The sequence below is a fragment of the Nannobrachium achirus genome, assembly GCF_963921795.1.
Source record: "Nannobrachium achirus genome assembly, chromosome: 15".
In the NCBI taxonomy this organism is placed as follows: Eukaryota; Metazoa; Chordata; class Actinopteri; order Myctophiformes; family Myctophidae; genus Nannobrachium; species Nannobrachium achirus.
In genome coordinates, this window is record NC_137822.1 from 3,888,364 (window position 1) to 3,960,452 (window position 72,089).

Sequence of the window (72,089 nt, forward strand, 5' to 3'; positions counted from 1 at the left end):
CACGGAGTGCACAAAATATGCTAATGCCGAATCTAAAATGCAGACGGAGTGGTGTGCCCTTCGACCGAGACAGTCTGCCTACTCTGCCAGTGTGTGTGTGTGTGCCAGTGTGTGTGTGTGTGTGTGTGTGTGCGTGCGTGCGTGTGTGTGTGTCCTGAAAACCTCTCAGACTGGCACACTGGCAGACTGTAAACATAGTTCACTGGCTTCCTTCAAAACAGCCCTGAAAATTCACCTTTCAAGAGGCCAAAGGGGGAGGTAGTTATCACTTCTCCCTCACAGTTCAGAGAAGTGAACTGTGAACACCCCCCCCCCCCCCCCCCCCCTTACTCCCCCCCTTTTCTACTGTGTACATCTAGCGTTTCATACTGGCGATGATATTTTTTGATGCTACTTTATATGTTGACAAACTGAATTCCTATGACCACAATGGAAACCACACCGCAAGGACATGTTTGGTGTAATCCTTTTAGACTAAGTGTATCGACTGTACTACGTGCTGTTTTACATTTCTGTCTAATAAAATATTCAATCAATCAAAACACACCAGGCCAGAAAAAACTAATTCTAGGAAGAAACACGTGCACACACACGTGTCTTTCCCTTCCAAAAAAAGTGGGCAGCCAGCAGGCACAATGGGTATCAACAGCATGTGTGGAAAGAATTCCAGTAAACTCTTTATACTTCCGTAGGCTGCCAAGGACTCATTACGGCTACAAGTGCCTGGACTCCAGTCTGTAATATGATACCATACCATAGTAGTACACTACAGTTCTTATGATTCCAGCTGGATTCTACCCAGTTTCTAATTCCCAGAATTCCTCACGGTGACATCGGATCCGTGCAGGTCAGAGCAGGTAGGCTTGATTCATCAACACGAGCCCACCTCAATACAATACTGTGCCTCCCCTCCCCCAACGCGCACACACACACACACACACACACACACACACACACACACACACACACACACACACACACACACGCACACACGCACGCACGCACGCACGCACGCACGCACACACCAACCCACCCACACAATCTCTCTCTCCCTCTCCGTCTCACTCACTCTCTCTCTCTCTTTCTGGATCTGTCTGATTCTGATTCAGCAGGATTTCTTGACATGACATTTTACATGTGTTGCCAAAGCACAAATACAAAGAGAGATACTGTCTGTCTGTCTTTTTTTGTTATCCTTTAGTTAGTCTGTCTGACTTTCCCTCTTTCTGTCTCTCTACTGTCTGTCTCTCACAAGGGAATTACAACTTTAAACTCTCCTTATTTAGTCACTTCAGTAAATATGTTTTTTGTCTAAAACCCATGTCGAAAGACCACATTCCCCTCAATAGGGCTATTCTACTGTAAGTCTGCTAGCATTTCCCCATCTGCATCAAATCTATTTGCGTAAAATAATGGATCTATAAGGTCCCAAGAAGTTGCAATATGCCTTGTGAGCTTATAGATCCACTATTTTAGGCTAGGGTTCAAATGGTGCAATGATATTATGTTGTAAGCCTACTTTAAGGCTGCACTAACTTTCATTTTTACTTCAGACCTTCAGGTCAAAATTTGTGTCAGATCTTGTGTCTGGGTGAGACATGACCTTTGTCTCAATAGAAGATCAGGGAGACAAAATACATTGATTTTATAATATAAATTGGGGTCCCAGAGATATAAATGCCATTAGATGGGTGTCCGAATGTCAAACTGGGGGTACTTGAAATTAAAATGGTTGATAATCACTGCTAGAGCTGTAAAAGTCTTATCTTATGGGGGTCCCTGGCATATTTTCTTTTTCAAATGGGGGTCTGTGGGCTAATAAGTGTGAATTTGGGTCTCCTTGACATGAATGGAACCACTGATCTACCATACAGATTGGACAAAATCCCATCTATACTATAATTTTGCGAATGTCTGTCTGTCTGTCTGTCTGTCTGTCTGTCTGTCTGTCTGTCTGTCTGAAACAGCGTTTCTCATCAGTGGCTGGAGCAATTGATCTGAAATCGCATCACAATTAGCATATGAACACACCTAACATAACTGTGAAGCCCGTTTGTCACTTTCACAAATCGTATGCTGTATATTAGCATTTTTATGGTGTATCTACTATCTATTCTGCATCTAGCTTGAGGCTAATCTATTCTGCATCTAGCATGAGGCAACATGTTTAACCAGCTGTGTGTGTGTGTGTGTGTGTGTGTGTGTGTGTGTGTGTGTGTGTGTGTGTGTGTGTGTGTGTGTGTGTGTGTGTGTGTGTGTGTGTGTGTGGGCGGGCGGGCGGGCGGGTGTGTGTGTGTGTGTGTGCGCAGGCGGGTGGGCGGGCGGGCTGGGGGGGGGGGGGGGGAGCCATTAAACGAAACGGGTATTTCTTACATTGATGCTCCTACATATTATCATGCAAGCACCAGTTAAAGTTACTTTCCATCCCTCATCTACTGTATGCACAGTGCACATCCCATAACCCACACACTGCACATCATTTTGGAGCTCATATCTTTGAACGGGTAAGGGCTAGTTTTATTAATGCAATAAAAGTTACACATGCAGTGTAGCTTTAAGTGTCCTCCACAAGAGGGAAAGATTGTTTTTCCCACAGGATGTCAGTTGTATTCTGTACTATGATTGTTATCTGGAAGTGATTATCATCATTTTGTCTCATTCCATGCAGCCAACTTTCCATTTCTATTATCAGACATTAGGCCATGACCATCCAAAGACTTGTAAAAGACTACACCCCAGTGGTGGAAAGTATCTAAGTACATGTTCTTGAGTAATGTTACTTAAATGCCATTCTCTCGAGACAGAGTCATGATAGCTTTCAAAGGAAGAGGGACAACCCGAGTGGGCGTTCCCTTTTCTTTGACGATGGCTAGACAGATTGCTGAAATGCAATTGTGAGTTACTTGAGTATTTCCCATGCTACTTTATACTTCTACTCCACTACATTTTGACGATTTTATTTGATACCTCTAGCCACTTTGCAGATATGTTAACCATAAGATAACCACCAAATACATTAGGCCACAGGAGTATATATATAATTAGATGTTAATGCATCAATAATTACAGTATAGTTAACTGAGTCATATTTATTATTCTGAAACGGGCCATTCTGCACTAAGATTGTTAATACAAAACATATCATTAAGATAAAGGATGATGTGTTATAGCTTAATCTACCCAGCAGCACATATTAAGTCATTAAAGTAATTATCACCTGCACATACCAGTAAATACAATCCAATAACATGATTGTGAAATGGACCATAATGCATAATAAGTACTTATTTTTATATTTGGTACTGTAAGTACATTTTGATGGAACAGGAGCGCTAGCTACAACATCTGGTTTGTCAAAAACCGATGGGGAAAAAAAATGACCGGGTCTAGGCCTATACATCCTACATACATTTTGACAAAAACGTCTCACATTTTGTAAGCCCAGGATCCCATTGGCCAAGCTTCGCAGGACGCGCTGTGATTGGCTAGTGAGACGCTTGATGAAATTAACTCATAATTTACCCATGTACCAGACGAAAAAATACTTCCAAAATGTCAATGATGTCCATAATTACAACACCAGAGGCAGCGCCACAAATCATGTTCAACCCAGATTTGGCTCAAACAAAGGGTCAAATTCGTTCTTCTGCTATAGCCTACCACTAAAAACCACTTACAGGCGGCTGCCACTCAAAACTGGTAACAATAAACCTAGCCTAACCTTACCCTCCCCCTAACCTCGCCTACCAGGCTTTCCCCTGACCCTTCAGAATGATACCTTTTATTTTGCACTCAATGTCATTCAATGTTATGAGTTTAAAAAAAAGGATCTCGATCAGATGTAAACAAGCCTTTGATTTTCTGAGCTTAACCTTTTACTTGGCCTGTACCAGTTAACTGTACTGTCGTGAAACTGTAGGCCTACCTTTTCCTATGCAAACTTCTAATAAATACTTCAATCAATCAATAGCACCGCTCACTTCACACTATGTGTGATTTTTGTTTCACTCAAGCAAGATTTTGAATTTAGCACTTCAACTTGTAACAGCGTGTTTCTGCATTGTGGTATAAGGTATTGCTCAATTGCTGCATAGTTCAGTAAAAAACATCTTTCAACATTCTTTCAACCACTTTTGCATATTTGTAACTCTGGGAGAGTATGCAATGTATTGTAACCACACGTAGTCCAGTAGTTTACGGGTCCAGTTGACTGTACACACACACACACACACACACACACACACACACACACGAGAGAAGCGAAAAATGATCAAAGATTCTCACCAGTTGCTGTTTATTTTTCCTGCCCACCTGTGTCCTGTGAACCCTGGATGCCAGTGCCTCTTCCTCCTCCTCCTGCTGCTCGTCCAGCGGCTCGTGCAGGCACGCCGACCCGAGCGAGGCGCTCTTGTGGTGGGACAGGGACCAGGCTCTGTCCGGGGGGGCTGGTCCTCTGCTGCCCGGCACGGCAACAGCTGCCTCCTGCGGCGGTGGCCCCTGCACCTCCTCGCCGCTCCTCCTCCGGCCACCACCACCACGGCCCGTGGAGGAGGAGGACAGGAGGAGAGCCTCCGCTTTGTTGGCGCAGAGGAGGAGAGGACTAGGAGGAGGAGGAGGTGACAGCAACGACTTCTGCTGCTGCACAATGTCCATTAAATCCACCGAGGAGGAGGAGGAGGAGGACGACGACGACGAGGAGGAGAGGTGCAGGAGGTTGGGCTGAGACGCAGACATCGACTTGTCCCAAATGTTATTGCTGCTGCTGCTGTTGCGCTTTCTTTTCTTCCTTTTGAATATCCACATGATCGATACCGGTGATGATGTCTCTGTCTGAGATGATCGATGTTAAAATAGTATATCTTTTGTAGCCTAATAATCGCCCGGAGATCTTTGGGGGTAGGCTTCAGCAGAGTGCACACAAACAGTGCCTACTGCATGGGCTGCTTTTCGCTTGAAAAAATGTTTCCCAATGTTTGTGGTGGTCTGGTGGATGGTGGTGGGACGAGCTTAGAAGTCTGTGTGGTGGTGGTGGTGGTGGTTAGACTTCGTCGCACGACGGTGTCGCGCAGGGGGGGACATAGCAGATCTGCAAGCTCGCAGCGCGTCGCGTAGCTGCGCGCTATGAGCTTGTAGATCTGCTAGCCTATTTCCCACCCCGCACGACACATCTGTTCTGTGTCACTCGCCGCCACAGCATGTTGAAGCGACTGTCAGGGGACTCAGAGCGCAAAGGCTGCAAACACGACGAAGCCAAAGTTTTTATTTTCGTCTTCTTCTTTTTTATAAACAGTAGGCAGCCTACAAACAAAACGAAAATAAACAAGGAATGGAAAAAGCCACAGCCCATAGCCTAGATTTGATAGGCAAAATCTGAGCACAGTTAGATAGAAAAGGATACAGATAGATACATAAATAATATAATAACAAACACACAACAACAATAATAACACAAGAAAGATGCAATTGGAAATTGCAAGTGTGGTTGCCTTGAGGCGAGTCACACTTGTATCTCTGTATGTGTCGGTACTGACTCATTATATGGAGATCCATATGATGTCATCAATATAAGCCCATATCTTGGAATGCCCATATATGGACATACTGTGTCAGTCCCTGCAGGGGCAACCACACTAGTCCTACATTTATTTGCATAGCACTTAAAAAATAAACAAGTTTACAAACTGCTGTTCAAAAAATAAAAAAATCATCTTTTTTGGTCCAAAATGTAAAACCTCTGTAAGGCCAAAGACTGAATACCAAACCTGACGCCCCAAAACACCCGGAACAAGTCCGACGACCCCCGAACGGTCACCTCAAGCCACATAGGCTATATCTACACAAAGGGCAATTAAATAATTAGTTTTTCTGTCTTTTTCTTATTATGTGCATTTGATGTGTTTTTATGTATGTATTGCACTGCTTGTTCTTGAACTTTTAATGTATGCTAATGACTCCTTCCATTAAGGAAAGGGTTCCAAATAAGCCTAATGGCTTCCTACTTTTCTAGCACAATAACTTGTTTTCATGGTAAACGACACAGTCAGACAGCATTCCGCAGTTTTGTGTTATTTGTGCCAGGTCCCTAGCACAAAACATTCCAGGTGGAATGGTTCCATTTTGGTCCCAATTATCTCTGTCCCTCTGTTCAGGGGTGAGACACATTTCAGACTAATGTTGTTGTGTGTACAACCATGGACCCGGCCTATGACATGAAATGTGGGCAAGCATTCCGCACCGGCAGCGCTAGGGTTCTGTTCGTTCAGGGCGACCGGACCGGATCTGGGGACAGCGGTCTGCTCCTAAGCTGGTGGCGAGCGTGTTTAGGGGCGAGCCTTCCTGTTACCCAAAGACTCTAGTCTATACGGTCAAAATGGGTGACAATATTATCACCAGGAAAGAATAATGGCTGGGTTGTACAAGCTTTCTAGTGGAAAAATGGCAACAAAAATAATCAAGAAAGTCAACCAAAGAACAAGGTTTTTGGGCAGCATCTCCTCTGTGGTCAAATACAAATACCTACATTGGACATAAAATAAATACATTTTAATACTAGTACTATACTAGTCATTAAGCTACTAATATAGACAGAATTAAAGCAGGTCATGTTTGGAATTGTAACAGCTGAAATAAATAATATATCAGTATTCCAGTATTAACCAGTGGGCCGCATTACGCGAAGGTGGGGGCCGCATGTGGCCCCCGGGCCGCCAGTTGCCCATGTATGGTCTAGCCATACAGCAACATGCGATGGTCCTGGTCTTCAAGATATTCAAGGGATCAGTGCACTTGTACTGTACCTAAACAAGTCTTCCAAGCTTGGCACCACAAATTGTATTTATTGTACATCTTTAAATGTCATTTAAACAATTTAAACAAGCCCAAAAGCTTTCTTGTGGTGTTTATCCTTTTAGTTGACCTTGTACCGGTGAAGTGAATATAGAACATGGACCACAATGGAAACAAGCCTTCAGGGTTTTGTTTTTGTTATCCTTTTAGCATCATTGTAAAAAAACACCACTGTACTATTTATTTGCAAACTGTTAATAAAGTAGTAGCCTACTTTATCAAACAATCAATCAATCAAAATAACCTGTCTAACTTCCAAAGGATGTTTATTCTACAACAGGGTTCCCCAATTAGTTTTCCCCAAGGGCCGAATTATGTCTAGGGTACCAAGCCGAGGGCCACAACATTGCAGGGGGCGGCGGTGGCGTTCCCGCTACTCCAGCGACAGTTTTCGTCGTTGTCGGGTGAAAATCTTGTATGTCCAAAACCGTTCGTTTTGAATTTATCATTTTAAAAATGATTTAAACTAGTGAAAACAGCCGATCTACAAGCACACAACGCCTCGCGGTGCGAGGCGTTGTGTGCTTGTAGGTCGGCTGTTTTCACTACTTTTGTGCGACAGCCTTGTATGATTTGCGAAAGAACGTACAAATTTGGAGATACGAGATTTCCACCCGACAGCGACGATATACTAGTGTTGTTGCTGCTCTCATACCACCATTATTACTGGGGTTGGTGGGGGCCAGACAGTAGCCCCCTGCGGGCCGCAAATGGCCCGCGGGCCGCCTATTGGGGAACCCTGTTCTACAAAGTGTGGAATGCTCTTCCTCCTGTTAGCAGCCTTGCCGTGCATTGGGGACCTTGAGTAACAGCTTATCTGTCCATCTGAGATTGCAGGGAGCGTTGTAAGAGCCTGGGGTCAGATCTGGTTGGTCACCAATGTAGGCAGGTTCAAGGCCATTCAGTAATTTGAAAACAAACAATAAAACTTGTACATTTCTTACTGCAGTGCAGTGAGGCCAGAACAGGGGTGATATATGGTCATATTTTCTGGTTCTTTTAAGAACCCATAGAGCATCGCAGTTTAAGCCCCGCCTGCCCTCACTCCGGTGTCAGAAGCGTTTTCCCCCATGCATTTCATCCATAGACATTTCATAAAGTATTTATTTAAACGTCTTTTAAGCCTCTGACAAAGCCACCCGGGCAAGTACTACCCTCGTCATTTTTTCAGTTTTCTAATTAATCGTTGCATGCAAAAAATTGTGTTTATTGTCACGATTCCTCACCAGCCGGGGTGGCTTTGTCAGAGGCTTAAAAGACGTTTTAAATAAATACTTTATGAAATGTCTATGGATGAAATGCATGGGGGGAAACGCTTCCAACACCGGAGTGAGGGCGGGCGGGGCTTAAACTGCGACGCTATAGCTGCAGTATGTCACGATGGCAGTCAATCAACAGTGCCAGGCGACTTTTAGAGCAACTTTCTCACTATGGGCTTCCCTGCCAAGCGACTTTGGGCGACTTTTACTTAGAAAAAAAACAAAAAAAAAAAATGTTTTCAAAAAAAATGTTTTAAAAAAAAAAAAATTTTGGACCCCAAAAAATTTAGTAGGCATGATAGAAATCGCGAAATTGCATGTTTAACCCCCATAGCAACCCCATCTATCAAACATGGCAGCCATCTTTGTTTACATTTTAGGAAAACATAATGGCTATTATCTCAAGAATGCCTGAACGGATTTCCAATCTTTTTTTTTTGTTTGAAAGCTGTGAACAGCCTGCACAAACATGGTGCATGATCTGTGCATGGGTGTGCATGATCTGTGCACTACAAATTACATGGAAGTCTATGGAGAGGGCTGGCACTAATGCCACTCGAGGGCATTTTTAATTGGCAGTAAGTGAGTTAAGAACTTTATTGATCCCACAAGGGGAATTTGGTCGCCAAAGACAGCAGATTTAAAGGGAAAGAAAAAAAAAAGACTGATCCAGCAAAGACATCACATTCCACCAGGTCCATGAACAGCTTTCATCAGGCTACCTGTCAGAATGCTGAACAAGGCATGCAGTAGCTTGATGACAGGCGGTGTCATTAGGCTGGTCTCAGACCTTTGTTCTTCCTTGGACCTACCTGTGGATTATACCAGTGGTTCTCAACCTGTGGGTCGGGACCCCCACTGGGTTCCCCAAATTCTTTTGGGGGGTCCCCAGATGATACTTTTTTTCTCACTCAACAGTTAACAAACCATAAAGTTTAAGGGTATATTCACATTAATAACGTGACAATTTAAGGACTTTTTAATACCTCTAAAATGACAAATTAAACATCGGCCAAATTGTCTAATATCAGACACAGAAATTGTGAAAATAGGTGAGGCGTGGTGAGCATGTATAGATCTGCTATTTTCACAATAGAACCGTCTTATACAAAATGTAATGCCTCAACTCTTAGTGCTCGTCAGGGTGGGGGTGGGGGGTCCCCATTTAAAATATGATTATTTTAGGAGTCACTTCCTGAAAAGGTTGAGAACCACTGGATTATACCAGGGACGAGTGCTTTGGACTTTTTCTTTGCTCTTCGTCATGGACCTAATTGCGGATTATACCAGTGTCGGACAACTTTATGTGGATTATGCGGTCGACACACATGTTGACATTTTGCACCTTAATCCCATGTACAACGCACTGACTTTTGTATTTTTTTGTTTCTCTAGCATATCTATATCATGCACAGTATGCATCTGCTGCTATGCTCACACACCTTTATATCTTACCTATAGAGTACCCTAGGTAAGATATAACATATGATATAATATCAGAGATATAATATGTGTAAATATGTAGATCATTTGTTTATTTTCTTTGATTGATCGCCTTTATATTGTTCAATTGTCCAATATTGTCCAAGACATTATATTGTCCAATCAGAATAATAATAATAATAAAATTAATCCATGGCTCCATGTGGATCTTGGATATCATATATCCATTAGGTCATCTGTACTGTGATGACACCTCTCTCTCTTTCTAAAATGTACAAATAATATTCACAATAATGTGGAGTTAATATTCATGATTAGCCTACTGTCAGCGTGCACAGGTAATGTGGTGCTGATCAGTCCAGTATAGTTTGTGAGATTAGCCCCGGATGCACGCACATTGATGTGCAAATAAAAATGCAGAGTCAGGACCTACTGTTCACCCTATCCTTGAACAAAGGAACAATGATGTGTATTCTGGCCAGTTTAGAACAAGGGGGTATAGCTCAGTGGTAGAGCATTTGACTGCAGATCAAGAGGTCCCTGGTTCAAGTCCGGGTGCCCCCTCTATTATTTAAAAATCACACCCAATGTGGAGTGAGCGGTGGTTGTGCTTGCATAACGTCTTCAGACTAGGATTTGAGTCTAGGATGTACAGGCTATGCTACACACACACGTTTTGCTATGGCAAAATGCTGAGGAAAAAGGCTACAGACACACGCACAGCCACTATGGAGCGGTTTACCACCGCTCAAAAACAGGAAAATTATGAATGACTCTCTTCTAGAGAGCACCTGTTATGACTGTATCATGACAGTGGTCAAACTGATTGTAGTGCTGTGTATCAACTAATCTACTGGGGAACCCCTTCAAGTCACCACCTGGGGTCCTCCCCCTGAGAACAATACTTCAGTAAAATGACGTCATCTAAACCCTGTCCAATCAGCCGTGAAACACCAACCCGGGTGGGGAGGGGGACATAAATATAAACATCAGGGGTCCTCAAAATCCATAATCACCGTGTTTGGACCCCGGAGTGACACCTGCAGGACAGAAGCGGGAGACTAACAAAAGCGATGTTTAACTTCATCAGCATTTACATCTACATTGACGCGGTGGCGTTGGCGGCCCTGGTGACCCTGGCCACCTACCTGTGCTCCAAGAACGCCGACTGGTGGTGGCAGCAGCACGTGCGCGTCACGGGCTGCTCCACCTACATCCAGACATGCATCACCGAGCGGGTGGGCTGGCTGAGCACCACCGCCTCCGCCGCCCCGGCCCCTGCTGTCGCGAAACCGGTCGAGGAGAGGGGGAGGGGGAGGATCGCGGCCAAGGAGCCGTCGAGAGAGAGCGGTTTCACCAGGACCAGCAGGAGCCCCAGCCCCTTCTATGCGGAGCAGCAGAAGATCATGCAGCAGCAGCAGCTGCTGCAGCAGAAGCAGCAGCAGCAGCAGCAGAAGCAGGAGAAGCAGAAGCAGGAGAAGCAGGAGAAGCAAGAGAAGCAGGAGAAGGAGCAGCAGCAGCAGGAGAAGGAGGTGGTGCCCCCTGAGAGGCCCAGGACGCCCAGAGACAGTTTCGAGAGCCTCTTCGCCCCTCCGCAGAAGCCTGCGAGTCCCGCCAAGACCCCTACGCCAAGGGCAACGACGCCGGGCGGCCGCAACGTCCTGTCCATGGTCAAGAGGTGGGAGCCGGAAAAAGCCTGAGGAGAGTCAAATGTTGTCGAGGATATAGTTTTTTTCGTGGCTAAGAGTTATTTGGCCTCGTCCTTCTCAATGAGAGGCTGGAGGAAGCATAAAGCAGCGATTCTCAAGCTTTTGACATTTTAAGGACCCGCTCCCCCAGTTTGATATGCATTAGCCACAGACACCCATTTGACCTAGTTTATTGTCTCTGTGACCCCAATTTTCATTGTAGGATCCTGTGTTAAGTTAGCCTTCTGAGTTGTTGACCATATGGGTCCATTTGGTCCCTAACTATCAATCTCTCCAAGGGCCCCTTGGGGCTTTGTGGACCCCGCTTTGCGAAACAGTGGCATAAAATGTGAGCCGGAGAGGGAGAAATGGAATGAGGAGACACTGATTAGAGTAGAGAAGTTTATGATCAGCAGTAAGAATGGAAACGTGAAGAACGACAGGACTCCTCGACTAAAAGGTCTCCATGGAAGAAGGGAGCAGCTTAACAAGCACTACAAAAACTGGATCCACTGAAGTGATCCCTCGCCACATCAACACATCCCTCTCTTTTTTTTTTTTGCAGTAAAGTGACACCCCCGCCACAATTGACACTTGGAGTATGTCCATGGCGAAACAATCCTTTTTTGGCAGCAAAGCAAGGCGGTCCCTTGCACAGTGACACAGATGTATGGGAAGCATTCCCCTTTTAGGGTCAATTCGGTCGATCGCTGCTTCCTAAAGGAGTATATTGGATGTGGAGGAAGTGATCTTTTTTTCGCAGGCAAAGCAGACCTCGATGTGAGGAAGAGATCCCTTTTTTTGTCAGCAAAGCAGACCCTTTAGCAGACCCTTTAGCCACATCGACAACGGAGTGTGTTGACACCCGATGTGGGGAACCCGGTGCATCCTCCACAGGCCGACACAGGAGTGTGTCCATGTGGGTAACCCCTTTTTTGTGGCAAAGCACTCCCACTTCAATTAACATTGATGCAGTCGCACAAACCTGACGCAAAGCTTGGCCGAAATTTGAAGACAACGTGGGTTTGGGTTGACCAATGAAGGAAGCTGATACCACGCACACATGCACCCACTCACACACACACACACTCGGTTTTCGACAACCACTTGTCCGACCAAATTCCCTCTCAGCACAAACCAGTACCGGGTCATCTGCGACACACCAATTTTGATGTCAACCAGTCGAACGGTGCCCAAGTTATGCCAAGCCAGCCCAGGACAGACACACAGACAGACACGTTCCTTGAATCTATTGATTTCTAAAGAACCTTACAACATAATATTACTGGTCCTTGGGGTGGTTCCATTGAGGGTCCCCATCATAATGATTGATAATAGTTAGTTAACCATATTCAGGGTTGACACTAAGCTCTCAGAGGCACTTGCCAGTCGGGCAAGTACAGGTCATGTTCTACTTGCCCAAAGGTCATGCCCGCTTGCCCGAAAAGTAAATTGTCCATTGTAAAATGATTGGTAAGATTTTAATTACTGCTCAAATTGTATTTCTTTACTTTCTGGGGCTGTGCGATAAAACATGTCATACACTATACCTCCAAATACAAATACCAAATACCTACATAGCTATGATTGAATACGTCTGTGGTTTCACAGACATATTCACATATGTTTTAGTTACATTCCACAGACCAGAAAATGGAGCGCGCTGGCCATGTTCATGTGTTTTGACAGATATCTGGTGTTGTGTTTATAGACGGTTGCGTCCCCTCTCAAATGTGCTGCCCAAAAGTATTATATACCTGCCGGGGGCAGGTGTGCAAGTCTTAGTGTCAATGCCTGACCATATTGACAGTTAACGGTTTGTAACTCTTGAGTGTACATGTACAAATGGACCCGTTTGTACACGGTCAAAGTTATGGGGCCTGTGGGGTGCACTGAAATTAAAGACATTTACGAACCACCAATATAGAAGTAGGTACAGTAGGTAAGCAACCAACACAAAATGTACACTCTAGCCAGTGGATATTTTCAGGTCAAGAAAATATCCACTGGCTACACACTCCAGTCCAATTGGTGGCGGTAACGAACCTCTAGAAAGAAGAGCTTGTTAAAATAGCAGATGTACAAGCTCACAGCGCTTCGCGGCGCCACGCGCTGTGAGCTTGTACATCTGCTATTTTCGCTGGCAAACCGGAACACTCGCGAGAGCAGCGAAAACAATATGATGTCCCAGCATGCTCTGCTCTTCCTCTTTCTTTCAGCGGCCTGGAGAATTAGGTGAGCCGCACCGAGCCGACGTGTAGAATCAACATTTAAATCTGACAAATATCCATCACATCTCACTACATTCATGTTTGTGTCGTATACGTTATCTTAACACACGACGAGACGCTTCGAACTGTATGATTATTAAACGAATTGCACTCAAATAGTGACGATTAATTTGTTTTTGAAATCCGTCTGTCACTGCCGGCCCAGGAGGCTTCCATCTTTGAACGTGTTTCTAAAAACGTTTTTCTAAAATAATGGCTCACGTGCCACTAGCCTTCTGTTTATTGCGGTTTGATTTGACTTGTTTCGATGTGTTTATTGATGAGTTTAAAGCTTTAAAACTGCGTTTTGTTGCTATTGGTGTTAATGAGAGAACCGCACGGTTTAATAACGCAAGGCGTCCATGTTTGTTTCATTGCTGTTTCAGGTCTCAACATGGTCCGCTACTCGCTCGACCCCGAGAACCCGACTAAATGTAAGTAGAACTATTATCATTATTAATGCTTTGAGTTTGAAACCGCCGTGTTAAATCGGCTGTTTTAACGGTTTGATTCTGTCTTACATCAATGTACTGCAGTGGTTCTCAAATTAGGGTCCGTGGACCACCCCATGAGTACTAAATTATGGACATTTATGAACCAAATGGACCCTGTACAGGCCTGTAACACTTGAGATTGTACGTAAGGCCTGGGGTCCATTTGGTGTCTAATAGTGATGGGGGACTAATGACGCCTAACAAGGTTTGTTTGAGAACCACTGATGTACATTGATTTCTATGCAGTAGAGCACAAGTGTATGGTTGCAGTGATGAACATCTTAGGACACCTTTGGATTACCCATGAAAACAACTCTAAATAAACTGAGCTACCATTTTTCCCATCATATTTTGTTATGGTGATGGTGGGGCTGCCTTGTGTTGACATGTATTTTTGTACCCCCCACCCCCAGCATGCAAGTCCAGGGGCTCCAATCTGCGGGTTCACTTCAAGGTAAAGTGGAATACCGGTACTTTATTCTCAATACTTGTTTTAGTGTGCATTATAACTCAAAACTAAGTCAGAACTCATTTGGATGTGTTTAAATATGTAATTATTTTCCTCAGAATTCCCATTTTGGCTCGACTGTTTTTAAACTTGTCTGTATGTGCAAGGTTCTTGGTGAAAATGATGCTTGATACTGCTCTTAATGGGAAGAAAAAAATTCTATCAGTTCTGTAGTCTTGATATTTTATCATTTGACTCAACTCCTGAATAGCATTTTAGCAGTTTTGTCCGACATAATACAGGTTGATCAAATTGCGATGATTACAATTTAGGACACCTTTGTATAAACCATGAAAACAAATCATGTCTGAGCAATTTGTTAGCCTTATTTCACCATGGGCAAAAAACTTCTATTGTAGTCTGAAATTGTAGTTTGCAATACCTGCTGAAACCCGCTGACATAAATTATAATTAACAAAGCAGTTTGTTTATATTTGTATTTCTTCTCTACGAACAGAACACCCGTGAGACAGCCCAGGCCATCAAGGGCATGCACATCCGCAAGGCCAACAAGTACCTGAGGGATGTCTGTGTCAAGCGCCAGTGTGTCCCATTCCGTCGCTACAACGGTGGTGTTGGAAGGTGTGCCCAGGTCAGTGCTTGTGCAGACATGCTGGAGAATTGATCGTTTAAGATGGTGGTTAATGTAAGTGAGACTGGGATTTATTCAGTTTCCAGACCCAATTTGTTTGTCAAAAGTTGCTGTGATGGCTAGAGCTTCAGGCTTTGGATTGTCGTATGACTATTTATAAAATAGTGAAAAATGGCTGATCTACAATTTAAAGCGTTGCAGCGTTGTGACCTTGAAGAATTGCTGTTTTCACAATATTTTTTCTTTTTTGGCTTATAATATGCTCCAAACAGAGATGCCAGTTTCAAAGTGGTTACATTGGGTGGGATAAGCAGCATTGTACAATATTTTTTGATGGTCACAAAGCCCGAAAATATGGCATGTCTTTGAAGTGAAAAAGCTACTGACTCTTCAAAGTACATCATTTGACTGTTAAGGCCCTTTTCCACCGGCAGCGATAACGATGACGATAGCCATAAAATATCACAGCGATAATAATGCCTTCACATTTATGTCCGATAAAGTTATCGGACATCAATGTGAAGAGGTGCCAATTTATCGGACATCAATGTGAAGAGGTGCCAATTAACAGCCGCTCGCGCAGAGCGAACCTCGAGCTGTTTGTCAGAGACCCAGTTCCATATCACTGTGATCTTAACCACATCGTTGTAGATCCTAACGATGTAGTTGTCGGCTATCGTTGGCTTTATCGGTGTTTGGTGGATGCTGCCGATCCACTTCAATTGAAAACCCACTTTTTTAAATCGTCATCGTTAACGCTGTCGGTGGAAAAGAGCCTTTATACTGAAGATATTTACGTACAGATGTGCTGCTTTTAGTTAAACTTGTGTTCCAAGTTTCAACCCCTCCTGTAGCTGCTTTCACACAAGAGCAAATTAAACTGACAATACAATCACTGTTAAAATTGGTTAGTATCGTTGCGCTGAAAATGACTGCAGATCCAAGAGGGATGCCAGGTTTCATGTGGTTTACCGATGGCTTGTGCATTTATTAACATTTCATGCAAAATGCTCATGTTGGGAGAGTTACCTGTGGTGCTGTCTGTTGCTCATATTTTGTCAAAATAGTTTTGAATATTCTAAAAGTTTGATATAGCCTCACCATAGCAGACTAGTGACCTATATAATACAGGTTAATAAATTGCGATGATGACCACTTAGGACACCTTTGGATAAAACATGAAAACAAATCATCATTTAGTCTGAGCAATTTATTAGCCTTATTTGACTATAGTTGAAACAAGTTTAAAGATGCACACTTAAACTTGTATTAGTATTGAGGCTTCACATGGCATCAGGTTGGATGGTACCTATTGCACAGTAGAGCTTTGATCATGGTTTTGTACCATTTCAGGCCAAGCAGTTTGACTGGACACAGGGACGTTGGCCCAAGAAGAGTGCCGAGTTCCTCCTTCACATGCTCAAGAACGCCGAGAGTAATGCCGAACTGAAGGTATGCAAAAAGCTGGAGTTGACTAGTATGCTACATAATATAGGCTACATGAACTGAATTGCGATGATTACAATTTAGGACACCTTTGTATAAACCATGAAAACAAACTACGTCTGAGCAATTTATAAGCCTTATTTTGACTTCATTATCTAGTCTTGAGGATAAACAGCTGTGTGCTTGTACTATTTTACCAATGGTTTCATGCTCCTACAGGGTCTGGATGTTGACTCCTTGGTGATCGAGCACATCCAGGTGAACAAGGCCCCCAAGATGCGCAGACGCACATACCGTGCTCACGGCCGCATCAACCCCTACATGAGCTCTCCCTGCCACATCGAGATGATCCTGACCGAGAAGGAGCAGATCGTCCCTAAGCCAGAGGAGGAGGTCACCCAGAAGAAAAAGGTAATGCTTATTTTATCAAATATATTTGAATATTCTAACCTGAGGTTAAGGCTGTATAGCTATAAAAGAGAATGGATTCTGCACACTGACCCGGTTAAAGCGCTGCTGTATTTTTATTTATTGTGGAGCCTCTTCAGTATCACACAGCAGACTATTCTCTTATATTGTCTTGCACCTGGACCACGGATGTGCATGCACTACCTTCCTGATGTGTCTGATGTGCCGCACATGACTTGACATCCGAATCCGTATGCCATTTTAGCAGCATTGGCTAGTGTCCTCATCCTACATAATAGAGGTTGATTAAATTGCAATGATGACAATTTAGGACACCTTTGTATTAAACCATGAAAACAAATCATGTCTGAGCAATTTATGAGCCTTTAACTATTGTCAGAACCTTGAGTTAAATAGATAGACGGGTTAGTAGTGGCCACCTAGTAGAGCTAATCGCAGCTAAGAAAATAGTTAAGATTTAAAGCCCTAATGGATGCTCTAAATGCGTAATGATTGTAAATCTAACCTGTGTCATGTTCCTTCTGTTTTGCAGGTGTCACAGAAGAAGCTCAAGAAGCAGAAACTCATGTCACGGGAGTAAATTTAATAAATCGAACCTTTTGCTTGTACATACTTTGTGTTGTACTTAATATTGTTGACAAAGAAATAAATGCCAGGTCTGGTTCAGCGCTAGATGTTAAACAACACCCTAGTATTGGCAGGGTTCTTTGTGTGATCTTGGGTGTCTGTTCATGTGGGTACAGGTTTGCTCTAGTAGACTGTTTAAGTTGATATGCTTGTAATCACAGCAAAGGGATTCTCATTCTCACCAGCATAATGGTTGTAATTTTTTAAAACAACATGACTGTTTTTCTTCACACTGTAAAACTTGATTAGAACAGGGCTAGCAAAAAAGGGGCATTTAGATACCCATGGTGTATTTGGGACATGTGTCCAACAAAACTTAGTGGAGTCAGCTGTGACTTGGAAGGTCATTACTTGCTATGGTTTTTCCAAATTGGATGAAATGGTGGTACAAAGTATTTTATTAATGTTCTAATGTGTGCACCCATTCTCAAATTGTATCAATTGAGTTATTGCAATACTGTGGCTCTGTTAGAGACTCGAGACAGATTTGAAGGTTTATGCACGCCAGGGGGAAGTGTTCCTGTACAACCAAATAACCATAGTAATAAGATTTATTGGCCTTTGAGTACAGTTGTGTTGGGTCCTGATTATATCTAGCCATCAACTATTTTGTCACAGCTTCACAAAACAAACATCAAGGTGTAATTTGTGTAGTGGTTCTTAACTTAATATCTACATAGGCAATTTCTTCATGAATGATCTTATTGTATTGGGGCTAGGCCATGTTTGGTAATTATAATGTGACATGGGTCTGCTTTGGTGATACAATGTTCTCAAGATGGACTAGGCTACTAGAAATGCTCCAGAAATCTAAACCCCACCACCAGTGATGAAGTTGGACTGCAGCATTTCTTCATTGATCATTTGGACGGCCTGCCAAGGGGACAACGATAAAACGGCCACAGCTTCCTCTGAAATGCAGCTCAACAAAATTACACCCTAGTTTCTAAGGTGACAGTTTACTCCGGCATGTTTATAGTCTAGCAGTAATTATCTTTGCTTACAGGTTTATCTTATCAAAGTCATTGGTATCAGAGATAAGATTATTGTACTTTATGTACTTGATAAGGCATGATTATGATATAATACATTATTTTGTCAAAAATATCTGACTGCAATATAGATTTTGTCCACTTGAGGGCGACACCATAGAATTATAATGGTCAGCCTAACGGGTGCTATTAGTGTGTAGTTCATCTTTTTTTTTAAAGAGATCCCTGGCTAATACGACAAATATGCCTTAATACATTATAATTGTCCTCTATAACTACAATGTAAAATTAAAAACATGGTCTTGTGTGACTACAGACAGCTACTACACATGGAGTCATGTGACTACAGTAGCATAAGATGACCATTTGAATTTATTCCTCCGACTCATTTCTCTCGTAACGTGAGCGCTTTGCCCCCAAAATATATATTTTTGTGTAAATGATTATGTTGTTGGATATGCTTTTCTTTTCTATACCGTTGTCGCATGCGGTATAAATGACACGAAACCTTAAATAGATCTCCAAGCTCACACTGCGTCTCATTGAGCGTGTGGATTCAGGTTCTAATGGCTTGTATTGTTGAAGAAAGTGCCATATTTGTATTTAACTGAGTGAACACTGGATTTACGATTGCCACTTGTATTTATTCCTTTTGTCCGCACGAAGGCGACAAAGACAACGACAACATCAACGGAGTCAGATCATAGAGCTCTACAAACTAACTATTACCGGTAGTTAAATTGATTTGGATGAATGTTGTGTTTTTGACACATGCTGCTAGTTAGCTAGTTTTAGTTCGTTCGGTTTGGGAACAACAATGGTTTCAATAGAGCAATCTGCGAGTTTAAATGAAGTTGATATTATGAGATTATGTTTCATGCAGTCTATGCTTAGTAGTAAAATCTAACAGCCTAGGTCCATAAAACATACTATGTATATTATTGTTGGCTGGCGATGGCTAACCAACCGCCAAAGGGAATAACGGTAACACCTGGAGGCTGGAGGTCATCCAATTTCTTGATTTTTATTATGGTAATATATGAAATCAATCGCAGTTATATTAGACACTAGACTTTAATAGTAACATTTCCAGAAGAGTAGGCTAACTTCAATGCTAATAACAACTCCCATGTAGGCATATCCACAATTGTACCACTTTTAACATAGAAAGCTATTATAAAACGCATGATAGAAATGTTTGTAGCTTAGCATGAACTAAGCAATTACCAGAATACCAGTCTATACTACATTTATGATCAACTGCTCGGTGCTCATCTTTCATACATTATCCTTTTTTCTATTTATTTATTTTGAGCCGAAAAATTGTGCAAATTCTATCTGTCGAGTAGGAAACGATATGCTACTATTCTTGCATCTTGTGTTTTAGCAATCATTGATGAATGGGTGATTATAATATCGGAGGAATCGAGGATGAATTCTCTGACAGCAATCTGCCCCCAGGAAACCCCAGTTGGCTTCCTTCCACACACAGTTCTCTCAACTAGTGCCCTAGTTCATGGAGTTCTTCTTTGGTTGCCCTTTAAACGCCTCCCTATGTTTAAACGTTGCACGTTTTATGCGCAATCCACTGATAGGGAGCCTAGAGTGGGGCGTGTTGGTGCTGGTGGGCTGGGACTGTCTGGGAGAGAAGCAGTAGCCTAGTTCTGCTGAGTGAGTGGGGCGTTTGGCTGAAAACAAACACGACTGACTGACGTTAAAACCAGGATACCTTTGATCAGGAAATATGCTTGTCGATTTACAGGTATGATTATTTACCCATGTTTTCCACAGATTGATTGGTTGAATACTTTATCAGCAGTTCGATCGCAGAGGAAAAGCACAGCACAGCACAGTACAGTACAGTTCAGAAAGCACTGTGGCTTGTTTACATTGGGGTCCTACTCCTACTAACAGCTGTTAACTTAGTTTTGTCAGTGGTACATATTGATGCTATATTTAGTCTAAGAAGGGACTACTATAGCCACTTTACATTCACACGTGTAAAGTGAATGACTACTATATGAATGATTAAAACACCATATTCCTATGGAAATAAGCTTAGTCTTTTCTAGGATCTCTTTTTAGTAGACCTTGTACCAGTGAACTGTACCGTCATGAAACTGAACCTTTTCCTATGCAAACTTCTAATAAAGTGATGATTTTCTCATGCTTTTCTTTCCCTTTTTCTTTGTAGACAATGTTATGATAGCAGTTTTCCACAGTAGTAGTGGATTGACAGACAGTTACAAGTTGATCTAGTCCTGTGAGTGATGGACCTCGTGGAAGAGTGGTGGGACTGGGATGTGGCCGTGCTGCTCCTCCAGCTGTGGATGTCGGGGGTGTTCTGTCTCATCATGCTGCCCGCGATGTTTGGCTGTTCCCTGGGCGTCACCGGCGTCTACATCAAAGCCCTGGTCAAAATCTTAGAGGTACAACAACAAGCAAGCCACACACACATTGTGTTTTGTTGTGCTTCACGGTGGAAATGCCATTTATTCTAAGAGAATAGCCTCCTAGAGCAGTGCCAGTGGTTCTCAAAAGTTGGAATTCTTTCCAACGAAACCCCATATCGCTCATAGTTAGACTTGTAAGCGTCCATTTGGAACACCCTCAAGGTGCTCTGAGGTCTCCCTGGACCCCACTTTGAGAACCACTGTTCTAGAGAATAGTCTAGAACAGTGTTTCTCAAACTTTCAAATGTCAAGGTCTCCTCTTAACTCTGACAGTGTACAAATGGAACCAAATGGACCCGAACGGGTCCATTTGGTTCCATTTGTACACTGTCAGAGTTACAGACTTGTATGGGACAATTTAGACCCCCATAAAGGAACCCACAGAGTCCCTGGAATCCACTTTAAGAAACACTGGCCTAAAGCAATGTGGTTCTTCTCAAACCTTTTTAATTTCAAGGAACCTGAGAGGCTGAGAGCGTACACATGGAACCATATCCATATGGTTCCATTTGTACACTCTCTGAGAACCAACTGGCCTAGCGTTGTAGCGTGCCATGTATAAAACAGAATTCTGGCAAAGTGAGAGTGATTTCAGCACCGCGCTCTGCTCTTACAACACTTTAAGGTCAGAGGTTATCTGAACACAAGCGTTGTCTTTGACAGTGGGCCACCCTTCGGATCCAGAGAGGCATAGCACGCCCCATCCCACGTCCCAATGGTGAGCAGATCATTTCTTTTATTATCTTTGATTAAAAACAACACGTCTAGCTGAATTTTTTAATTGAAGACAGTATGTGTGACAGCATGTGCTGAATTGAACACCTCTGTGTGTCTCCTATACATTGTAATCTGAAGCCCTGTGATGATATATTATATTACAAATACATTAGATCTTTGAGGGAAATAAATATGACTATGGATATTTAGTTACGGGCAACATTCTTGGCTTTTCCTGGCAGAACATTGTGTCCCGTTGTATGCAATGAGGGGTTTGAATCAGCTGTTAAAGAACTGACTCTACTCATGTGACTGACACACTGTGTGTGTGTGTGTGTGTGTGTGTGTGTGTGTGTGTGTGTGTGTGTGTGTGTGTGTGTGTGTGTGTGTGTGTGTGTGTGTGTGTGTGTGTGTGTGTGTGTGTGTGGTATCTGGATTGGTCAGTGAGAGTGTGTGCAGCCAGATGGACACACACACAGGGCTGTCTCAGGCTGATGATGCAACAACAGATGATTACATAACTTAAGGCAAAGCAGCAGCTTGTGCTGCAGCGCTGCTCAGCCATAATTCAATATGCTGTGTGAGGTATTCTGCTTGTCGGGAGCAGTGGTGGGGAGTAGCTTAGTTCAAGTCTCAGAAATACTAGTTTAACTACTCTGTCAACGTCTACATGTAGTTGCTTTTGCTTTTTAATTATTCCTGGGCCTTGTTTTGTCTTGTAAACTCATGTCTCGTAACTCTAAAATCTATGCTAACATCATAGTTATGTCTAATACAACTCTATGACTACTAAAAACTACTAAACTAGTAGACTAAACTTACTTCTGCTACTGTTACTACTACTACTACTACTACTACCAGTAAGACTCCCTAATCGGGAGATAAGCGACCGTAGGTCACATTTATACACAAAGAGGGCTGTAACTGCCATTGGTTCCTAGTTGTGTGGGCAATGTGTAGACATACTGTGTACCGATGTGCGTGATTTTAGGGCAAAATCTGTAGGAGCAGTGTCCAAAAATGTGTTTTGCAAGAATCGGCCTCATGGTGGCGCTAGAAGAGGGCCATGTGAGAAATGAGGGGTGGGGTCTCCGCGTTGCCTTGGCGGACGAATAGGTACCGGCCCCGGCTCTCCCGGACGCTCCTAGCCCGAGTTACGGCATTTTATGTGAGCTGCAGTGGAGGGGGTCCTCCACTGGGGGCGCCACCACTTTGGCATCCGTTCTGGAGCAGCAGGAGTCGGTGGTCCCCGGGAATTCCCCGTGAGCAGCCCCGTTGGGGTGGTCATTTGGTCATTTTTGCATATTTGGTCATTTTTTACATCTGGGGGTCCCCCAGGGACCTGGGGGTCCCTGGAGCTCCGGGGGTCCTTGGAGGTTGTAGTTTGGCAGGCAAGGAGCGTGTGTGCACAATTTGGCATGGATCGGGGCAACGGTTGCGGAGATATGAGCAGGGCAATAGTGTGACGTGTGAGGTGTGACAGACAGAGGGACAGACAGACAGACAGACTGACAGTTTGTGCAGGCTGTGATAGTAAGTGCGACCGTACTACTACTACTACTACTACTATGATATTGGAATACAAGAACGCTTGTCGCAGAACAGTGCACTCGCCCCAGACAAATCCGGTGACCTCGGAACGGTGTGTGGATTTACAATTCTGTTCCAACGGCGCTTGTTTCCTGTGTAAATAAGCCAAGTGCTTTCCTAGGATCTCCTTTTAGTTGACCTGTACCATCATGAAACTACTTTTGTCTATGCAAACTTCTAATAAAGTCTTCAATCAATGTCTTTCAGCTGAAGTGCACTTCGCAACACTTGGAGCATTGCCTCTCGTGTTTCAAGTCCGCTTCAGACTGCGCGCTTCCATCGGTGTAACAGTCTTTTGCCCAATACTGCTTCCTAGCTTAATGTTTGGGCCTGTAGTCTGTTCTCACCAAGCAGACAGAGCGGTCCGCCTCGCCGTGGGTGGGCGAGCGTTCTCCTGGGCGAGTGTTCCGACAAGCTGAGGGAGAGCCGTCCGCGAAGAAACCGGGGGGCGAGTGTGATTCGGGGCGAGCGTTCCCGGTTACTTAACTTTTTTGGTGCCATGATTTTTTCTCTTCAATGTCCCACGATGCCATGGTCTCCATAGACATCCATGTAATTTATAGTGCACGGATCGTGCACGCCCATGCCTAGATGATGCACCACGTGTGTGCCCACTGTTCACAGCTTTCAAACAAAAAAATCCGCTTGGAAATCCGTTCAGGCATTCATGATTTATCAGCCATTATGTTTTCTTCAGATGTAAACAAACATGGCTGCCATGTTTGAAAGAATGGGTTGGTATGGGGGTTAAACATGCAATTTCGCGATCGCGATCATGCCTAACACATTTCTGGAGGTCCAAAAAACATTTTTGAAAAAAAAAAAAAAGAAAAACGGGCCAAACTCGGGAAACTCAGGGTTGGCACAGCGTTGGTACCAATACAAACTCGGGAAACTCTGGGTTGGCACCATATGTGTTAATAATATTGTGTGTGTGTGTGTGTGTACTGTCCAGGAATCATCGCGAGAGAGGAAGGCTCCATGGAGCAGGAGGTGGTGGCCATCCGGCGCTCTCGGACCCAGACCATCGAGGGGAGACAGTTCGCTCTAAGCGACGCCTTCTACTTCTACAAGAAGGGCCTGGAGAGCATCGTGGACGACCAGGTGGCTAGGGCTGGGGCGATAAGCCATCACGATAATCCTATCGTGGAGATTTAATTTATCGTGAAATCGTCCTCATGCTCTGGGATCAATTCAGCTTTTATTTGCCGAGCTGCATGTCCAGTACCATTTAAACCCTCTATTGGTAAAACGTACTTATAATATACGTACTTGATAGAGTCTTTTTTTTTCACTCTCAACCAAATCTCTTTGCCAAAAAATAGCCGTTGCGACGCTTTGTGAGCTTGTAGATCAGGCTATTTTTTGGCAAATGTTCCGCCCCAAGTTAATTGATGTTAGGGATATTTTGATTATCGCAATAACATTGCATATCGCGATTTCTTTGGTCACAATAATCGTGATATGACATTTTCATATCGTCTCATCCCTACAGGTGACCCAGCGCTTCTCCTCGGAGGAGCTGGCCTCCTGGAACCTGCTGACGCGCACCAACCAGAACTTCTACTACATCAGCCTGCGCCTCACCGTCATCTGGGGCCTGGGCGTGTTCGTCCGCTACTGCATCCTGTTCCCCTTCAGGTCAGTCTGGCTTCTGTCTGTCAAGCCAACACGACGACTATATTCTCAGTCGCTACGACCCATTTCACTTTCAGTTATTTTGGATTCCATACCAGGCCAAAAACAGACGACTTGACAAGCTCACAACGGTTTGCACTGCGACATGTTGTGAGCTTGTAGATCAGCTATTTCCGGTTGTTTGTTATTTTTTATTTTGAATTTTGAATTTCCTTATTTTGGTTCTCAACCTTTTCTGGCCGCGACCCCCCCAAAATACCCACACCCTGACAAGCACTTGGAAGTGTAAGCACAAATACTCCTGGTCTAACTGTACCCCAGCAAGCACGGTCAGGACCTGGACCAATCAGTGACGTCTCGATTGGGGCCAGATCAATTGAGATCTGGCCTAGAATATCACCTGTTTTCAACCAACATAAATCCTGCCCACGAAAACAGACGTCCTGGATTAATCAGAAAGGGTCCGATCGAGGCCAGATAAATATCCTAACTAGTCAGATATGTCCCAGAATATAACCTTACATGCTCATATTTCAACTAACATTACAAACAATAACGATAATCCATAAATCCATCATCCCCAGAAGATCATCCCCATATGGGCTGTGATCTGGCCTAGTTCTGAACGTCACCGGAGTCACCAGAAGAGATATCATCAAGGACGATGATATGCGAAAGAAGAAGAATCGTAACGTCATCATGATGTCATTTGGCTTGCTGGGAATTCACCACTACAAGAATTCACTACAAGCAAAACTGCATACATTGATGTGCTTGCTTGTAGAACCACTACTTTATACAAAGCTTGTAGAAACACCTATAACAACACAAAATACTGATAACTTCAAATAACTTTACTCCTACACTCCCACACAAGATGTAACAATACAGAAACCTTGAACTAGTATGATATGATACTAAGAAGTGTAAAAGGAAGGAAAACAAGGGGGTCGAGTCACTCGAGTGCCATGGAAAAAAGTGAGAGGGAGGAAGGAAGTTAGGGGGAGGTGGACCTTCAATTCATTTTCTATGCTTGTTTTTTTTTTATGCTTGTTTTGTTTTTTTGTGAGCAGACAGTCTGTCTCCAGAGTCTAGTCAGTGTGAGACAATGAAACGCTTCACCCCTTCACCTCGGGGACATTTGGAATGGGACACTTGCCAACTGCTACTGGTGGGCAGCATGTTCTGCAAGAGGAACAGAGTGTAGCGTGATCACTTTATTTACTTACAACTTTATTTACTTACAACTAAGATGTCTATCAACCCTGCTGTGTTCTAGGATCACCCTGGCAATCATTGGCTTGGTGTGGCTCGTGGTTGGAACTGCGCTGGTTGGATGTCTGCCCAGTAGCAGGTAGGTAGATAATCACATCTTGTCTATTCCAAATAAGACATTTTAAAGGGGCTTTTGAAACTTTCTTTTCCCCCAAACTGTTGCTTTGTTAGTTTGAAAGAAGTTTGTGTGTGTGTGTGTGTGTGTGTGTGTGTGTGTGTGTGTGTGTGTGTGTGTGTGTGTGTGTGTGTGTGTGTGTGTGTGTGTGTGTGTGTGTGTGTGTGTGTGTGTGTGTGTGTGTGTGTGTGTGTGTGTGTGTGTGGTAGTGCAAAGAGCTGGCTGAGTGAGCTGGTCCATGTGACATGCTGGAGGATCTGTGCCAGGGGTCTCTCTGCCACCGTCCGTTACCACAACAAGTAGGCCTGTCACAATCATTACATAATAATCGTCTACTCGCAATTGTTTGAGGTAATCTCAATTATTTTGCATAATCGTCATAATCGTTTCCACGTTGAGAAATGTTCATACAGTTTCAAACACTTTCAAAAAGTAGTGGAAATAGCAGATCTACAAGCTCGCAACGCATCGCAATGCGATGCGTTGTGAGCTTGTAGATCGGCTATAAAGCCAAACAGAAATGTATTTTTTATACATATTATCCAGTGTTCAGCGACAAAACCACAATTCAATTGTTAATCGCAATTATTTGTGTGACAATTAATCGGCACGTAAAATGTCATAATCGTGTCAGCCCTAACAACAAAATAGTATGACCTGGATGGGACAGTTCTAGCTGCTTTCAAAGAAAAATACATAAGCAGATGAAAAAGATTAGACCAGTACACACTGCCACTTGCAAGTTCAAGAGAATAATGTATTAAAGAGCAACGTGTCGGTCGAGAGACCTCGCTCAGGCTGAGGATGTGGACAGTGTGCTGTGCGGGTCTAATCTTTTTAAGATTCATCTGCTTATACTGTCTTGTCACCTACGCACCTGCTTGAGAGGAACTGGGTGTGCGTAAGTCTTCACTTCACAAAGAAAAATACATAGTTGAAAAAGACAGAAGTGTTACTTGATACAGTGGTGTAATGCTTTGCTCAGTGTCAGTGCTGCTAGATTGGCCAGAAAATCTCGTTCAAGTGAGCGAGAAATGTTTGCCAAACCATGTACACGTTGCTTCTTGTTTTTCTAGAGAGAATCGACCAAAGAAAGGAGGGATATGCGTAGCAAACCACACCTCACCTATTGATGTTGTCATCTTAGCCAGCGACGGATGCTATGCTATGGTGGGTATAACATAGTGAACGTATATCACTGCATGAGCTTTGATAGGTAGTGTACAGTTATATTTCTTGGTGAAAACAAAAAGTTAAAGCTCTCTGATGCTGAGTGTTTGTTCAGTAACCAAGTCCCAACAACTTTGTACTTGTACAAGTTATTGACAAATGAAACATTCCTGATTCTTCATCTCTACAGCTCTTTAGTTAACTGAACATACATTTCAGGTGTGTTGCTGATGTCATCCAATCAGGAGTGAGTACCGATCTATCAGCTTCAATTCGATAGTGTTCCACTTCACGATTGTGTCTGTCTCATCAAATAGAATCAATCTTTATTTATATAGCACATTTACAACAGCAAAGCTGACCAAAGTGCTGAACATAGTAAAACATAGCAATACAAGGCATCAACTGAGACATCAACAAATAAAATGCATTATAACAGAACAAGAGTTAAAAACAACAGAAGAGCTACTGTATATACAATCAAAAGCAATAGAGAACTATTTTCACTTGAGTTCTCTCTTCCTATTGGATGAAATAGGTATCCTGACCTTCAAATATCTTCTGTTTACATAAGATATGGAGAGACGGGATGAGACCCCTGTTACTGAATAAACACACTATATATAGCAATGATTACGATCACAATATAGAGCTATTTAACACTTATTTTATACTATAACACCCTTACACTGATATTTAATATTTAACATACTGTATCAGATGTGTCCTTTTCAGAAACATACATGTGACTGTGTGTGTCCAGTGGTGTAAAGTAACTAAGTACATTTACTTGAGTACTGTACAATTTTGAGTAATTCCAACTTAGTGAAAATGTGTGCAAAAAGAAATCGTGAAAATGTGTGCAAAGCGAACATTTGTAACTCAAACTTTGCTTCTTGGGGTCCCTGGAACTAAATATTTTGAGATGGGGCTCTGTGGCCAATTACATATAATTGGGGGTCCTTGACATGAAAAAGTTTGAGCACCATTGATATAGAAAGATCTACAAGCTCTCAGCGCGCGCTGTGAGCTTGTATATCTGCTATTTTTCACTATTCAAAGCATAAAATAAAAGTAATAATGCGTAAGAATGCATTCACGGCCTAAATGGCTTAAGTAAAACATGTGAGTACGTTTTCCACCACTGTGTGTGTGTCTCATGGTACTGCAGGTGGGCCAGGTTCATGGTGGTCTGATGGGGGTCCTCCAGAGGTCCATGGTGAAGTCCTGTCCCCATGTGTGGTTCGAGAGGTCCGAGATGAAGGACCGCATCGCCGTGCTCAACCGGTGAGACCGAGCGTCACGACAGGACGTCAATAAACACAGAAATACATACACGTAGGCTTTGTTCATACTGCAGGGAAAACCCATTAGTTTCTTTGACGGTCTTCTATGACAGTGGTTCTCAACCTTTTTTCTGCATGGGCACACTTTTCATGTCCCAAGAATCCATGGGCACACTTTTCATGTCCCAAGAATCCATGGGCACACCAACATAATACGGGGGTGCAAATATCGTCACTGTCGGGAAGAAACCTTGTATCGTCCAAGTTTCAAATGTGTACGTTTATTCGCAAAGTAAAGCCTTGCTTCATACAAGGCTGTCGCACAACAGTAGTGAAAACAGCAGATCTACAAGCACACAACGCCTCGCGGTGCGAGGCGTTGTGTGCTTGTAGATCGGCTGTTGCACTTGTTTAAATCATTTTTAAAATGATAAATACAATACTGGCTTTCAAGCAGCATATTTTAACCGGGGACCCCCCACACCCTGACGAGCACTAAGAGTTGAGGAATTACATATTGCATAACACGGTTCTATTGTGAGAATAGCTGATCTACATGCTCACAACGCCTCGCAACACGAGGCATTGTGAGCATGTAGATCGTCTATTTCTGCAAATACAATTTCTGCCTCTAATATTTTACAATTTGGCCAATGTTGAATTCATTTTAGAGGTATTAAAAAGTCCTTAAATTGTCACTTTAGAAATGTGCAAACTGGGGGTCCTTTAAATAAAAAATTGTTCAAAATCACTGCTAGAGATGGGGGAGGCCTTGGCGAATCTTTTCAAATGGGGGCGTCCGTAGCGGGAATGCTGCCCCCAAGCCCCAATCTGTCCGCAGGTTGTGCAATGTTGTGACCCTCGGCTTGGTACCCTAGTGTCTGCAGGTTGTGCTATGTTGTGACCCTCGGCTTGGTACCCTAGTGTCTGCAGGTTGTGCTATGTTGTGACCCTCGGCTTGGTACCCTAGTGTCTGCAGGTTGTGCTATGTTGTGACCCTCGGCTTGGTACCCTAGTGTCTGCAGGTTGTGCTATGTTGTGACCCTCGGCTTGGTACCCTAGTGTCTGCAGGTTGTGCTATGTTGTGACCCTCGGCTTGGTACCCTAGACATAATTCGGCCCTTGGAGAAAACTAATTGGTGAACCCTGGTATAATGGTTTCTGTCTGACAGCATCGTTATGTTTTTGTCTGTGTGTCTGAATGTTATAATAATAATAATAATAATCCCTTCTCATTAACAGACTGACAAATCATGTTGCAGCAAAGAACAAACTGCCCATCCTGATCTTCCCTGAAGGTACGTCGTTTCCACCATGATAGCATTAGCATTGTACTGTACCAACCTCAAATCACTGTGTACTAATGCTATGATAAGTTATCATTACATAGCATCTCTGTCTCACTCTGCCTCTCTCTGTCTCTGTCTGTCTGTCTCTCTCTCTCTCTCTCTCTCTCTCACACACACACACACACACACACACACACACACACACACACACACACACACACACACACACACACACACACACACACACACACACACACACACACACACACACAGGAACGTGCATCAACAACACATCGGTCATGATGTTTAAGAAGGGAAGTTTTGAAATCGGAGGAACAATATATCCAGTTGCTATCAAGGTATGATCACTTTATGACATTATTTATACTGTTTATTCAATCTTCTGTCGTGCAGGTTTCAATATGACTTTAGATGACTAGATCAAATATGTTTTAAGTGTTTTAAGGCCGTGGTTCTCAAACCTTTTCATGTCAAGGACCCCCAAATTGACACTTATTAGCCCACAGACCCACGCCATTTGAAAAGATATGTCAGGGGCCCCCATAAGAGAAGATTTTTATGGCTCTAGCAGTGATTCACAACCATTTTAATTTCAAGGAACCCCCAGTTTGACGCATTTTAGGCTATGGACCCCCATTTAATGGCATTTTTATCTCTGAGACCCCAATCTATATTGTAAAATCAATAATAATTTAACCCAGAGAGCGTACAAATGGAACCAAATGAACCCGTTTGTACACTCTCTGATTTACAGTTTGTACACTCTCTGATTCACAGTTTGTACACTCTCTGAGTTACAGACTCATAAGGGTCCATTTGGCTCCTGACTATCATTTAGCTGCAGACCCCCTGGAACTCCTTCAAGGACCCCTGGTTTAGTGATGAGTCATCACTTTTCACAGTTTTGTAGGGGCCGTTTTTAGCCCAAGAAATATTTTTCGTGCAAAACAAATGCTTGCAATGGATTCAGAATCATGAAATAAAACCCTAGTTTGATCCCTCACATGCTACTTAAAGCAGGTTTATTTTCTGTATTCTTTTCCTTTATAGTGAAGTCAAAGGGACAGTGAATATACAAATGGCCATAACCCCTTTTCGCGATGTTTCCGGCAGAGCAGGCCTCTCATTCTGTGTGTACCTCAATGTCCAAATTAATAGAAAAAATCAAACCTCGGTTCGAAGTGAAGCGGTGAATTTTTACTCTGTTTTCTAGATCTATACATTCTGTTTTCTAGATCTATACTTTCTATGTGCTTTAGTTCTATATTTTTATGAATTCTGAATTCTGAATGATTTTGTCTGGAGGGCCAAATTGTCATGTGAAGCTTGACCAATCCTCAATTCTGCATGTACGGGACATGTACGGGACGGACAAAGCCACTCCTTGAGAATCTATGGGAATCCTCGAAAAAACATGTACGGGACAGACAAAGCCACTCCTTGAGAATCTATGGGAATCCTCGAAAAAACATGTACGGGACGGACAAAGCCACTCCTTGAGAATCTATGGGAATCCTCGAAAAAACATGTACGGGACAGACAAAGCCACTCCTTGAGAATCTATGGGAATCCTCGAAAAAACATGTACGGGACGGACAAAGCCACTCCTTGAGAATCTATGGGAATCCTCGAAAAAACATGTACGGGACGGACAAAGCCACTCCTTGAGAATCTATGGGAATCCTCGAAAAAACATGTACGGGACAGACAAAGCCACTCCTTGGAAGCGGCTTTCACCGAAATAAAAAGTACGTCATGACATCACAGGTCCTCTCAAATTTGGGCCTGTGGCTCCCTGACTACGTGAGACGCTGCCGGTGTGTTGTGTTCGTGTCCCCATGTAAAGTTAGTAGCCTACCCCTGGCTCGTGAGATCAGTCCGTTTGATAGCCTACTGGGAAGCTCATTCAGCGGTTCTTCAACACGACCAGCTTTATCCTGGAATTTTTATATAAGGAAAGGCGATCTGTTGTTATTTCACTTTGTATGTCATGCAATACCTCTTATCAACCAGTAGGTGTCCTACCTGACCACAACACAGGGAGACCACTGCAAATGCACTAGTCTAGTTATAATGTATATATTCATAGTCTAAACTCACTGCTTCTCAAAATGATGGGGTTCCAGCCAGGGGGTCCCAAACCTTCTCTTATGGTAGTGGTTTTCAACCTTTTTCATATCATGGTCCATTATTTATCCGGCATTTGAGACGCGGACCACCATTTGATGAGATGTAGCCTCTCAAACACATATTTTGTCCACAATTCCATGCTGTATTGATGTGGTGCGATAGGAGAAACAACAGGTAAACGTTGATCAAAATAACAATTCTTCTTTATTGTCTAATTGTGACCTGTGAGGGGTCCATTTGGTTACCAATTCTCCTTTTAGCTAGGGACCACCTGGAACCCTCTCAGGGACCACTGGTTGAGAAGGTCTGTGGCCAAATATCTATCAAGTCTGGGGGTCCAGAATCACTGCACGCACAGATTGGTTAAAATAATATTTTATTCACTAAGTTGTTATGGATTGCAGTTTTAAGCGGTACTGTAATCATTCTGTTATATGGAATCTTTTCGTTGTTTTTCCTGCTTGTTTCATCCTAACCATTTAAACCATGGGTCTTCAACAGGGGATCCGGGACCCCTAGGGTGGTCCTCAGAGTTACTACAGGGGGTGTAGCAACTCATAATGTAATAAGGGCTCATAATGTAATAAGGGCTCATAATGTAATAAAAAAAATGTAATAAAAACTCATAATGTAATAATCAGCTCATAATGTAATAAAAAAACGAGCGCATAACGTAATAACAGATTTTTCAATAATGTAATAATGTAATAATGTGTTACATTAAGAACCTCCACATAGGAGGCTCATAATGTAATAAAACTTCATAATGTAATAATGGCCTATTTTTTTGGTAAATATCATGGTATTTGCGACCGACCTCCACGGACCCCCAGGGACCCCCAGGGACCCCCTGCCACCGCCGCCAAATAGTGCAAAAATGACCAAATCAACACCCCAACTGGGCTGCTCATGGGGGAATTCCCAGGGACCACCGACTCCTGCTACTCCCAACAGTCCTTCACCTTCATTGGTTTAACTTTGCCCCGCCCCCTCCCCTCATTGGCCGAAAGTTTATTTGTCTTTACTCATCAACTGTTTGTCGTACAAACTTGTGGGTGGTGTCAATTGACTTGATTAAGAGTCCTTAACCTTAATTGGTTTAACTTGGCCCCACCCCCTCCTCTGATTGGCCGAAACTTTATTTGGCTTTACTCATCAACCATTTGTCGTACAAACTTGAGGGTGGAACCAATGCCACTCACAGGCCTTTTTGTGTACATACTGTGACCTGATGGTCGCTTATCTCCTGATTAGGGAGCCTTACTGGTATCATGGTAGTATCATGTCAGTATCATGGTCATTATCCTGGTCAGTATCCTGGTCAGTATCATGTCAGTATCCTGGTCAGTATCATGCCAGTATCATGTCAGTATCATGGTCAGTATCATATCAGTGGCATGGTCAGTATCCTGGTCAGTATCCTGGTCAGTATCATGGTCAGTATCATGTCAGTGTCATGGTCAGTATCATGTCAGTATCATGGTCAGTATCATGTCAGTGTCATGGTCAGTATCATGTCAGTATCATGTCAGTGTCATGGTCAGTATCATGGTCAGTATCATGTCAGTGTCATGGTCAGTATCATGTCAGTATCATGCCAGTATCATGTCAGTATCATGGTCAGTATCATGTCAGTATCATGGTCAGTTTCATGTCAGTGTCATGGTCAGTATCATGTCAGTGTCAAGGTCAGTATCCCAGTCAGTATCATGCCATATCATGTCAGTATCATGGTCAGTATCATGGTCAGTATCCTGGTCAGTATAATGTCAGTATCCTGGTCAGTATCATATCAGTGGCATGGTCAGTATCATGGTCAGTATCATGCCAGTATCATGGTCAGTATCATGTCAGTGTCATGGTCAGTATCATGTCAGTATCATGTCAGTGTCATGGTCAGTATCCCAGTCAGTATCATGCCAGTATCATGTCAGTATCATGGTCAGTATCATGATCAGTTTCATGTCAGTGTCATGGTCAGTATCATGCCAGTATCAAGGTCAGTATCATGTCAGTGTCATGGTCAGTATCATAGTCAGTATCATGTCAGTGTCATGGTCAGTATCCCAGTCAGTATCATGCCAGTATCATGTCAGTATCATGGTCAGTATCATGTCAGTGTCATGGTCAGTATCATAGTCAGTATCATGTCAGTGTCATGGTCAGTATCCCAGTCAGTATCATGCCAGTATCATGTCAGTATCATGGTCAGTATCATGTCAGTATCATGGTCAGTATCATGTCAGTGTCAAGGTCAGTATCCCAGTCAGTATCATGCCATATCATGTCAGTATCATGGTCAGTATCCTGGTCAGTATAATGTCAGTATCCTGGTCAGTATCATGCCAGTATCATGTCAGTATCATGTCAGTATCATGGTCAGTATCATGTCAGTGTCAAGGTCAGTATCCCAGTCAGTATCATGCCATATCATGTCAGTATCATGGTCAGTATCCTGGTCAGTATCATGCCAGTATCCTGGTCAGTATCATGGTCAGTATCATGGTCAGTATCATGTCAGTATCATGGTCAGTAACATGCCAGTATCATGGTCAGTATCATGGTCAGTATCATGGTCAGTATCATGCCAGTATCATGGTCAGTATCATGGTCAGTATCATGGTCAGTATCATGGTCAGTATCCTGGTCAGTATCATGGTCAGTATCATGGTCAGTATCCTGGTCAGTATCATGCCAGTATCCTTGTCAGTATCATGGTCAGTATCATGGTCAGTATCATGTCAGTATCATGGTCAGTATCATGGCAGTATTGTAGGCTATATCATGTAGGGAAGGAAGGTCACCAGTCTCTGTCTGTCTGTCTGTCTGTCTGTCTGTCTGTCTGTCTGTCTGTCTGTCTGTCTGTCTGTCTGTCTGTCTCACTATCAGCAGGATCACACAAAAATGTCCAGACTGATTTGCACAAAACATTGGTGGAGGGGTGTAGTATTGGCCAACTTGGCCAAAAGACCCGATAAGATATAGTATATATAATATATAAGATAATAAAAACATGTTTTGACAAGGTCTTTGTCATGTGTTTTTGAAAGAAAGATGGTTAATTTACTTATTTGAAAAGACCAATCCTTTAAGTGTTTTAATGTATAAGATAAGAGATAAAAGTTGTATTGATCCAGCAGGGCAAATTCAGGCTCCACAGTCTGCAACAAAATATATACAGTATATGTACACCCTGAGCAGTGCTAGCATAGTGTTGACGATTAAAAATAAAATAGAACACACAGAAGCATAACTGCTTGTTTCCGAGCAAGTTAGTCCACCAAGCGAGATGATTGTAGATAATATTGTAGATATTGATTGAATTATTACCTATAATATATACACATATATACATATGCCTACACTTACACTATATTGATTGTATAGATAATATTTCAAGATACATTAGAGACTAAAAGGTATTGCATTATACATTTATGCTGGTGAAGAATTCAAGAAGACTGTAATTATATATGTGGACAGACATTCTGTCTTGGCCCTTTTTCAATGGAGGTAATAATTATGATAGTTTTCAAAAACAATTGGCAATTATTACATTAATAACTTTTATTACATTATGAAGTAATACGGGTGTGATCCTGCTGATAGTGAGACAGACAGACAGACAGACAGACAGACAGACAGACAGACAGACAGACAGACAGACAGACAGACAGAGACTGGTGACCTTTCACCTTCCTTCCCTACATGATATAGCCTACAATACTGCCATGATACTGACCAGGATACTGACATGATACTGCCATGATACTGACCATGATACTGACCAGGATACTGACATGATACTGCCATGATACTGACCATGATACTGACATGATACTGGCATGATACTGACCAGGATATCTGACATGATACTGGCATGATACTGACCAGGATACTGACATGATACTGACATGATACTGGCATGATACTGACCAGGATACTGACATTATACTGACCAGGATACTGACCAGGATACTGACCATGATACTGACATGATATGGCATGATACTGACTGGGATACTGACCTTGACACTGACATGATACTGACCATGACACTGACTGAAACTGACCATGATACTGACATGATACTGACCATGATACTGACATGATACTGGCATGATACTGACTGGGATACTGACCATGATACTGACATGATACTGACCATGACACTGACATGATACTGACCATGATACTGACATGATACTGACCATCACACTGACATGATACTGACCATGATACTGGCATGATACTGACCAGGATACTGACCATGATACTGACATGATACTGACTAGGATACTGACCATGATACTGACATGATACTGACTGGGATACTGACATTGATACTGACATGATACTGACCATGACACTGACATGATACTGACCATGATACTGACATGATACTGACCATGACACTGACATGATACTGACCATGATACTGGCATGATACTGACTAGGATACTGACCATGACACCGACATGATACGGTCATTATACTGACATGATACTGACCATGATACTGGCATGATACTGACCAGGATACTGACCATGCCACTGATTGCGACCGAAGGTCGCATAATACTCTGAAGAACCGTGTCACTTGAGTGTCCTTGCGAGGAGCTCATTCGTCTGGAGATTCTTGCAGGGGGCGTGTCTGGCCCCGCACCCTAGGCCTACGTCACGGCTACCCACTGCCCTCCCCTTGCCCCCTCCCCTCAAGTAACGCACGCACAGTCGCACGCACACCTCACACACACACACACACACACACAAACAAACACACACACACACACACGTGAACGACAACAACACAGCGACTTTGATTTTTGAGACGACAACAACGATTAACTACACTTTTTCTACGGAGGAACATTTTGTTGAAACTACACTTTTTCTACAGAGGATTTTGTTGAACCATCTCAAGACGTAGGATTTTGTTGAACCATTTTCAAGACGTTTGCATGGGTGAACAGTTTTATGACCAGGCTTGTCAACTCTCCTGGATTTCCCAGGAGTCTCCTGGATTTTGAACCCCTCTCCTGGGAGTCTCCTGGATTGGCAAATCTCCTGGATTTCTCCTGGATTTGGTATCAAACTCCCAAAATTCACCAGAACACAGGAAATTACATCTACTATGTACTTTTTTTCTGGGGGAGGATCCCCAGACCCCCCGCTTTAGGTGTGGGGCAATGAATGCAAGAAAGATCAGACACATATTCACTTAAGTAATGACTTAAAAATTAGAAGTCATCGTTAAAGATGTCCTTTGGTTCAGTCATCAATAAATGCGTATAAAACATGCACAAAATTCACCGGAAGACAGGAAATGACATCTACTATGTTACATTTTTTCGGGGGGAGGACCCCCAGACCCCCCGCTTTAGGTTTGGGGGCAATGCATGCAAGAAAGATCATATACGTGTAATGACTTAAAGATGAGAAGTCATTATTATTCACCTACATTTGGCATTTTAAGGCTGAAATTGTACCAGTGCTAGTAAAGCAAGCCTGATAAAAGTATCAAACATGCACAAAATTCAACAGAACACAGGAAAAAATATATATCTGTTAAGAGGTTTTGGGGAGAGGACCCCCAGACCCCGTTAGGGGAGTTCCGCGCACCCCCCAAAAAATTAATCTCCTGGATTCTGACCGTCCAATGTTGACAACCCTGTTTATGACGGTTCACTTCACTTGTTTTGTGTGTAACAAGTGTTTATTTTTGGTATTTAAGTCGCCCACTTCCACTGCTTTTTGCAGAGACGCGCATTTAACATTGAATGACAGACAAATAAATGCATGCCTCCATGGAGAAGCATGCATTGCAGGAAAAAAGGGGGAAAATACCAAAGGTGTTTATTTTTTTATTTAGGCTACACATCGCCCACTTCCACTGCAATCTGCGGAGACGCGCATTTAAATCACAGACAAATAAAACGCAGTAGGCTTATATGCAGAAAAAAGGGGGAACATAGCCTATGCCAAAAGAAGTGTTTCTTTTTGTATTTATACGTCGCCAGTGCCACCGTGTTTTATGAGGAATGACAGATAAATAAAACGCAGGGAAAACATACCAAAGTGTATATTTTTGTATTTATATGTCGCCATTGTGTTTTCTGAGGAGACGCGCATTTAACATTGAATGACAGACAAAAAAAACGCAGGGGAAAATATAACAAAGAAGTGTTTTTTTATTTTTTTTATTTACACGTCGCAGCGGTCGCACGCTACCACTGCTTTCAGCGGAGACACGCTTGACACTTGCCTGACTGCGAGCGCCAGACATCTCACACTACGTTCACTACGTGTGCGGACTGAAGTGTCAGGCTAGCTTGACACAAGCACAGGCTTATACTGGACACAAGAGGTCTCCCACTCTCCAACCCCTCTGCCTAGCCGTGACGTAGGCCTAGGGTGCGGGGCCAGACACGCCCCCTGCAAGAATCTCCAGACGAATGAGCTCCTCGCAGTGTCCTTCCGTATCCTCGTGACCGTCCGTATCCTCTGTGATGTCAGTGTGATGTCAGCGAGTTGTGACATCACTTCCTGTACAGGGCGGCTACACGAAATGTGGATAACACTATATATGGAGATAGTCCAGTCCATCATGTCATATGGGACTAACGTCATAGAAAGTAGCCATTGTTAGGCCGGAGTCATTGGCTGTCTAAACATGGAGATGTGGATAACACTATATATGGAGATAGTCTAGTCCAATATGTCATATGATATGGGACTACCGTCATAGACAGTAGCCATTGTTAATCCGGAGTCAATGGCTGACTGTCTGTACAGGAAGTGATGTCACATGACATACTTTTTATGCCCATATATGAGTCCTAACATGGAGATGTGGATAACACTATATATGGAGATAGTCTAGTCCAATATGTCATATGGAACTACCGTCATAGACAGTAGCTATTGTTAGGTCGGAGTCAATGGCTGTCTGTCTGTCTGACTGTCTGTACAGGAAGTGATGTCACATGACATACTTTTTATGCCCATATATGAGTCCTTCTGTACCACATCTCCATGTTTAGGCAAACTCCACACAGAAAGGCCCTATCGCCAACCCAACCTAGGGTGTGAGCGATAGGGCCTTTCTGTGTGGAGTTTGCATGTTCTCCCCGTGTCTCCTAGGGTTGATACCCTCACAAAAACATGAACAAACTCCCCCCAGAATGACAACAACTAGAATCGTCAGAGAAACGCTGTGGTTGGCCAGATGGTCAAGAATTGGCGCGACCTCGCCCTTTAGGGCGAGGTCATTTGGACCTATACATGGAGAAATGGAGCAAACCTGTTTGGCCTAAACATGGAGATGTGGTACAGAATGACTCATATATGGGCATAAAAAGTATGTCATGTGACATCACTTCCTGTACAGACAGTCAGACAGACAGCCATTGACTCTGGCCTAACAATGGCTACTGTCTATGACGGTAGTCCCATATGACATGATGGACTGGACTATCTTCATATATAGTGTTCTACACATCTCCATGTTTAGGCCCTATCGCTCACACCCTAGGTGGGGTTGGCGATAGGGCCTTTCTGTGTGGAGTTTGCATGTTCTCCCCGTGTCTCCTAGGGTTGATACCCTCACATGTTCTCCCCGTGTCTCCTAGGGTTGATACCCTCACAAAAACATGAACAAACTCCCCCCAGAATGATAACAACTAGAATCGTCAGAGAAACGCTGTGGTTGGCCAGATAGTCAAGAATTGGCGCGACCTCGCCATTTAGGGCGAGGTCGCATGTCACCCTGAGGTCACATTCCACCCTCAGGTGTCTTACTAGTATGATACTGACCATGATACTGACATGATACTGGCATGATACTGACCATGATACTGACATGATACTGGCATGATACTGACCAGGATACTGACATGATACTGACCAGGATACTGACCAGGATAATGACCATGATACTGACATGATACTACCATGATACCAGTAAGGCTCCCTAATCAGGAGATAAGCGACCATCAGGTCACAGTATGTACACAAAAAGGCCTGTGAGTGGCATTGGTTCCACCCTCAAGTTTGTACGACAAATGGTTGATGAGTAAAGCCAAATAAAGTTTCGGCCAATCAGAGGAGGGGGTGGGGCAAAGTTAAACTAATTAAGGTTAAGGACTCTTAATCAAGTCAATTGACACCACCCACAAGTTTGTACGACAAACAGTTGATGAGTAAAGCCAAATAAACTTTCGGCCAATGAGGGGAGGGGGCGGGGCAAAGTTAAACCAATGAAGGTGAAGGACTGTTGGAGTAGCAGGAGTCGGTGGTCCCTGGGAATTCCCCCATGAGCAGCCCAGTTGGGGTGTTGATTTGGTCATTTTTGCACTATTTGGCGGTGGTGGCAGGGGGTCCCTGGGGGTCCCTGGAGGTCGGTCGCAAATACCATGATATTTACCAAAAAAATAGGCCATTATTACATTATGAAGTTTTATTACATTATGAGCCTCCTATGTGGAGGTTCTTAATGTAACACATTATTACATTATTACATTATTGAAAAATCTGTTATTACGTTATGCGCTCGTTTTTTTATTACATTATGAGCTGATTATTACATTATGAGTTTTTATTACATTTTTTTTATTACATTATGAGCCCTTATTACATTATGAGCCGTTATTACATTATGAGTTGCTACAGGGGGTCCTCCACATCTTTGAGTGATAGAAACTTTTTTTTTCTCCTTTTTTATGACAACCTCTTGAACCCTTGCGTCCTTATTCTGAGAACTTTGGCCAAAAATAGCCGATCTACAAGCTCACGCGAGGCGTTGCGAGCTTGTAGATCGGCTATTTCCGGCAAAGAGGTTTGGTGTAGAGGGGGAAAAGAGCAGACTAAGTACAGAGTGAAAGGTCAAGTTTATTAAGTATTGACGGTTCAAGTGGTTAAATATCTGAAAACACAAATTGATTTGACATGAATCCAAAATACACTGATGATTGTGCTGTCAAACAATGAAACTATATGCAATCTATGATAAGTTTGTGGGGGTCCCTGCTTCATCGCTCTCTCAACTAAGGGGTCCTTGGCCTGAAAACGTTGAAACCCCTGATTTAAACCACACACATTGTGGAGCTCCGGGCTTTCTCTGTGTGGTCCCTCAGGGCTCTTCGCGGAAAATAGCCAATCTACGAGCTTACAACAAAATACAAAATTTAAAAGGAATATTACCTCATCTCTTAATCCAGTGTTTTTTCAAATGGGGGCACGTGTACACCTAGGTGAGCGCGTGGGTACTGCAGGGGGTATGTAAGAAAAAATTAGAAAATGGGAATATGTATTTTACTGTTATGGTTAATCGTTGACAGACTTTTGTGAACCTGCTCATCTGTAAATTGTTAAACAAAATGACATCAATAACTTGACTAGTATAACTGTTATTGTATAGAAAGCAATGTTTATTTGACATTATGCTGTTTTATTTTCAACATATTGGCATTGGAACTGGACTTTCGATGTCAAGCAAAAATACTGTACTCGGGGGAAGGAGGTAGTTGGGCTTTCAGAAATTAGTATAAAGGGCCAAAAAAAGGTTTTGGACGCCAATCAATCAATTACTAGATATCTCCTATCTCCAGGGTTCCCACGGACATGAAATTCCTGGAAATGTTTTGAAATTAGATTTTCTTTTTTTTTCAGTACTGGAAACGTTTTGGAATTGATCAAGGGTTCTGGAAGGTGCTGGAAAAATAGCTATGCATTGTCTTTGGTTATTGATTTTGTTAAAGTGATCCCTGACTAATACGACAAATATGCCTTAATACATTATAATTGTCCTCTATAACTACAATGTAAAATTAAAAACACCTTAATTATTTTATTTCTTCTAGAAATAGCTAATCTTTCACTCAACAGGGGAAATGCCTGTCGCAAGTTGATGATGTCATAAATGTCATGTGTGATCTAACCCTATGGAATTTATGGCATGCATGTGCAAAAAACACATTTGAAATATTGAGTTGATGCTCATATTAACCATATGAAGTATTAAGTTTGTTTTTATTTGCACATGCATGCCATAAATTCCAAAGGGATAGATCACACATGACATCATCAACTTGCGACGGGCATTTCCCCTATTGAGTGAAAGATTAGCTATTTCTAGAAGAAATAAAATAATTAAGGTGTTTTTAATTTTACATTGTGGTTATAGAGGACGATTATGATGTATTAAGGCATATTTGTCGTATTAGTCAGGGATCACTTTAATACCTCTGAAATGACAAATTAAACATGGGCCAAATTGTCAAATATTACAGACAGAAATTGTGAAAATAGCCGATCTACATGCTCACAAGCATGTGAGCATGTAGATCTGCTATTTTCACAATAGAACCGTGTTATACAAAATTCCTCAACTCTTAGTGCTCGTCAGGGTGCCAGGTTCCCCAGTTAAAACATGATTATTTCGGGGGTCACTGCCTGAAAACACTACACTAGCTGTCTTTAGGCATTGCGCATAGGAGTAAGCGACCTGTTATAGAGCTGAATTATTGTTATATAGTCCTGGAAATTGGGTTAAATATTCTGGAAACGTTTTGGAAATGAATTGGTAAAAATGTGTGGGAACCCTGTATCGCTTAACAAGTAGGTTTTCTTTGACTAACATGAATTCTCTTTTTTTTTTCTTTTCCAGTATGACCCTCGTTTCGGAGATGCCTTCTGGAACAGTGCCAAGTACAACATGGTCAGCTATCTGCTCAGAATGATGACCAGCTGGGCCATCGTGGTCAACGTGTGGTATCTTCCTCCAATGGAGAGACGGGTAAGCCATGCCCTCGCTGTGTGTGGTAGGGTTGGGACAATAATCCATATTATCGTTTATCGTGAGAAAAACGGGTACACATTATTGCGTATCATTATTTTATGCTTTAACTATTGAAAAATAGCAGATCTACAAGCTCACAGCGCGGCACCGAGTGCCGCGCTGCGAGCTTGTAGATCTGCTATTTTAGAAAAATCGTGAAAATTAGAATTTTGACACGATTCTATAAGTGTCTTTTGAATCCTTCTTTTTGAAAAACCTATGTTTCTATGTCAGCAATCTGGCTCGCCATCGTCAAACTCAAACTTTTTCATGTGAAGGACCCACAAAATTATATATATTTGGCCACGGACCCTCATCTCAAAATATTTAGTTCCAGGGGCCACCCAGAAGCAAAATTTGAGTTGCAAACGTTCACTTGAAAAAATACATATATTCAAAAATGTGCACACATTTTCACAACGTTTTCAAAAATAGCAGATCTACTGTGAGCTTGTATATCTGCTATGTTTCAATAGTTAAAGCAGTCAATAATCCTAGGCCTAAATGGGTTAAAATGTATTGTGAAATCATCCTCCGTCATGCACTGGGATCAATTCACTGAGCTGAGCTGCGTATCCGATACCATTTAAACCCTCTATAATTGGTAAAAGGGACCTGTAAATAAGGTATCTCTAAAATATCATCACTGTTAGGCAGAAACCTTGTATCTCCAAGTTTCAAATGTGTACGTATTTTGGTAAAGCAAAGCCCTGCTTGTAGATCTGCTGTTTTCACTAGTTTAGTACATTTTATAGATGATAAATACAAAACGAACGGTTTTGGACATACAAGGTTTCCACCCGACAACGGCGATATGCTATAAATACAAGGCGTTGGGAGTGAAAATTATAAGGTGCAGTCGGCGACCTGGCCGATTCGGGAACAATGTAAATAGGGAATAAATGTCCCGCCCTTTAATTGACCATGTTTGCGTGTGTCCATGTATGCCCATATATGGAGATATCTGTCTGTCTACGTCCATTTTATGCCCATAGAGATCTCTGTAGGAGCCGTTTTGACCATCTGTTTGCCTGTGTCCATTTATGCCCATATATGTAGTTATCTGTCTGTCTGGGTCCATTTTATGCCCATATATGGAGATCTCTGTAGGACCCGTATTGACCACCTGTTTGCCTGTGTCCATTTATGCTCATATATGGAGATCTCTGTATCTGTCTGTCTGCATCCATTTTATGCCCATGTATGGAAATCGCTGTATCTGTTTGTCTGTGTCCCTTTATGCCCATTATGGAGATCTCTGTATCTGTCTGTGCCTCCGACTGTGTTGCAGACACAGTGCCGGTTCCCCCTTTGATGCAAACCCCATTATACCTGTTGTCATAGGACCCGTTTTGACCATCTGTTTGATTGTGTCCATTTATACCCATATATGGAGATATATGTATCTGTCTGTCTGCATCCATTTTATGCCCATGGACATCTCAGAGATTTTGAAGCGGTGAAAACCGCTTCCAATGAATGGCTTTGTGTGTATCACGCCCATATATGGTCATTTCAGTCCAGAATGAACAGGCTTTTTCAAAAACAGAATGTCCGTTTAATTACCATATATGGTGATCTCAGTCCAGAATGAACAGGGCTTTTCAAAAACACAAAGTATGTTACCTTATGTCCATATATGGTCACTCCAGGCCAGAATGAACAGGTTTTTCCTGTCCCGTACGTGTAAAATATCAGTCCAGAATGAATAGGCTTTCTCAAAAAGCAAAATGTCGATGTCCCTCCCGGTTAGATGAATGGATACTTTGAGGATGTAGCAAGCCACAAATACATTCAGAATAGAGGTTTTATCTGTCCACCGCTTCACTTCGAACCGAGGTTTGATTTTTTTGTTTACTCATGTGGCGTACATGATGTCAGAGCCTTTTATGAAGTGATATCACAATTAGTCAGCGCAACAGCCTGATGTCAACAATCAGCTCTGCATAAGGAGATTCCGAACGCCATTTACAAATTATAGCAGGGTTTCTTGTAGGCAAATGTAATATCAATAATGAAAGTAGCTATTTTATATATATACTTAATAATGAACAGAATTTATAAAATGATATACTGCTATACTGCTAGCTATAGCAGTGACTGAGGCAACAGGAAAAAGTCACCTTTCGTCCAAAATGAGTTTGCCATCACTGGTTTAGGTGCTACCTGACAGCGTTCCGTCCTCCCGTCCCGTGGGGACGCGACGGGGATGGGAGAATCGTGTCCCCGTCTCCAGACCTGCGTTCCCTTCATGGGGACACGGGATGGGGATGGGAGAATCGTGTCCCCGCCTCCAGACCTGCGTTCCCTTCATGGGGACACGGGACGGGGATGGGAGAATCGTGTCCCTGCGTTCCCTTCATGGGGACACGGGACGGGGATGGGAGAATCGTGTCCCTGCGTTCCCTTCATGGGGACACGGGACGGGGATGGGAGAATCGTGTCCCTGCGTTCCCTTCATGGGGACACGGGACGGGGATGGGAGAATCGTGTCCCTGCGTTCCCTTCATGGGGACACGGGACGGGGATGGGAGAATCGTGTCCCTGCGTTCCCTTCATGGGGACACGGGACGGGGATGGGAGAATCGTGTCCCTGCGTTCCCTTCATGGGGACACGGGACGGGGATGGGAGAATCGTGTCCCTGCGTTCCCTTCATGGGGACACGGGACGGGGATGGGAGAATCGTGTCCCTGCGTTCCCTTCATGGGGACACGGGACGGGGATGGGAGAATCGTGTCCCTGCGTTCCCTTCATGGGGACACGGGACGGGGATGGGAGAATCGTGTCCCTGCGTTCCCTTCATGGGGACACGGGACGGGGATGGGAGAATCGTGTCCCTGCGTTCCCTTCATGGGGACACGGGATGGGGATGGGAGAATCGTGTCCCTGCGTTCCCTTCATGGGGACACGGGACGGGGATGGGAGAATCGTGTCCCTGCGTTCCCTTCATGGGGACACGGGACGGGGATGCACAAAGAGCTCGCCCTCCCTCATTTATATATGACCTCTATGACCACCAGGACCCACCTGATTGGCGCCTTTCTTGATCTTTCCGATGAGTATAACGGTGCACGCCAGGGCTGTGAGAAGAAGAGCGCCAGTTCAGATGAGTATAACGGTGCACGCCAGGGCTGTGAGAAGAAGAGCGCCAGTTCCGAGGAAGCCGCCCATGACCACCGGTGCATGGCTCTTCATGGCACTTGCAATGGCTTTAGGGCAGCTCGGCACGACCTTCACAACCGCGCTGGGTTTGGGGCACGTCTGTTTAACCGCGAGTTCAAACAAGCCCCCCAGCAAGCCACAGCAATGGAACGCACGGTGGAAGAGCGTGAGAGTGACGGCAATGGCTGGGTCCTTCTTGAAGTACAGAGCATACAGGGTGTTGTAGAACTCCAACAGCTTTACCTCGACCTCATCGCTTCTGGTGTAGGCGAGCACTCCGAGTACCGCCACTGACCCGGCCAGGAAGGCCAGCAGAACAGCGAACAATTGGAGGGCGCGTCGACTCTCGTTGTAGGCACTGAAGCCTCCGAAGAGAACCACGGCCAGCAACACTGAACCCAGTGTGAGCAGCACAGTCACACCGTTGACAAATGCACTTGACTCGAACTTAGTGGTTTCAAAAATGGCTTTGGTGCCATGGTTAAACCTCAACCACAGGCCAAGAGTCAACATGGCAATCCCCACCGAAAGCAACACCGTGTTGAGAATGAGGAGCATCCATTTGGATAGCTTGCCGCATGGGCCCAGTGCCATGACGATAAAGATGTCTTCTTTTCTTCTCCGTCTCCTCTCAGTGTCCGATCTCTTATTATTACAGGAAAAAGTTTAGTCACTTAGTTAGATCAACCAATAGTCTGGAGACCAACTGCAGATCTTGCTTATTTGCCTTTCATTTTATAAGGCATGTTGTGATGTCATTGCGTGATTATGTGACGTCATACCCAGCCGATACACCCATACATAGGCATATATGGAGATCCAGTTTTCCAGAACCGCCGATCCGACCGACATGTCCATTTATGGGCAATTTAGGGCATGCCCATATGTGGGACTGCCCAACTTCAAACTCGGCATGGGCATGATGTGCCAAGTCGCTTGGATCAACCGATCTCTCTGTTTACAAAATAATCGCACCTGTGCGAAGTGAGTGGTGCAAACATGACACACATGCATATCTCCTTTGACGTCAGTGCTTGTATGAGCATGGTTCTCTATACATGGAGATCCGTACTAATACATTTTTGCTATCCATACATGGAGATCCGTACTAATACATTTTTGCTATCCATACATGGAGATCCGTACTAATACACACAAAGTGAAATGTAGGAGCGGTTTGCACTGCTCAACTGCTAAAATAAATTTCCTTCGTTTTAGTCTGTGACAAAAATAGCAAAGAATTGTAGCTCACAATTCATTTAGCTATTTCTTCTGACCTTGTTTCTGATCTTGCCCTGGCCCTGACTAATTCACAAACAAACAAACAAAAAAAAAAAGCATTTTTTGAAAATCTTAGGGAGGGACTATAGTGGAGAAGAGATTCAGTAGAACTAAAAGACAAGTCATTTTCTGTTTGGTTGCGCTCGGGTGTTGCTCTTTGAAAATATCACATCTGTTTGCAGATCTACTATAGCAGATCTACAAGCTCACTAGCCGTATTTATAAAAAAAAAAGGAAATGTTCTATATGTCTGTCATTCAATGTTATATGAGTTAAAGAGTTCTACCTCAATCAATCAATCAATCAAACAAACAAACAAACAAAATAAAGAAGAATAAAGTGAGGAAGAACAATAATGGATCCTCCCAGGGTAATAACATAAACACCAAATATAATACACTAGTAAGACACCTCAGGGTGACTTGCAACCTCAGGGTGACTTGCAACCTCAGGGTGACATGCGACCTCGCCCTAAAGGGCGAGGTCGCCCTTTAGTGATGTATCTGGGACCAGTTACTCATATACATGCATATATGGACATTACCAAATATGGGCATTCCCATAAATGTCCTTAATATTGATAACATAATCTCCATATATGGGCATAAAACGTACGTAAGTAATGCCAAGCAGGGCCTTGGTGAGTTAGGGCCTTGGTTTGATGCCTGTGGATCTCCATATATGGGCATAAGGGGGTACCTTAACATTCTCATTTTCGGCCTGGGATTTATGACATCAGAAATCTCCATGTATGGGCATAAAAGTTTTTTTTCTTTTTCAGGGAATGACCATATATGGACTTTTATACCCTGAGAAATCTTGTAGCTTGTCTGACTGTCAGTACAGGAAGTGATGTCACGTGACATCCTTTTTATGCCCATATATGAGTCATTCTGTACCACATCACTGTGACTCACTGACATCACGTGACATCACTTCCTGTACTGACAGACAATACTGACAGTCAGACAAGCTACGAGATTTCTCAGGGTATAATGCGACCTTCGGTCGCAATAATACAAAAGGTGGGTATTATGTGAACCCATGTCCACATAGAGCAGTGGTTCTCAACCTTTTCAGGCTGCGACCCCCAAAATAATCATATTTGAACTGGGGACCCCCTCACCCTGACAAGCACTAAGACTTGAGGCATTACATTTTGTATAACACGGTTCTATTGTGAAAAGAGCATATCTAGCATATCACCTGTGATGTGACAGGTGACGCAGGCGTGACTTTCAGAGATACACAGATATGTGGACAAGATGTGCCGGACATCACAGTGCATGATGTCAGAGCGGCAAACCCGTAGGCGTAGACTGTAAACATGTGTACACGTCTACACACGGACAAGCTGTGACGTTTCCTCAGAGTAAACTTGCATTTATACTATATATTTATACCAGGGGTTCAATGGTTACATTTATACTATATATTTATACCAGGGGTTCAATGGTTACATTTATACTATATATTTATACCAGGGGTTCCCAAACGTTTTTGTCTCAGGGCACCTCATAAATATATTTTTTAATCCGAGGCACCCCTACATTATAATTTCGGGTGGAACCTTGTATGTCCAAAACCGTTTGTTTTGTATTTATAATCTATAAAATGTACTAAACTAGTGAAAACAGCCGATCTACAAGCACACACCGCCTTGTGATGCGAGGCGTTGTGTGCTTGTAGATCGGCTGTTTTCACTAGATTTGTGCGACAGTCTTGTATGATGAAGCAGGGCTTTGCTTTACCAAAAGACGTACACATTTGAAACTTGGAGATACAAGGTTTCTGCCCGACAGTGACGATATTTTAGTGACTATGTTGCGAGGAAAACGTTGAGATAATAGCCATTTGGTTAGAACTGACTGAAAATAACTTTGTACTTCTAGTTTAAAATGATACTAAATAGTTTTTCAAGTGTCCAAATATTATCAAATTATCTCGCGGCACCCCTGGACTGCCGTCGCGGCACCCCAGGGTGCCCCGTCACCCACTTTGAAAACCCCTGAATTATACTACACATTTATCCCCAATTGTCCACATGCATCATTCATACTCATTGCTCAAACCAACACCTTCCTTACTCACTACATGTGCATGACTACGCAGTACAACGTAACTGTGAGTCTAGTTCTTATTATTATGATGATTGTTATTGTTGTTTTCATAGGATGGGGAGGACGCCGCTCATTTTGCCAACAGAGTGAAAAAAGCCATCGCTAACCGGGGAGGACTGCTGGACCTGGCTTGGTAATGAACCATACATAGTACAAATAATGATGCAGATCCCTTAGTCATAATGTGTAACGTTCATTTTGGTAGCCTGCCACTTCTCCTAGCTCTTTTGTCATCACAGCGTTTGTAGATGAGTATATGAGTCTACTATAGTATTATTGCTGCCAATTGTGTAGTGCAGTGGTTCTCAAAGTGGATTCCAGGGACTCTGTGGGTTCCTTTAGGGAGGTCTAAATGGACCCATATAAGTCTGTAACTCTGACAGTGTACAAATGGAACTAAATGAACCTGTTAAGGTCCATTTGGTTCCATTTGTACACTGTCAGAGTTGAGGGGAAGACCTTGAAATTTGAAAGTTTGAGAAACACTGGTGTAGTAGACTTATTGTTTACCTCCCGCTTCCCATTCCCAAGATGCACTGCAATCGTTCATGGACAGATGTGACTTATGTGGGCTAGTAGTGTTACTTTAAATAGTAATAAAGAAATCGCCGGCTTGTTGCGTCTAAAAAGACATATTTAGCCACTTGTCTGCCCACTGAAATCGATGGCTAAAAGCTGTGAATGGAAAAATATATATATATTTTCTTTTCTCCGATTACAATCTAAAACATGAATGAACCCTTGTTGTAAAAAAAACCCAAACAAACGAAGATGTCCTTTTAATTCAAAAAAAGGACATCTAACTAAATAACCCATTTTTCACCTGGTGTCAATTACACACGTTATTCCAACCAGTTCCTCTCCCCTCCATCAGGCGGAAGTTGTCCTTAAACACCATCTGAAAGCCGTCATTCGGTTCCCAAAATGTAAAAAACAAACAAACAGGGATGCAGTATATTGGTTGGTAACGGTACTCACTGTGTGTAGGGCTGTCACAATATGATTTTTCATTTTCGATACGATATGATTTTTCAACATTTCTGTTTGGCTTTTAGGCTTTGAAGTTGCATATGGTAGATATGATACATAACCTAAACACACAAATACATTACTGACATATTTGACAACTTACTACTTAAAAAATAACATTGATAGTGGAAATAGCCGATCTACAAGCTCACAACGCGTCGCGATGCGACGCGTTGTGAGCTTGTAGATCTGCTATTTCCACTATTTCTGAATTTCTTTAACATTCACGATTATGACGATTATGACAAAAATAATTGCGATAATGTCAAATAATCACGATTAGACGATTATGTAATAATTGTGACAGCCCTAACTGTGTGTGGACATTGCAGGGACGGGGGACTGAAGCGAGAGAAGGTGAAGGAAGCCATGAAACAGGAGCAGCAGAAGCTCTACAGCAACACGGTGGCCGCTCCCACGCAGAACGGCTCCTCCTCGCGCAGCCGCACGCTATGACAAACCGGTACGAACACTTCCTCCTTCCCAGTTCAGACGGTTGCACCCACCCTTCAAAGTGTGGGACTAGGCAGGGTGTGCCAGGGTGCTGCTGCCCTGTGGAGGGCACGTTGGGGCACGAGTTTCTGCCCGTGAAATGGGACGGTGCTGCCCAGCGCTTCCGAGTGGAAACAAACTGCCAAGTCGAACGGTGGCCGTTAGTATTTTCACCGCTGTGTTAACGCTCTCAAACCTTTTTTCATATCTCTTTATTTCAACTATATGCTCTACTTTAATGGTTCTGAACCTTTTCGGGCCACGCCCCCCCCAAAATAATCAATAATCCTATATGCTAGCTTGTAGACTGGCTATTTTCAATTTTTTTTGCTTCTTTGACAATTTGGCCAATGTTTGACATTTTTTATTGTATAGTTTGTTGATTACCTTTGAGGCAGTAATGGTCTTTTTTTCTTCTTTTCTTTCTTTCTTTTTTTATATTATAAAGTCCTTAATTTATCACTACACTGTCCCCCCCAAATCATGTGGGGACCCTCCTGGCGGTCCCGACCTACAGGTTGAGAACCAAGCGTGAATGCTATGCACATCAACTTTCTCTCGTTGGTGGAGGACAAAGTATTAGATTTCAATATCAAAATGGAAAAAAGTGTGCTAGTCCAACAATTTCACTAAGCAACATTTCGAACCATGCCTAAATGTTTTTTTTGTTTTTGATGTCATATACATTTTTCTATTTATTATTTGTTTGAACTCGTCTTCAAGGAGTTCCTGTATGAAAAACATCATTTGTGGTGTGATGAATACCCAAAGCCCACAGGCAGTTTGTAACTTTGTATGTTTTTTCTTCTGAAATGTTGTTTGAAAGGTTTTTTTTGTCATTCCAGTGTTCTTCTGTTGGTGTAGGGACCTATTTTGAACACAGGGAGGCAGTGTTTGCTAAGATTCTAACAAGACCTTGGTAGTAGTAGTAGTAGTAGTAGTAGTAGTAGTAGTAGTAGTAGTGGATGCAGTTGTAGTAACAGGCCTATAGTAGTATTACTAATAATGCACTCATCCACCAAATCCATTAAACAAATGTATTTTGTTGTTAACAGTATTAATGTATTGCTGCTTTTTGTTTTAATCGGCCACGTTTGAAATGCATTTGACGATGATGTTTGTCTGCCTATACATATACACAGTGGTTAATATGCCAAATTATTTGCTATTTTTAATTATCATATATCAGAGCTATCACACCTAAGGCTTATACATATTCAATATTTGTGACCGAGTTTATATTGAACTGCTTTTACACGTCTGAATCTTGTAATTGTAGTAAGATGAAGTGAACTGCAACACACTGCTACAATCTTGACCTCACTGACTGTATTTGGATATATCTTCGAACCGCACAACAGGCAACTACGCATTACCTGGTATTACTGTACAATATACAGTATTAATGCTATACATCACTTGATTATAGACCAACTTGACTCTGCCGTAGAACAGGGGTTTGTATCCCATATGTCACCAGATATTATATGCTGTATGTTTTTTACATTTATTCAGAGGATAAAACGTCGGCGGCTGTCTGTTACGTTTGATTATAGCGACACCGACGCAAATGTCATGACATTATTGAAATATAATCTAAAGATACAGTGTCCCCTCTTGAGTATTGTTTTATTTTTTTTGTAAAAGAAGAAAAAGATAGGCCTAGTGGAGGAGAGAAAAAGAAAAGCGATATGAGGAGAGAAAAATAGTCAGGCACGGTGTCAAATGGAAATCCCTGTGTCTCTGGCCCTAGACATGTTTACTGTGACGATCGCTTTAATAAAGAAAAGCAGAGACTGTGAAATGGCCTTGAGTTATTCTTCCACACACAGCCGAGCTTAAGCCCGGGCTTAGGCCCCGTCTTACGGCCGTGTCGCGCTTTACCTGGGAAAACAGCCGATCTGCAAGCTCACGACGCGCCGCACTTGCGGCGCGTCGTGAGCTTGCAGATCGGCTGTTTTTCCGGCTCGGGGGACCAAAATCATCAACAATTCGCCAGCCCTCTCTCTCTCACTCACTCACACACACACACACACACACACACACACACACACACACACACACACACACACACACACACACACACACACACACACACACACACACACCGTGATCCCAGCTCCAATTCAAGTACCCCTCCCCCCACTCCTCCTTCTATTATAACACAAGCAACAAATCCTTAGCAAACTGGAATCGCTCGAACGAGAGAAACGTTTGTTCTTTTCCTAACAAGATTATGAATTATTAATAGGATTTCCAAAGCCGATTTTTATAACCTTATTTTCTGGTGGGAGGTGGGATTCCTGGGACGAGTGACCACACCATCGGGGGGGAGGGGGGGGGGGGGGGGGCTGCTGTTGTGTGATGTATGTGTCCCCACATCTTTTAGATCCAATTTAACCTATTCAGAACGGGTACACATTATTGTGTATCATTATTTTGTGCTTTAACTATTGAAAAAACAGCAGATATACAAGCTCACAGCGCGGCCGCGCTGCGAGCTTGTAGATCTGCTATTTTTGAAAAATTGTGAAAATTAGAATTTTGACCCGATTCTATAATGTCTTTTGAATCCTTCTAAGGTTTTTTGAAAAACCCTATGTTTCTATGTCAGCAATCTGGCCAGCCATCGTCAAAGAAAAGGTCCTTTTCACTTAAATGGAGCTCAGTTAGTCTGTTCTTGTAGAGACTACATGTCAGTAGTTCTCAAACCTTTTCATGTGAAGGACCCCCAAAATGATATGTATTTGGCCACGGACTCCCATCTCAATATATTTTGTTCCAGGGACCCCCCAGAAGCAAAATTTTAGTTACAAACGTTCGCTTTAAAATACATATATTCAAAGATTTGCACACATTTTTATGACTTTTTCAAAAATAGCAGATCTACAAGCTCGCATCGCGGCACTCGGTGCCGCGCTGTGAGCTTGTATATCTATTTTTCACTGGTTAAAGCAGTCAATAAGTCTAGGCCTAATTGGGTTAAAGTGATTCAGATAGATTTCGGAGGGACATCATAAAAGGCATGATGGTGACCCCTGTGCTACCCCCCCACCGTAGGTCCAGATGACTGCAGACTCCATGCAACTGCCTCTCGATATGTTGATTAGATTTGCTCGATTTCAGTTTTTCATTATTTCTTTTAAACTCCAAAGTGATCCATACAAATGCAATGCAGGTACACTCAGAAAATATGAATATTATTCGCAAATCGAATCATTCCTGGCGGAGAATGTAGTTCACGGAGGACATCATTTTAAATCACGCGTTTTCTTTTTTCTTTTTTTTTTTGCTGGGAACGTGCCCCCCCGCGTGGTTTGAGCGGTCGCGAGGGAAAAAGAAAAGATGGGACTATTAAAAAAATAAGAAGAGCTGGAAGTCTCTGAGACCTGCCATTAGTTAGTAGAACATAATGCCTTTTAATGGCACTGTTGTGACATCTATGCTTAATGGTCGCCATGCCAAGGTAAAATACAGCTCAAAGACACAAATCAGTGCAAGATGATGGATTCATTTTGACCACGTTTAGTGGAAGATTCCATGAAATGTACTTGTGGACAACATGGGATGGCATTGCAACTGAATTTGTGAGTATTTCAAAGTCAGCAGTGGAGGTGGGGGCACACGTGTCACAATTATTCCATAACAGTCTAATCAATTATTTGAGATGATCAGTTATTTTGCATAATCATCATCATTACCGTTTCCATGTTGAAAAATGATTTCAAAGAATAGCGGAAGCTTGATGAGCTTGTACTATAGATGGCCTATTTCTGCTATTTCTATGTTTTTCTAAAGTAAAGAGATATTAAATATGTCAAGTAGTTTCGTTGTATATTTAAGTTGTTTGTCATAACTGTCTGTGACATTTATGTTTACACAAAGCCTATAATAAGAACCACCCCAGATGGCAGTGAAGTGGAAATGTAAGGACCTTTAAGACCTTTTTAATACCCTATTTTTGTAATTTTTTTAACAAAATGAAAAAAGTCGATCTACAAACTCACAACGCCTCGTAAATGTGATGCCTCAATTCCTACAATTCCAAGTGCTTGTCAGGGTGGGGGGTTCAAATGTGATTATTTGGGGGGGTCGCAACCTGAAACGTTTGAGAACCACTGCTATACAGTATTCTGTACAGTAGCACCACTGCCATACAAAGAACCTGTAAGGATCTTTGCTTAGTTTTCAGCTTATTTAAGACCTCTTTTACAAATGGCAAATGGTGCATTTCACCCATTCACACACAGACAGTGGAGGAATCCAAGCAAGGCACCATGCAACCTGCTCATCAGGAGCAGCGGGTAGTGGTTCAGTCAGCGTCTTGCTCAAGGACTCTTCGACACTATTCCAGGGGGAGCCTGCGGGGGGTCGAACCCGGGAGCCCTCAGATCCCATCGCTCTGCCACCTAAGCCACTGCCGCCCTGCCAAAGGTGCCACGTAGCACCGTTGAGATGGGTGTCAAAGCCAGGACAAGGGTGAGCACAGCTTCCCAAACCCCCACGTTAAACACACACACACACACACACACACACACACACACACACACACACACACACACACACACACACACACACACACACACACACACAGCATACAACATGAACGCAAGACCTGAGGGGGAAAGAAAACAACATGGTCCAAGTCATTGTACTCATACACATATCGTCTCCGTCAGGTGGAAACCTCATATGTCCAAAACTGTTACTTTTCAGGATTTAAGTTTTAAAAAAGGCAAATAAGCATATCTGCAAGCTCGAAACACGTTGTTTCGTGCCACGTTTCGAGCTTGCAGATCTGCTTATTTTGATGCTTTTGTGTGTCGCAGTAGTGTGATGAAGTAGGAGCGTTCATGTACGATAAAAACACAAGTACATGGAGATATGGAGATAAGAGGTTTCTGTCCGACCGCAACGATATGTACTTTCATGGGAGAGAGGGACAAACTGTGTGTGTGTGTGTGTGTGTGTTTGCGGCCAGGAGGGGGAAATAAAAGACCAATTCTATCAAAGCATCGCCTCCATTTGCATACACTAATGAAAGAGGCTATAATTGCTCAGAATTGATTTTTTGCTTCTCCTTTTTTTTCTGTTTTTGATTGAGCTACAATTGAGTTGGAAGTTCTTCAAGTAGAGCGCTGATTGATCTGCGGTTAAATTCAAGTTTATTTAGTTTAGGAAATAATTATGTTCTTATGGAGTTTTTAGATGGAGAAGAGAAGACCATTGATGAAGCATCACCACCTTTCCTTTCATCGTAAACTGATATCGTTATTATATTTATCGATTTATTGGCCATTATTCCATTATTATGCAGCTGATCTTTAACGCCTATCAACCCCATGTTTTGCATGTCAGTATAGTATCAATGTTACAGAGAATATGGCACCTCGTATACGATTTAGCCATTGATTGATTGAAGACTATTAGAAGTTTGCATAGGAAAAGGTACAGTTTCACGACAGTACAGTTCACTGGTACAACGTCAACTAAAAGGAGATCGTAGTAAGCTCTTCAGCTTATCTACACAGGAACCCTGTATGTATCTCATATAACATCGAATGACAGACGGATAGAACACAGTACTATGCATAGGATATCACCCTAACAAAATGGGAAAAAAGACCGTCATATAGAAGAAAAATAAATAGAAAAATAACAAAAAAATAAAAGATATTTACATTGGAAAAAGGGAGGTAAATATGGGCTTAGTCTATTACAAGTTTCGAGCAGACGCTCTTAATCCAGATTTACAGTAAGCTACAGTAGGTAAACACGACGTAATGCATCAAATGCATACACATAGTAATCTATGATCATAGATTAGAAAACTATCATTAGTCTAAAGTAAACCGTATAATATCAATAAATGAATCATCTGTACATTGAAACTAGACGTCAATATAGGATGCCACCTGCATCTGTCTATAACATGCTATCTTATAAACATTTTAGCTTGGTGTAATTTTCAAAAATGTTCATACGTTAAAAACAAAAAAGAATCTTGAGCTACGATCTCAACGTCTTGTAAGCATATAGACTGGAAAGTGGAAATCTTTGAATATGGCTTGAAGTGGTTCAATGATTTAAGTTCATATTAATCAAAAAATATGTTTTCAAGATTTTAAAGCAAAAGAAAAGAATCTACAAATGTGTTCTAAATCCTTACAGTTTTCTGAAAAACGTATGCTGCTATAATCAGTGGTGCTCAAACGTTTTCATGTCAAGGACCCCCAAAATGATATGTTTGGCTGCCAATGCAAAGACTTGAGTAAAAATGATCGCTTTAAAAGAATATATGTATTCAAAGTTTTGCACAAATTTGTCACGATTTCTCAAAGAAATGCAGATCTACAAGTTCATAAGTTCATAGCACGGCGCAAAGTGACGCGCTATGAGCTTGTAGATCTGCTATTTTTGAATAGCCAAAGTATAAAATAATGTTTATCTAGCTCAAATGTAAAATGACACAGGTGCTTTCCCGCATTTTTCTGTGTTAATGTCATATGATTGCGACCGTAGGTCGCACTTTACTATCAAAACCACCACAAAGTGTAAGTAACTCCGTCCGTCCGTCCCTCCGTCTGTCTGTCACACCTCACACGTCACACTTTTTCCCTGCTTATATCTCCGCAACCGTTGCCCCGATCCATGCCAAATTTTGCACACACGTTCCTTGGCTGCCAAACTACAACCTCCAAGGACCCCCGGAGCTCCAGGGACTGGGGACCCCCAGATGTAAAAAAATGACCAAATGCGCAAACATGACCAAATGACCACCCCAACGGGGCTGCTCACGGGGAATTCCCGGGGACCACCGACTCCTGGTGCTCCAGAACGGATGCAAAAGTGGTGGCGCCCCCAGTGGAGGACCCCCTACACTGCAGCTCACATAAAATGCCGTAACTCCGGCTAGGAGCGACCGGGACAGCCGGGGCCGGTACCTATTCGTCCGCCTTGCCGGCGCGGAGACCCCACCCCTCATTTCTCACATGGCCCTCTTCTAGCGCCACCATGAGGCCGATTCTTGCAAAACACATTTTTGGACACTGCTCCTACAATTTTCGCCCTAAAATCACGCAAATCGTTACACAGTATGTCTACACTCATCCCATCAACATGAATCTGTCCCATATAGCGCCACCTCCAGGCCGATTTTTAAAAACACATTTTTGGACACTGCTCCTACAGATTTTGCCCTAAAATCACGAAAATCACTACACAGTATGTCTACACTCATGTCATCAACATGGATCAGGAAGATTTTGGCAAAACACATTTTTGCCCTATTTGTGGAGATAAGTGACCTACGGTCGCTTATCTCCCGATTAGGGAGCCTTACTGGTCAATAACATAATGGTGTTTTGACAATTATTTGGAACAGATTGAGAATCACTGGTCTCACCAAAATCACGATGGGTATCGAACCCAAAAACTCCACCATACCTTCAGTTCTGTCAACACATACAACAGGTATCTATGATCAGCTGACCTCCCCACAGGAACATTTCTGAGACGTGTTTTCCTTCTTGCTGAGTAACAGTATAACGTCGCTGTCGGGTGGAAACCTCGTATCTCCAAGTTTCAAATTTGTACGTTTTTTCACCAAGCAAAGCCCTGCTTCATCACACAAGGCCGTCGCACAAAAGTAGTGAAGGAGCGAGGCGTAGTGTGCTTGTAGATCGGCTGTTTTCACTCGCATAAATCGTTTTTAAAATGATAAATACAAAACGAACGGTTTTGGACATACAAGGTTTCCGCCCGGCAACGGCGATAAGTGGGCGCTGTATGAAAAATGTCCTTGGGTTGAGGTCCATGAATATGGTGTAATTGCAGACTACACTTCACCCTGGTGGCCTGTGCTTCAGAAGGTATTTCTGCCTTTATTGACAGAGTAGCAGAATTCCACCTTGATGCGGGGAGCTGTGCTGCGGCGCTGCTGGCCCCGGCTGATCCCCGCGTCTTCCTGTCGCTGATTGCTTTTCTTTTGCAGGTCACCTCCTTATCTGTCGGTCTATCTGCGCGCCGCACACCAACTTTCTCCTGTTCCTCAGGACCGGTGGTGTAAAGCAGTGGTTCTCAACCTGTGGGTCTGGACCCCAAATTATTTTGAGGGGGTCCCGAGATGATTAACTTAATGTGCAACATTGTTTTCTCACTTAACAGTAAACAAACCAACATATAGTTTAAGTGTATAGAGAGTATATGCAGATGCACGTTTCTAAAGTGTCAATTAAGGACTTTTTAACTCATTTAGGCCTAACCTATAGACTAGGGCTAAATCAGAAATTAGCCTACAAAACAAATATGTTGCTACATACTGTACATGTACTGTAAGCCCCTCCCAAACAGCAAAATGTGTTCCCGGCCTGAACTCTAAAATGACAAATTAAACATTGGCCAAATTGTCAAATATTAGAGGCAGAAATTGTGAAAATAGCCGATCTACATGCTCACAACATCCTCTTCACATGCTCACAACGCCTCGCAACGTGAGGCATTGATCTGCTATTTGCTAATTTATACTGTAGATCTGCTATTTTCACACTATAACCGTGTTATACGAAATGTAATGGCTCAACTATATAGTGCGCATCAGGGTGGGGGGGTCCCCAGTTAAAATATGATTATTTTGGGGGTCCAGGCCTGAAAAGGTTGAGAACCACCGTTGTAAAGCCCTGCTTCCCAAACAGTGGGTCGGGACCCATTTGCGTGTCGCGGACCAATTTTTATGGATCATGACTCGAGTAAGAATCCCATTTTCCTTTCTTGCATTACATTTTTGTAATAATATATTTAAAAAGAAAACCAACCAAACAAACAGATCTAAGAAATGCCATAGTTAAATAAATAAAGAAGCAGTGAAAATAGCCGATCTACAAGCTCGCAGCGCTGTACGAAGTGACACGTTGTGTGCTTGTAGATCTGCTATTTTCACTAGTTTGGATCCCGGGCAAACGTCTAATCTCTCTTTTGGGGACCACTGGTGTGAAGTGCATTTACTCAAGTACTGTACTGAAGTACTTTTTTTTTTTTCTTTTTTTTAATTCTCAGTACTTTTTACTTCTGCTCCACTATATCTCAGAGGGCCTGACATCTTTATTTACTAGTTACCATTTGAAAATAGACGATCTACAACCACATCTACGAGCTTGTAGATCGGCTATTTTGCTAAAGATCTTTACACATTATACACTTGGAAATTTGTGAAATGGGACATTCTGCATAATGAGTATTTTCTACATTTGGTAGGCTACTGTAAGAACATTTCCATTGATTTTGAATTCTACATATTTCTACATTGCAGTATTGATTGCGACCATCAGGTCGCAGTTACTATCTAAACCTCCACCGGCTGTCAGTCTGTCCGATAGTCAGTCAGTCAATCAGTCAGTCTGTCTGTCTGTCTGTCCGTCACGTCACACTTTTACTCATATCTCCGCCAGCGTTGCTCGTTCTCACATGGCCCTCTTCTAGCGCCACCATGAGGCTGATTCTTGCAAGACACATTTTTGGACACTGCACCTACAGATTTTGCCCTAAAGTGTGTGTGTGTGTGTGTGTGTGTGTGTGTGTGTGTGTGTGTGTGTGTGTGTGTGTGTGTGTGTGTGTGTGTGTGTGTGTGTGTGTGTGTGTGTGTGTGTGTGTGTGTGTGTTTTTTTTTTGTATGATTCTGAAGCTGGGCGGCGGGCGGGCGGGTTGGGGGCGGCGGGCGGGCGGGTTGGGGGGGACGATGATGGATGATGAGGAGCGGAGACGTGATGAATGAAGAAAGCAATGGAACTAAATTGAAAGTGTACTCATCCGTTCTCTCTTCCTCCTGACTAATGATAAATTGAGCATGTCACGTTCGAACAATACAAGTTCAGGTTTAGGCCATGTGGACCGGGTACGCACTATTATTTTAGGATTTAACTGTTAAAAAACAGCAGATCTACAAGCTTGACGATCTGCTATTTAAAAAAAAATCATGAACGTTTGAATTTTGACCCGATTCTATAAGTGTCTTCTAAATCCTTCTAAGGTTTTTTGGAAAAACACACATACTAGACACGTCAGTGGTTCTCAAACTCTTTCATGTCAAGGACCCCTAGAATTATTATGTATTTGGCCGCCGACCCGTCTCAAAATATTTTATCAGGGACCCCCCCAGAAGCAAATATTTGAGTTATAAATGTTCACTTCAAAAATGAGATATTCAAAAGATTTGCACAAATTTTCACGATTTCTCAAAAATAGCAGATCTACAAGCTCGCAGCGCGGCACTCGGTGCCGCGCTGTGAGCTTGTATATCTGCTATTTTTCAATAGTTAAAGCATTCAATAATTCTAGGCATAAATGGTTTAAACATCATCTCCTCTCTGCAGAGCAGTAATGTGGGCCTGTCAAGTAGCTGCGTCTAATGGAACCTCCTCACATCTCATCGCACGGCCCTGCATGCATGCATGCATGCATGCAGCGGGACTGTTGTTGTTGTGCTTTTTAGTTAAGCTGCGACCGCATGCGACCGACCGTGCAGCTGGTAGAAGCTGCGGTATATAGCCGTAAATTAATGCCCAATACTTGATCACGCTTCCAGCAAAAGCATGAAAAGTAACAGATCTACAAGCTCGCACCCCGTTTTGAGCTTATAGTTCTGTTACTTGTTTTTGAATTTGAATCCTGAAAATGATCAGTTTTGGACACATGTAGATGATACGTAGGACTGAGGGACCATAGGGTTGAGGGAACATAGAACTGAGGGAACCACACAGGACTGAGGGAACATTAGCCTTGCATAGACAGAAAATATGGCAATATTTCTTCAAAATGGCAGATTCGTCTGGCTACGTGAGGCTAAGGGAACATAGGACTGTGGAAACATTGGACTGAGGGAACATACAGTACATTAGGGCTGAGGGAACATAGGGCTGAGGGAACATAGGGCTGAGGGAACATAGGACTGAGGGAACATAGGGCTGAGGGAACATACATTAGGACTGAGGGAACATACATTAGGACTGAGGGAACATAGGGCTGAGGGAACATAGGACTGAGGGAACATAGGGCTGAGGGAACATAGGACTGAGGGAACATAGGACTGAGGGAACATAGGACTGAGGGAACATAGGACTGAGGGAACATAGGACTGAGGGAACATAGGACTGAGGGAACATAGGACTGAGGGAACATAGGACTGAGGGAACATAGGACTGAGGGAACATAGGACTGAGGGAACATAGGACTGAGGGAACATAGGACTGAGGGAACATAGGACTGAGGGAACATAGGGCTGAGGGAACATAGGACTGAGGGAACATAGGACTGAGGGAACATACATTAGGGCTGAGGGAACATAGGGCTGAGGGAACATAGGGCTGAGGGAACATAGGACTGAGGGAACATAGGACTGAGGGAACATAGGACTGAGGGAACATAGGACTGAGGGAACATAGGGCTGAGGGAACATAGGACTGAGGGAACATAGGACTGAGGGAACATAGGACTGAGGGAACATAGGACTGAGGGAACATAGGACTGAGGGAACATAGGACTGAGGGAACATAGGACTGAGGGAACATAGGACTGAGGGAACATAGGACTGAGGGAACATAGGGCTGAGGGAACATAGGACTGAGGGAACATAGGACTGAGGGAACATACATTAGGACTGAGGGAACATAGGACTGAGGGAACATAGGACTGAGGGAACATAGGACTGAGGGAACATAGGACTGAGGGAACATACATTAGGGCTGAGGGAACATAGGACTGAGGGAACATAGGACTGAGGGAACATAGGACTGAGGGAACATAGGACTGAGGGAACATAGGACTGAGGGAACATAGGACTGAGGGAACATAGGACTGAGGGAACATAGGGCTGAGGGAACATAGGGCTGAGGGAACATAGGACTGAGGGAACATAGGACTGAGGGAACATAGGGCTGAGGGAACATAGGACTGAGGGAACATAGGACTGAGGGAACATAGGGCTGAGGGAACATAGGACTGAGGGAACATAGGACTGAGGGAACATAGGACTGAGGGAACATAGGACTGAGGGAACATAGGACTGAGGGAACATAGGACTGAGGGAACATACATTAGGACTGAGGGAACATAGGGCTGAGGGAACATAGGACTGAGGGAACATAGGGCTGAGGGAACATAGGGCTGAGGGAACATAGGGCTGAGGGAACATAGGGCTGAGGGAACATAGGGCTGAGGGAACATAGGGCTGAGGGAACATAGGGCTGAGGGAACATAGGACTGAGGGAACATAGGACTGAGGGAACATACATTAGGACTGAGGGAACATACATTAGGACTGAGGGAACATACAGTACATTAGGGCTGAGGGAACATAGGACTGAGGGAACATAGGACTGAGGGAACATACATTAGGACTGAGGGAACATAGGGCTGAGGGAACATAGGGCTGAGGGAACATACATTAGGACTGAGGGAACATAGGACTGAGGGAACATAGGACTGAGGGAACATAGGGCTGAGGGAACATAGGACTGAGGGAACATAGGACTGAGGGAACATACATTAGGACTGAGGGAACATAGGGCTGAGGGAACATAGGGCTGAGGGAACATAGGACTGAGGGAACATAGGACTGAGGGAACATACATTAGGACTGAGGGAACATAGGACTGAGGGAACATAGGACTGAGGGAACATAGGACTGAGGGAACATAGGACTGAGGGAACATAGGACTGAGGGAACATAGGACTGAGGGAACATACATTAGGGCTGAGGGAACATAGGACTGAGGGAACATAGGGCTGAGGGAACATAGGACTGAGGGAACATAGGACTGAGGGAACATAGGACTGAGGGAACATAGGACTGAGGGAACATAGGGCTGAGGGAACATAGGACTGAGGGAACATACATTAGGACTGAGGGAACATAGGACTGAGGGAACATAGGACTGAGGGAACATAGGACTGAGGGAACATACATTAGGACTGAGGGAACATAGGACTGAGGGAACATAGGACTGAGGGAACATAGGACTGAGGGAACATAGGGCTGAGGGAACATAGGACTGAGGGAACATAGGACTGAGGGAACATACATTAGGACTGAGGGAACATAGGACTGAGGGAACATAGGACTGAGGGAACATACATTAGGACTGAGGGAACATAGGACTGAGGGAACATAGGACTGAGGGAACATAGGGCTGAGGGAACATAGGACTGAGGGAACATAGGACTGAGGGAACATAGGACTGAGGGAACATAGGACTGAGGGAACATAGGACTGAGGGAACATAGGGCTGAGGGAACATAGGGCTGAGGGAACATAGGACTGAGGGAACATAGGACTGAGGGAACATAGGACTGAGGGAACATAGGACTGAGGGAACATAGGGCTGAGGGAACATAGGACTGAGGGAACATAGGACTGAGGGAACATAGGACTGAGGGAACATAGGACTGAGGGAACATAGGGCTGAGGGAACATAGGACTGAGGGAACATAGGACTGAGGGAACATAGGGCTGAGGGAACATAGGACTGAGGGAACATAGGACTGAGGGAACATACATTAGGGCTGAGGGAACATAGGGCTGAGGGAACATAGGGCTGAGGGAACATAGGGCTGAGGGAACATACATTAGGACTGAGGGAACATAGGGCTGAGGGAACATAGGACTGAGGGAACATACATTAGGACTGAGGGAACATAGGACTGAGGGAACATAGGGCTGAGGGAACATACATTAGGACTGAGGGAACATAGGACTGAGGGAACATAGGGCTGAGGGAACATAGGGCTGAGGGAACATACATTAGGACTGAGGGAACATAGGACTGAGGGAACATACATTAGGACTGAGGGAACATAGGACTGAGGGAACATAGGACTGAGGGAACATAGGACTGAGGGAACATAGGACTGAGGGAACATAGGACTGAGGGAACATAGGGCTGAGGGAACATAGGACTGAGGGAACATAGGACTGAGGGAACATAGGGCTGAGGGAACATAGGACTGAGGGAACATAGGACTGAGGGAACATACATTAGGGCTGAGGGAACATAGGGCTGAGGGAACATAGGGCTGAGGGAACATAGGGCTGAGGGAACATACATTAGGACTGAGGGAACATAGGGCTGAGGGAACATAGGACTGAGGGAACATACATTAGGACTGAGGGAACATAGGACTGAGGGAACATAGGGCTGAGGGAACATACATTAGGACTGAGGGAACATAGGACTGAGGGAACATAGGGCTGAGGGAACATAGGGCTGAGGGAACATACATTAGGACTGAGGGAACATAGGACTGAGGGAACATAGGACTGAGGGAACATAGGACTGAGGGAACATAGGACTGAGGGAACATAGGGCTGAGGGAACATAGGACTGAGGGAACATAGGACTGAGGGAACATAGGACTGAGGGAACATAGGACTGAGGGAACATAGGACTGAGGGAACATACATTAGGACTGAGGGAACATAGGGCTGAGGGAACATAGGGCTGAGGGAACATAGGACTGAGGGAACATAGGACTGAGGGAACATAGGACTGAGGGAACATAGGACTGAGGGAACATAGGACTGAGGGAACATAGGGCTGAGGGAACATAGGGCTGAGGGAACATAGGACTGAGGGAACATAGGACTGAGGGAACATAGGGCTGAGGGAACATAAGGCTGAGGGAACATAGGACTGAGGGAACATAGGACTGAGGGAACATACATTAGGACTGAGGGAACATAGGGCTGAGGGAACATAGGGCTGAGGGAACATAGGACTGAGGGAACATAGGACTGAGGGAACATAGGGCTGAGGGAACATAAGGCTGAGGGAACATAGGGCTGAGGGAACATAGGGCTGAGGGAACATAGGACTGAGGGAACATAGGGCTGAGGGAACATAGGACTGAGGGAACATAGGACTGAGGGAACATAGGACTGAGGGAACATACATTAGGACTGAGGGAACATAGGGCTGAGGGAACATAGGGCTGAGGGAACATGGCGTCACTGTCGGGCAGAAACCTCGTATCTCCAAGTTTCAAATTTGTATTTTTTTTTTCTCGCAAAGTAAAGCACTGCTTCATCACACAAGGCAGTTGCACAAAAGTAGTGAAAACGGCTGATCTACAAGCACACAACGCCTCGCGGTGCGAGGTGTTGTGTGCTTGTAGATCGGCTGTTTTCACTAGTTTAAATCATTTTGGATGATTTAAACTAGTCGTTGTCGGGTGGAAAACCCGACAACGACGATAGGTTTGAAGGAACATAAAGGCTGAGGGGACATAAAAAAAAAGTAAAAAAAAAACAAACACTTTTGATAAATCTACAATCTCACAACTCATGTCGCATTGTGGGCTTGAAGATCTGCTATTTTTGTGGGACAAAGTATAACATTCGGGTTCATCATGTGGTTAATTACCACTCCACCGTAGACAGACACTAGACACAAGTTGGTCTTGGATTTTCAGTGAAATATCAGAACAATGATTGCATCTCCAGTCTCCACTACTTTTTCTCTTGACCTTTTACAAATTTAAAATGAAAATGTCAGTAAGTACGAGTGAACTGCACAAATATTGATTTCTTGGTTTTCTTTAATAATATTAATAATAATACAAAATAACAGGCAGCCAGTCAGATGATCAACTCCCTACTAGGAGGTGAAGCTGGCCTGGCTCCAGCCCCCGGCATATATTGTAAATAACTTTGCCATCTGTGCAGCTATTGTGACAGTTGGGAGAAGCAACACACGCAGTCACAAAGATGGAATGAATGTTAACAAAATGAAGACACTGCGCTGCCTCTGTATCTCTATCAATCTAACGTTAGAGACCCTCCTTATTATTGTACCATTAGCTATGGGCTGGTTTACAAGGCAGGACTGCAAATGCTGTGTCTAAACAGAACTAGATCAGTGACTCTCAGTTCCAATTTCAAGGAGAGCCGGCTTGATATGCATTAGGCCAGTGGTAAATAATTATGAAGAAAAAAAATAATCTTTATTTAAAGGACAACTTTGTTTTTTACAATACGGGTTAATATTTTAGATTGTCATTTAGAGAAAAGAAAAGATGAGTGTTAAAATGTTTTCATTTACTTCTTTCTATTGTTTTAGTGATTTCAATGATTTTGATTTGCATGCATGCCCCTAGGCTGGGGGTATGCATGATGCAAGTGACTAAATATGTATTTTTGGACACAATAAGCCCATTCCCAAGATGCACCGCAATCTTTCATGGGTTATGGGTGCTGGTGTAAAATGGTAACAAAGAAATTGCCGGTTTATTCTGTCCAAAAAGACATATTTAGCCACTTGTACGCATGCCCCCAACCACTGAAATGCCCCCATGCAACCACAAACTACTAAAATCGCTAAATCAATAGAAAGCAGTAAATGAAAATCTTTTTTTTTCTCTATTTACAATCTAAAATATGAACCCTTGTTGTAAAAAAACAAAGTTGTCCTTTAAGCCATTCGGTTGATAGGTCTGTCTGTCCAAATATTTCAAGAGCAAGCCAAGACCTGCTCACAGATTCCCCACAATGCTCGTTGAGTCCCAGCCGTCGGTGTGAATCATTAAAACACATTAAAGGGGCCATTAGAGAGGTGCTTTTGTTAAAACTGCATGTTTTATATAGCTCTAACATTCTGATTGTAATCTCTGCCATAGACTGACTACTATCGGCGCAACTAATCACACACTAAATCCATCTCTCAGATCAATAATGTTGAATATTATTTTATAAATATAAATGACTGTGTTCTACCTTCTTATATACTAAACATATACTGTATTTTATTGCTGAGGGGAGGCGGGGTGGACCTCAAGGATTGGTCTGGAATTATGCCAGTGGTCACTTGAGAAATAGGAGGAGTGGGGAGTGGGGGGTGGGGGGGGGTCACAGACATAGGGATGGGACGATACGCGATATTATTGTTTATCGTGATAAAAAAACATTCTCGATAATCGCATCGTGGAGATTTTATTCATCGTGATATCGTCCTCCGTCATGCACTGGGATCAATTCACCTTTTATTTGCCGAGCTGCATATCCGGTATACCACTTAAACCCTCTATAATTGGTAAAAGGTATTTATAATATGTACTTGATACAGTCTTTTTTTTCTCACTCTCTATCAAATGTCTTTGCCAAAAAATAGCCGATCTACAAGCAACGTGTTGTGAGCTTGTAGATCGGCTATTTTTTGTTCCGCCCCAGGATAATGGATTTTGATTATCTCGATAATATCGTAAATCGCAATTTATTTTGTCACAATAATCATGATATGACATTTTCATATCGTCCCATCCCTACACAGACATTCATTGTGCTGGCTTTGAGGATTCACCTATAAATAATGGATGCACACAATCTATTGACAGATGTATCGTTTGTGCTGTGCTATTAACTGAGCCTCTTCAGCATGGGGCCGGAGTGCACACAGTAACAGCAGAGAGGGTTAAACGCCCCATGCCAAATGACAACCCCCCCACGCACAGGTGTGTCACACCAAAGTCTGGGCCCTGGGTACTTTAACTATTGAAAAATAGCAGATATACAAGCTCACAGCATGCGCTGCGAGCTTGAACACAAACTGGTATTCTAAGGTTTTTTGAAAAACCTATGTTTCTATGTCTGTGGTGCTCAAACTGTTTCATGTGAAGGACCCCCAAAATGATATGTATTTGGCCACAGACCCCCATCTCAAAATATTTAGTTCCAGTGACCGCCCAGAAGCAAAATTTGAGTTACAAATGCTTTAAAAATGCACATATTCAAAGATTTGCATACATTTTCACAACTTTTTCAAAAATAGCAGATCTACAAGCTCGCAGCACCACGCTGTGAGCTTGTAGCTATTTTCGGCAAAGAGGTTTGGTGTAGAGGGGGAAAAGAGCAGACTAAGTACATAGTAAAGGGTAGTGACAGTTCAAGTGGTTAAATATATGAAAACACAAATGGACACGAATCCAAAATACACTGATGATCCTGCTGGCTAACAATGAAACTAATCTCTGAAAAGGTTGTGGGGGGTCCCTGCTTCATCTCTCTCTCTCTCAACTAAGGGGCCTGAAAACGTCAAAGACCCCTGGTTTAGAGCCAAAAGGAGGGGGCTGCCTAGCATAGAGCCGTGGGGTACTCCGCTCGACAACGTGCGGGGTTCGAGTGGTTAAACAATGAAATGCTTATTCTAAAACTGGCCTTTTAAACGACGGCCTTGTTGAGCGGGTGACCTCCACGCTGCTCCGCACAGCTGTAATAATGGCTGAACACGACGACCCGTCTTTGTTCTGCGGGGGGAACCGTTCGGAACGTAGCTTCATAAACCTCACACCGGCGGCGTGCGTGCACGCACGGGGTCATAACACTTTGATTGTTCCAAACTAGTGCGAGGTGCGTCGCGTTACGGGGCGGGGTCACATCTGGGGCGATTAACAAAGCCGGCGGTCCGCGGGTGGTGGTGGGGGGACTTAGGGTGTGTGTGTGTGTGTGGGCCCCCCACCCCCCCCCCCCCACACACACACTGTACCATTAGAACGATCCAGACTTCCCCAACATTCAGTGCAATTTAGCGGGGGTAATAGATGAGGGGGGGAGGGGGAGGGGGTCACGCCGGGTCACTTTCAATTTCCACTCTCGCGGGAGAAAAATGGAAACAACTCATTTGCACAAATTTGAATAATTTTCTCCCCTTCGAGGGGGGAAAAAAAAAGAAAAGACGAGAGAAATGAGAATATGCCGGAGGAGCGATGAGAGAGAGAGAGGGAGAGGGAGAGGAGAGGATAAAGACAGTCTGTTGCACCCCATGCCTTGCACTATAATGACTGCATGCGTGCGCGGCCAGGCCAGCCCTTGCCGCGTCGCATTGCATAAAAGCTAATGATGAGTCTGAAAAGCGGATATGAATCCAGATGTACGAATAAAATACCCCCCCCCCCCCCCCCCCGCTCTCCCCCCTCCTTATTTCTAACTGCATGCAGGGGCGTCACAAGGGGGGGAAAAGTGGGACTGAGTTACCCAAGGGGGCCCAAGGTGGAGGGGCCTGGAATTATTTTATACTTTAGCTATTGAAAAATAGCAGATATACAAGCTCACAGCGCGGCACCGAGGGCTGCGCTGCGAGCTTGTAGATCTGCTATTTTTGAAAAGTCGTGAAAATGTGCGCAAATCTTTGAATATATGTATTTTTTTTAAAGCGAACATTTGTAACTAAAATTTTGCTTCTGGGGCGTCCCTGGAACTAAATATTGTGAGGTGGGGGTCCGTGGCCAAATACTTATCATTTTGGGGGTCCTTCACATGAAAAAGTTTGAGCACCACTGATGTACTGTAGAAACATAGGTTTTTCAAAAAAACCTTAGAAGGATTTGAAATATTCAAATTTTCATGATAGCAGATCTCAAATAGCAGATCTACAAGCTCGCAGTGAGCTTGTATATCTGCTATTTTTCACAAAATAAAGCACAAAATAATGCGTTCCCAGTCTAAATAGGTAAAACCCCCTCCCCTATGAAGAACATTCATGGGGGGGGGCCCGCAGTGAATCCTTGTACCCAGGGCCCAGAATATGATGCGACACCCCTGCTTCCCGCGGGGGAGGCAGGCTAGTAGCGGGTTTGTGTGTCTCTAGTGAGCGTTTAAACTTATCATAAATGTATTAAGATTGCACCGGGCCATGAAACAGCTGTAGACAATTAATCTTGTGAAAATCTTATCCGAGGAATTGGTTTTTCGGCGAGGCAAACATCTGCCGCGACGCCGGTGATTATTCATGGGACGCTGCCGCGGCCCCACCGCCACTTTTATGCATAGGGGCGCCATCATTGCCAATGAAGTAAAAATTTATAGTTTTCCCTGTTCAGTAAAAATAACATTCACTAGCATTAAGCCTCAAAGACCGGGAACGCGCCCCAGTCGCGTTAGATTTTAACCACTTCAACCATTCTTTTGTGCTTTAACTATTGAAAAATAGCAGATATATTCTAACATATATGACACTTATTTGAAGATGTGAAGAGGTTCCTACTTTTATTTCCTTTGTATTTTTATTTTTGTATTATCTTGGACTGACTGTATATATATTTGTACCTGTTGTTGTGCTGCACTGTACCACCCATTACCACTTTTTGTATTAAGAAGAAAAAATAAAAAACATTTGAATTATAAAAAAAAAAAATAGCAGATATACAAGCTCGCAGCCACGCTGCGATCTTTGACCCCGACTTCCAAATCCTTCCTCTAAATCAGTGGTTCTCAAACTTTTTCATGTCAAGGAGGACCCCTCAAAATTACAGGTATTTGGCCGCGGGCCGCCATCTCAAAATATGTTGTTACAGGGACCACCCAGAAGCAAATATTTGAGTTACAAATGTTCGCTTTTAAATAGATACATTCAAAGACTTGCAAAAACAAATCATGATTTTTCAAAAAATAGCAGATCTACAAGCTCGCAGCGTGGCACTCGGTGCCGCGCTGTGAGCTTGTAGATCTGCTATTTTTCACTAGTTAAAGCATTCAATAATTCCAGGCCTAAATAGCTTAAAACATCATCTATCAACATTGTCCCGGGGCCTGCCCGGGTCGTTCCACAGGCAGAGAAATTAAAAAGTATTCATTTTTTTTCTTGCTTCAGAAGTTGTAAAGAAGAGTAGTGCTTCACTGAGCGGCTTCCTTATTTCTTTTTTTTTTTCTTTCTTTCTGTGAAGCTGGTGAGAAGGAACTGTGGATTGTTTTGCTTTGCTTTGATGGAAGAATCAGAGATTCTTCACTGCAGTTTTTTTTCCCATTTCTCCTTTTGTAGACTATTTGTATTTTGTTGATGACGTATTATTGTTATTTCTTTATCGTCGTTGTCGGGTGGAAACCTTGTATCTCCAAAACAGTTCGTTTAGTTTT

The 72,089-nt window shown here is 43.2% G+C and overlaps 2 protein-coding genes across 3 annotated transcripts; both read left to right on the forward strand.

The window, feature by feature from the left end:
• The first annotated feature begins 13,448 nt into the window (after positions 1-13,448).
• Positions 13,449-17,583, forward strand: rpl17 (ribosomal protein L17). The gene is made up of 7 exons (XM_080742602.1): positions 13,449-13,471; positions 13,893-13,940; positions 14,414-14,454; positions 14,966-15,100; positions 16,454-16,552; positions 16,766-16,957; positions 17,508-17,583. Exons 2-7 carry the CDS (start codon positions 13,901-13,903, stop codon positions 17,553-17,555), a joined length of 555 nt encoding a protein of 184 aa, XP_080598728.1. The 5' UTR covers positions 13,449-13,471; positions 13,893-13,900; the 3' UTR covers positions 17,556-17,583.
• Positions 17,584-20,190: 2,607 nt separating this feature from the next.
• On the forward strand, positions 20,191-53,003 carry gpat3 (glycerol-3-phosphate acyltransferase 3). Of its 2 annotated transcripts, XM_080743897.1 has the most exons (14): positions 20,191-20,356; positions 20,789-21,023; positions 21,711-21,765; positions 24,310-24,458; positions 24,850-24,995; positions 26,272-26,346; positions 26,592-26,681; positions 27,459-27,552; positions 28,724-28,839; positions 30,081-30,136; positions 30,401-30,486; positions 42,944-43,072; positions 49,732-49,811; positions 51,040-53,003. In XM_080743897.1, exons 2-14 carry the CDS (start codon positions 20,865-20,867, stop codon positions 51,161-51,163), a joined length of 1,359 nt encoding a protein of 452 aa, XP_080600023.1. In that variant the 5' UTR covers positions 20,191-20,356; positions 20,789-20,864; the 3' UTR covers positions 51,164-53,003. The 2 variants fall into 2 exon arrangements, with proteins under 2 accessions (XP_080600023.1, XP_080600024.1); XM_080743898.1 differs by lacking the exon at positions 20,191-20,356 and having other exon boundaries at positions 20,976-21,023; positions 21,673-21,765.
• The last annotated feature ends 19,086 nt before the right edge of the window (positions 53,004-72,089 follow it).

Bases quoted from the DNA above. Each gene is read 5' to 3' on its own strand.
- gpat3 (XM_080743897.1), top strand. From the start codon at position 20,865: ATGGACCTCGTGGAAGAGTGGTGGGACTGGGATGTGGCCGTGCTGCTC. The intron at 21,024-21,710 runs GTACAACAACAA...TGTCTTTGACAG, and splicing joins CCCTGGTCAAAATCTTAGAG to TGGGCCACCCTTCGGATCCA. The intron at 49,812-51,039 runs GTAATGAACCAT...TGGACATTGCAG, and splicing joins GGACTGCTGGACCTGGCTTG to GGACGGGGGACTGAAGCGAG.
- rpl17 (XM_080742602.1), top strand. From the start codon at position 13,901: ATGGTCCGCTACTCGCTCGACCCCGAGAACCCGACTAAAT. The intron at 15,101-16,453 runs GTCAGTGCTTGT...GTACCATTTCAG, and splicing joins GTGTTGGAAGGTGTGCCCAG to GCCAAGCAGTTTGACTGGAC. The intron at 16,958-17,507 runs GTAATGCTTATT...TCTGTTTTGCAG, and splicing joins AGGTCACCCAGAAGAAAAAG to GTGTCACAGAAGAAGCTCAA.